The following is a 72089-nucleotide window of genomic DNA, read 5'->3' as shown; positions in this document are numbered from 1 at the left end:
CCACGCGGCCGTCCTCCCGCACCTTGCCGGCGTGCAGCTTGCGCAGCGCCGTGACCATGGCCGCCTTGGGCACGGCGTGCGTGATGTTGGGCCGGTCCCGCATCTGCAGCCGGCTCAGGATGTGCCTCTTCACCGCCTCCAGGAAATCCCCGTCCACCTTGCCCGGCTCCTCGGGCCGCCGGAAGCCGCAGGAGGTGCATGTGTCCTGCGGGGAGCCGCCGGCGGGGGCCGGCGGGGTCGGGGTGGCCGCGGCGCCCAGCAGGAGCAGCCCGCAGGCCAGCAGCGCGGCCAGCACCCCCCGGCGAGCCGCCCCGTCCATGGCGGAGGAGCGGGGGGCCGAGCTGGGGGCCGCCCCGAAGCGCCGCAGGGAGCCCGTCTGCAGGCAGCGCCGCTCCGTGCGCTCCGCGGCGCGGAGGGGGCGGTGGCAGCCAAGCCGGGGGGGCCGCAACCGCTCCGCGCAGGGGGGGAGCCGCGGCGGAGGGAGGGGGCGCCCGGGGAAGCGGCGTGTGCCGCCGGGGAGGCGGAGGGGGGAGGCTGCACACGCAGGCACCGAGGGCGAAGTTGGGGGCGGGGGGGGGCAGCAGGCTTGGCGTGCACGGAGAGCCCGGCTCCACGGGGGAGGGGGACGGCAGCAGGTGAGGGGGTGGCTGCGGAGCCCGGGGAGGAGGGAGGAGGAGCGGGAAGAGAGCCGGAGGTGCGAGGGGAGCCGGGGAGCAGGGGGGAGGCGGCGGCGCGCTGCCCCGGTGCCCCGCGCCGCTTCAGAGGGGCATCCCCGGGCGCAGCCGCTCCTGGTCCATCGCTCGCTTCGGCAGGTCCGGGCGGGCCGCGGAGAGGAGCTCTTTAGTCCAGCGTCATTGAGGGGGGTCAGGGAGATAAACGAAGCAGATTTATATACAATCCAATTTATAGCCTGGAAGGAGGGGGGGGAGAAATGCCACTTGTACCCCCCCGCCCACTCCGCCCCCGCAAGACAACAATCCACAGGCCGTGGGTGCAGGTCTCTCAGCAGGTCGGCCCCGCGCCGCGCCGCTCGGTTGTCCCCCTTCAGCGCCCGCTGCTTCTCAACGTGCCATCAAAGTTGACCCGGAGCATAGCTGGGGAGGGGGCCCGGGGCGGCGGGGAGGGGGTACGCGGCTGGCAGCTCCACAGTTGCGAGTCTTCTCCCCTCACCGCCCCGCTTATTATTAGCGAGATGCTTTATTTTCAAAGCAGCGCGGAGGGTCCGGAGTCCGGCGAGGATGCTGCGGCGGCGCCCGGCGCGGCCCCCCGCCGCGGGCAGCGGCACCCCACGCTGCGCGGCCGCGGAGCGTGGAATCGGCTCGATCCCGGCGATCCCAGGAGAAGCTTCACGGATCCACTCGGTCAGACCAGCTCTTCAGCTCGCTCCCTCGCTCGCTCTTTTTAAACAATATCTCCCTTGTTGGTGGTTTGGGTTTTATTATTATTATTGTTGTTGTTATTATTATTTTAAGTGTGATTTTTGTTGTTGTTGTTGTTGCTGCTGCTGCTGCTCCAGTTAATCTGTCTCCCTCTCTCTCCGCGTCTTTTTGATCTTTCGCTCGCCTTGTGCTGGCTTGAACGCTGTGTTTTGTTTTGTTTTGTTTTTTTTTAACGCGTCTGATGTTCCCTCTCGGATCCGCAGTGGAAGGTCTCGGGGAAGCGGCTCGCTCCTCGCTTATCTTCCTCTGATCTCCTCCAGCTAATTTTCCCCCCCTGCAAAATCACGACATTGTGGCACTTTCTACTGAAACTTTTATACAGGAGTTAAAACCACGTGGGAACTCCAACCTATAACAGAGACGCCATGGGTTCCTCACTATTTAGGAGATTAAGTTAAGTCTTTTGCCCCCTGGGCTATTACAGTAACTTCCTGATGTGGAAATATTAACTATGCTGTTTCTTTAACTCCCCCCGTCCCCTCCCTCCCTCCCTCCCGGTTCCTGCAAACACACCCACCGCACACCGACCCGCGTCCGCGTCCCGTCTCCCGGCAGGACGGATGGACGGACCCCGAGCAGCAGCAGCCCCGGCCCCCCCTCCCGCCCCGGCCGGGAGATGGATGCCCCCCCCCGCCCCGACAGTGTTCCTTGTCTTTTAAGCACTTGAAAGAAGAAGTCATTAGAAAGTTTACCGTCGGGTTGGCTTTGCGACGGGGCGGGTTTTTGTTTGTTTGTTTGAATGGGCCGGGTAATCGGGGCGGGTGCCGGGGATTGTGTGTGTTTTCCGTGGGGCAGGAGGGACGCGGGCGCGGAGCCTGGCGGAGGCAGCGCGGAAGGGGGGGCTCGGGGCGGCGGCCCAGGGGAGCCGGGAGGGGAGATAACGGGAACGGCGCGCTCCCGCAGCCGCGGCGGGGAGCCGGCAGCAGTGCCGGCTCTGCCCATGCCCTGGGAACGGGTTTTCCTCCGCGGGGCAGTCCCGGGCTCGGGGAGGTCCCCAAGGCGAAGGGGGGGCTGCGATCTCCCCCGCAGGGGTCAGGAGAGGTTCCCACCCGGCTCCCCCCAACAGCCGAGCCCGGGGGCGAGCGACCGGGGGCGGGGGGGAGCCCGCCGCGCCTCCGCGGCCGCGGCACCGGGGCGTGACAGCGAGCCACGCTGCGCCCCCCGCTCCGCGGAGCTCCGCGACGCGCCGCCCCACGGCGCGCCGCCCCACGCACCCCCCCCCCGCCGCGCGGGCACGCCCGGGGCCGGGCACCCGCGGTGGGGCAGCGGCAGCGGCGCGGCTCACCTGCGCGGCCCCGCGCGGACGCCGTGCCCGGCAGCCGCGGCCGCTGCGCGCTGCCCCGCGGCCCTGCGCGCCGCCGCCGCCGCCGCGGGGAAGCCTGGGCAGAGGGCGCCCCCTCTGGGCCGCGCGGGGAAGCGGGCGGCGGGGCCGGGGGGGGTCACCGGGGAAGCGGGGCAGCGGCGGGGGCAGACCGGGCCGCCGGCCCCGGCGGCGGCCGTGGGAGTCGCTGAAGCCCCGCTGGGAATTAACGGGCGGAGGCCGGGCCGCCTCCCGTCCGCGGCTCGGGCGCACGGAGGAACCGGCGGTCGCCGGCGGTGGCGGAGGCTCCTGCTGGCCGGGTCAGAGCGTCTGGTCCTGCGGAGGCGGAGGTCTGGGGCTGGGAAACGGGAGGTGCGCGCTGAAGCCTGTGCCCTGAACTGGGCAAAGGAGCACCTGGGGCTGAGCCCCTACAGCCCAGGAGCGGGCCCAGGCAACGGGGCTGCCGGCTGTTCTAATTACATCTTCTTTTTTCTTTTTTTTTAACAAAGAAAAATCTACCTTCAAGAATGAAAGCAAATCTCGAGAGCTTCACCTTTTTCATTGAGCCGAATGCTGGTTTTCAAGGGGCAGCAGAAGCAGGGCACACAAATTTCAAGCGTGACTGCTAAGAAGCCCCTTCTGTGCATTTCAGTTTTTAAAAGAAGACTAAAACTTCTCGTGTATTCCTGGACTGCACACATGTGAGCTCAGTTAGTTGTCACTAATACAAGCCATGCAAGAGCGTAAAGAGGGTCAACTGCAGGATCAGCTCGTTACTGTGATTTAAGAATGAAAGGGACAAATGCTATTCTCATCATAAATATTTTTTTTCTTGTTCTGTACTGCAAAAGGAAAGGCACTTAATGCCGTACTTCAAAATCACATTGCGATCCCAATCTGATTGTTCATGTTGGTTTTAATATAAACACAGTCTAATTGCGTATACAGCATTGTAAATCAAATCCGCAGTATCACTGGAGCTACCCTGATGGGAGATCAGAATTAGATACAGTATTTCCTCCCTGCCAGGAACAGGTTTTGAATGGAAAGCCTGGAATGTAAAAAAAGAAATAATGCTAAAAATCCAATCACTCTGACATCCTGTGAGCTAATAAGAGCACGTGAATGCAACAAGCTTAGTACTTCACAGTAATTAATTTGACAGCAAAGAGCTAACAAGAAAACAACAGGCAGAGCAGTGATGACTGGTTCATAGAGGTCACTGTCAAACAAGAAATAGGTGCAAACACAGTCCCTCTCCCTTTGAAAACAACTATTTCATTGCCCCAGCGAGAATGAAACGCCAAAGAGGGAAAATATGTCTTTGGTGGGGATAACAAATCTGGGAAGGTATTTCCAGTAGTAAAACAAGGTAGGGGTTCTCTTTTTTACATACAATGATTTTTAATCATCCCTGTTACTCACTGCAGTGGCATGTTTTGGCTTTTTTTTCCCCTCTCTTTTTTGGTTAGCCAAAGTCATTTTGCATATTCAAATATTGGGAAGACTTATCTTCTCTAGCAATTACTAACAAACTAAGACACTAATAACCTCTATTGTTATTTAAAGTGTGTCCAACACAGCATTCTGGAGGCAGCTCTCACACAATGGACTTCCTCTGGCTTCCTCCTAGAGAAGAACTTAAACCTTAGATGCTTTCAGGCAGAAGAGCCTACAGGGAGAGCAAACAGGGTTAACAGAAAGAAATGTCCATTTGATTTCTGATCTTGCTCAGGGAGCACGGCCTATTGACTGAGCCATAAAGCTCTGTTGATTTTAAGATCTCCTCAGCTTCCAGTTCTTTCCCTTGGGCATAAACCTGTTGCTTACATAAAGTGGCTGAACTATCAGGGAAAGGGTAGCTTCACAGTCCCCCCGCTCCGCTCTCCTCCCCTCCTCCCTTCTATTTGTTCTGAGCTCATCTGCGTGAGGATACATTTTCACACACACCTTCTCAAACTGGCTGCTATTCATCTGATTCAGGGTCATGCTTTTCCATACATTAAATGCAGGGGAAAACTGGGAAGGAAATGGCTGGGATTTGTGCTTAATGGGCAAGCACACCGTTAGCCAGGGAGCCCCACTGTGAGAAGGTACGGTATTGGAGGGTATTTTCTGTAGGAACATCAAGTCTCATGACTGGAATCTGATGCTTATTAAAGCACTAGTATAATGAAATCAGTATAAACTGAGATCCTCAGCCAGTGTAAATCGGCATGTTTCCGAGGCATCAAACTGCTACAACTCTTCCTCTATAACCTAGATATTTGCTTATGCACATTTTTCTCAGGGGGCGGCAGATGCAGAAGTCACGCTTTTGGAGAGGCCAGTCAGTGCAGCTCTGCACCTTCCTGAGTCAGTGGGAAGCTCTAGAAACTGAGCAGACAGCGATGGCACAAGGCAGCTCCCTCACTGCTCTGTGTTTCCACAATGCCCTCGCTGGGACCATAACAATTTACACTAGCAAAGGATCTAGCCCCTCACGTATTGCTAAAGGACCTTTATGCTCTTAAACTATTAATAATAACTGTTAGGTAACCTTACTAATCCCTTTGAGGAAGGATTTTCTTTACTCTACTGATGGCTGAACTGAACAAAGCTTCATATAGAAGAGGCCCGGTTTGCACTAGAAATGCTTCTTTTGATAACCAGCAAATACAAGTTTTACTAGCACAAGCATCTTTTTCTGCAAGCATTTCCCAAATAAAATAGGCTATACTGGCAAAAGCACTTTTTTTTGCTCATATAGCTGCATCTACACGGGGGATTTTTGCACGTAGTGAAACGCAATCTGTTTTAAATGGCACTTCAGAAGAGCATTGCTGTCCCACAGAAGTTTCAAGACTAGACCTTGAAGTATATATTTCTGCCCCATATCTGAAAGAGCCTTTTACAAGGTGGCCATTGTCATCTTGCTGGAAATACAGAGAAACTGAGATGCAAGGTTACAGGGGCAGGCTGGGAGCACTGTACTCTATCTGGAATTCTTATTCATGCCATTCTTTTACCTCAGATGAAATTATGTATCTGTAATCAGACTGCTTCCTCACTACGCACAATTAATTTTAAAACAACTGCAACAAAAACAGAGGATGTTCCAAAAGCACCATAAATCTGTAGAAGGGAAAGTCCTAGTGAGTGAGTAAATTAGTCAAGTGAGTAAATGCCGTTCTGAATGACTTGGACATTTTCTGAACTGGCAAAGGTAGGTCTAACTCATGAAAAAACCCACTAAGAGGTTAATCTGGCTCCTTTGCTCCTGCCCATGCTTCTTCAGCTGAAAACTGCCTGTTAACAGAGATTTGCTCTCTCTAAAAAAAGGGTCCTACTCTGAACACCACTTGGAAAAGGGGGGTATAGCAGGCAGAAACAAAGGACCTGAACGAACTGGGAACTCCTCATCTAAAGCAGGTACAACGAGAATCTGGAAGATGAGCGATGGAGAAATTAAATAGAGCCCTCAACAGGTTTTGAAGAGCACCTATTGAATGCCAGCTCCTCGCACAAGTGTCGGGCAGGATGGCAGCAGTACAGGGTTGCAGGGATATACTCGCAGCCTCAGCCTCCCATTCCCACTGCACCTGCTTTAACGCGGCTATAGTCCTGCTCCCTCCAGCTCTCCCAGCTCAGCTACCTGGCGGTGCCTCACGGGCAACATGTTGGCCGATCAGTCCTCTTCAACGACCCCTTCATGCTCTGGGAAGGTCTGCATCCAAGCTCCCAGGTTTGTTGTGGGGAATGAAGCACAGGTGGATTTCGTGTGCTGTGAGCGATGCGGTCGGGTACCTCGTCTCAGGCAGGTCTCTACACAAAGCAGCGTGCCCTTTGGCAAAGGGACTGAGTTCAGGGATCTGCTTCAATTTCCAAAGTAAAGGGACTGAACACCGTTGGGTGGATACCCCGTGTGATATTCAAAAGCTACCCGGGGCTTGTTGACGGCCCAGAAGTGCTCTTGTTTTCCTTGCACAGTCTGTCCTCTGCAGTCCAAAGTCATAGCCTTATAACCAGGCAGTGTCTTCCTCTGAAGTTGCTTGTATTGACCTAAATAGGTTGGGGCGGGTGAGGACACACAGACGACATGAAAAAGCTGTGCTGGTTGACCAACAAAGAAGTGTCTGCTTTGTGGTGAGTACTTTTAACATATAAGCACTTTTAACATACTGTTAGAGAACATGATTTTCATGTTTGTTTAAGTTCACGCCAAAAGCCTTGCAAAGTAGCAAAGTGAGTAAAAATAAAATCTGCATTTAAGTGGTAAACAAAGTAGTTAAAACTTGACTTCTTGTAATTTGAACGCTACTTACTAAGGCAATGCATTTAGAAGTCGACTGGTGCATTTCTTCTATGCATCCAGCTGTGATTGATACATCTAATAGATCAGGAAAATGAACAGTAGGATGGAGCAATGTTAAAATCAGCTTTCTGGGAAAATCAGTGATTGTCAGGGAGCGGTGACAAGATGGAGAGGTTTCCCTCCAATTTTAAATGGAGCTCAGTAGCAAAAAATAGCTAGTACCTTTGCAATGCCATGGGAGAAATGGAGTACAGAAGCTCAAGTCGCCTCATGACTTGAGGCCACCTTGAGACCTGAACATAAGCCACCTTCTCTTTTCTACAAGCAAACAGCACAATGTAGAAGAAGTGCCTACACCTCTGCCTGTGGGACAGGCTGCAGCCGGAAGACTTGTGCTCACGCCTGAATTTCTTCCTCTTTACCCCATTTGCACTAGCTGTAAGTTGAGGATGACAGCATTCAACCCTCTGTAAGCTGCTTTGAAATTAAGCGGAGAAAAGCAGCATACAGGAATTCAGCCTCTTCATGGAGCTTGACACTAACAGCATGGCCTTGGTACTGTATATCAAAAGTCATTTTCAGTCTGTTCATACTGCAGTTGCCCAGTTCTGTTTCCATGAGTCTTTCGTTATATCAGACCAAAACTATTGTGCAATTTGGCTGTTTGGACAAGAACATCGGAGTGGGTTTTTAAAGATGATTGTGATATGGTTGACTGATGCACTCACTGCTAGGGCCAGGAGCAAGGGGCTCCTGTAACAGCACCAAAGTCCCCCAGTTCAAGCAAGGAGGACCTTCCACTGGAGCAGAGCAGTAGCAGTGTCACAGTTAGTGGAGCTCTATCAATTTATCCCAGCTGAGAGTTAGCCCACATGATTTACAGTCATTTGCCCAGTGCTATGTAGCCTTTGCAGGCCTCTAGCAAGTATGTTCAGGTTGTCTCGTCCTCCACGTTTGCTACATTGACATTAGCTACAAGCAAGGTCCTCTGCTACCACCCGTCGCTGATGTTCCAGTACTACTAAATCACGTGAGAGGGTTATTAACAAAATTTTCTGAATCACCTTCTGCCCTGCTCAGTATTTATCATCTATAAGTCAGCGCTGCCTGTCCCCTCAAGAGGGAATAGCTTGAATATGCCATGGGATTAAAACAAAATGGATTGCAAACTCTATACAACTTGGGTGCTAACATCTACCATTTCTTCCAAAACACCTGAAAAAGCACGTACACTGTGACAGCTCAGGCTGTCCTCTTGACTGAGATGTCCCCTCAAAGGGGTTTTAAGGTTGTGGGAGTTTTTCACTCCCCAGGTTACAAGCAGGTCTTCTTGTTCTGTTATTTCCCTGCCATAATCTCCTCAGAAGTGGGGCAGCTTATTAACAAAGAATAACTCTAAAACTCCTCCACAGCCCTTTGCTGTTTCTGAGTAATAGTCTCACCCCCCTGACACTTATTGCTGTGGTTTAGATCCTTATGGAGAGCATTATTAAGAATAAATCATGGTATGTGGAAATATTACTGTGAAATACACTGGTACTATTATACAAGGACAAGAAAACAAACCACCGCTCTGGAGACAGCAAGAGTGGGAGCACATGGATCATATTAAGCCGATATTTGGTCTACCAAACCTACACAGGTACTGAAGTGTTAGGAGGGTGCAGAACTACAACAGGAAAGTGCGTTGTTCTAGGTTTTTTGCTTAAAAGATGAGAGAGAGGGCCTAGGGGAGGGGAACACATGAAAAAGCAAAGGATGAACTTTTTTTTTTTTCTTTTTTGGCTACTCCAGATGGGGTTTTCCTCTGTTTAAATGCTGAAGGACAGAAAGATTTTAAATTAAAATCTTAATAAATATAGCCCTGAGGCTAGTAACATTATTACATCCAAGATGATTACAGCAACCAAGCCACAAAAGAAATATATATATATATTTATTTGAAGCATAATAAGCCTCAGTATTCAGTTAAGAAGGAGGCTAGGCAGCTAACTGACTTCCAAACTAGTGAATTTTCCATTCCGCTCTGCCGAAAGGATAAACCAACACAGCACACAGCTTGCAGGGCTTGGTTTCATTTCTGTACAAGATAGCATTATTACTGCTTATACTTTATATGCGTACAAAAATAAAAATTACAATTGCTCAGGTCACATGCATGAGGGTTGGCAGGAAAGAACCCCAAGTCTGCAATATGCAATAGGAGATATGGATAATTAGTGAGCTTCATTGTGAAAGAGCAATCTAGGTCCCCAGCTCACTTGAGTGAGGCGTGTTCTCCTTGAGACATTTGCCTTTTTCAGTTGATCCTAGTCTCAAAGCAAGGTACTGCACTTCACTTGTTTGCGTAGAGGGTTTTTTTTTTAATTATGGGAATATTTTAATAAAGGATACAGGGAAAATACAGGGATACAAAGAAAAGGATACAAGCTGATAAAGATGATTAAATCATAGAGCGACTGCGGAGTGGGTCATGAAGTGTTATAATCCCCAACTCCCCTCTGCTTTCTGCCTCAATGTGTTAATGCATCACACTTTAGTACAGTGACACTTTCAGCCCTAGGTGGAAATTCACACATGATGAAGAGGTGGAGGAGGATTTCCAGATGGTCAGACCTCAGGGAGTGCGAAAAGGTGGGGGGAGGAAGGGAGAAACTGCTGAAGGGAATCGGACTTTGGTCACATCAGTAATTTCCAGCTGAAAATGGAATATTAAAAAAAACACCAAAACAAAAAAACCCCATCACCAATGATCCCATACTGGAGCCAGGTGTATTCAGGTTTGAACGTTATGCATGATAAATCCTCACCAATGCTGGTTGTGAAAGATCTCTTGGAAATACTGGTTTATTTGTGTGCAACAGTGAAAGGCGTGAGCTTCATTCCCTTGGCCAAATTTCAGCATGGGTACTAAAGCATCCCGATGCAGACGCAATTAATTGTTTTATTCTCCACAGCTCCTCTTTACTAGAGGTTATTGTAAAGTGGTACTTGCTCTGAATTGTGCACAAATTTTCCCTCCAGTATTTGGCTGCTGCACATCCTTTGGGACCCTCTTCTGCAGGGCCACCTCTCCAGGAGCAGCAAAGGGCACTGAGACAGAGAAAATGCAAGGCTTGTAGCCAGTTGGTCCCATCACACCCCAAAACAGGCCTCACTTTCCCTTTAGGGGAGCATAAGGCAGCAGCTGCTATCACGCAGCTGGACTTCTCTACGAAGATCTCATTTACTGTGGCCTTTTGGGGGGGAACGGGGAAGGTAGTCATGGTCTAGAGTTCAAGGGGTCTGGTCCTTCAGGGTGAGAGGACCACCAATATACTAATTCTGTATAAAGAATTAGTAATAGATGGTATTTTGTACAGCCACAGCTCTTTCCAGATGTCAGGGTTAGGGGAAATTTAAGATAATCAATTATTTAGGCATCACAGTACCCCTATATTGGGGGGGGGGGGGGGAAAGAGAGGGACACAGTCTCATCATGACATAAAAAGCAAGCATTAGGTATGATGGCTCACACTGCATTTCTAAGGGCTTCATTTTCTTAGGTGTTCCTTGGGTCAGAGCATTTCCCCTACCACAAAAAGGACACTAGAGATGCCAATGGTGTGCAGTCACAATGGAAAGAATATTTTGTTTAATATCACCAGTATGATTGCATGCTGTTTACCTGTATTTCCTGGATGGCATCAAAGTAAGTTGACCACAGCATGACGAACTGCTTGGACAAATCTCATGAGAAATGAGGCTGTCGCACACGGTTTCCACTTTGGGGAAGTGTTTGTTGTATGTCTACTCCCTGTCACTCCCAGCACAAACCATGTTGTGCACACAGGTCAGGAAAAAGCTCAAGGAGACAGAAGACATTGCTTTGCCTTATTCAACTTCTAGCCAGTGCAACTTCAGATCTGTAAAATCTGTGGTTTTAACTGATGCTGAATTCCTCCTCCCATTTATTTGCTTTATATGTTAAAATCACTTATATCATAGCAAAATGCAAAGAAACCTCAGGCATCTGACGTGGTAGTGACTTCCACAATGATATATTCAAGATGCCCAGCTGCCTGTCGCTGGCTTTAGTGGCAAGCCAAAAGCCTCTGAGCCTTGTAAAGCCTGCAGCATCCATCTTGGACTTCAGTCCCTTACAATGACTAGATGAAGAACTCTGACTTTCTTCCCTAAGGACTCAATGCAGCAGGTGTTTTCAGTCTGCCCACCTTCCAGATCAGGTGTCCAAAAATGCAGCAATAAATATAATTTTTCTCTTCCCTTTTTCTAAAAGAGCTCAAGGTGGGTGGAGGGGATGGGTGTAGGCTATTTTTATTCATACCTTAATTTAGTCAGTAGTCCAACAGTTCATGAAAGAAGAGCTGGGCTCATTCCGCTTCCCTGCCTGACAGGAGTCCTGGGGAACATGAAAGGCGGGTCAGGTCTTCTCAGAAGGAGCAGGCTATGGGGCAATGCTGGGACAGGAGTGCTCTCCAAGCCTCCAGTTGAGTCTGTGCATGACCAAAGGGAACATGATCCCACCACTCTCGAGGTAGACAGTTGAGAGAGGCACAAGGCCAGGCCCTCCCTGCTTCCCATCCTGTTAGCCAAAACATCTGGAACTACGCAATTCACATGAGACCAGCTTTAAGAGGACAGAGGCAGTCCCCTCCCTGGCATGGCGCATACCCTGGTAAGTGCACTCTGCTGGGAGAGGAGACAGACACATCCCCTGGGGCAGAAGGGAATTGAGCCATGTGAAATTCCCCATGTTTGGCACTAGCCTTTTGAGCGCCAAGTGTAGTGTATACAAAACACCGCCGCGCTGCCAACCACCCTGCCTTTCCCTTGCAAGAACGGACCCACGCTCTGTTCCTGGAAGAAAGCCAAGAGATCCTAAATTGTGAAGCCCAAGGGATCCTCAGCCCCCAGGCAAGGTAGATTTACGAGGCTGTGTTCCCCATCGCTTGCTCAGGCAGTGAAACAGACTCTTGGTTTTGGTGGCTGCCATTTTGAGATGGTGCATGGCACAGGAAGCTTCGCTACAAAAGGCAAAGATCTGGAGTTTGTGATGGCTGCTGAGAACAGACATTGCAACACTCCATGGTGATGCCCAAGACCTTTTGTAAGCTTGTTTCCCGCAAACCAAAACATCGCTGCCATTGCAATGCCAGCAGTCCACAAAGCAATAGGAGATGGAGCTCCCCCAGAGTCCAAACCACTGTACAATAAAACACTGTACAGATCCAGGTCTGCCCAAGCAGTGGGCATTACAGGAGAGCAGAGAGATCACGAGTTAAAGTTGCCAAGTGACTCTTGCCCCTCTCTAAGTGACAAGGCACAGACAAACTTGCAGGATTGAGCCTGTAGCAAAATTGGTCCTGCTGTAACTTATCTTCTGTCTAAGTAACAGGGCTGAATTTGTTTAACAGTAGCTGTTAAAGAACAATAAAAGAATACAGGTGTAAGTAAGGGTGGATTTAGACAAGGCAAACGCTTAACTGTATTAAGACTTGAAAGTAAACAAGTGATTGATAGCAGTCAATGGAGACTGTCCTTACAGCAGAAGTGGGAGAGCTGAATGAATAGGAAAGTACATGGATGGAAGCAGAGTATTTGCCCATAACATGACTGCTGCTGTGAACTATTACAGACATTCAACAAGGAAGGAGTAAACAGGTCCCCATCCTATGACTGGGATGTTTTGCTATTTAGCAGAGACCACCTGGTAGACAGCAGAGAAGACTATCTTCTCACTATGGACTTCCAGGCTTTAGAGGTTATATTCTGGTTTTGGGCTTCTGACACAAAAATACATGCAAAAGGCCTTCCTAGCAGGAAGTGCCTAGCACCTTTAACTGGGAAGCCAAAATTAACAATCTTGCTAAGACACCTTTCCTACCCTCACCCCTTGGGTTAGCTCTCAAAAAAAGAGGAACTGCAAAGGAGCCCGTGACGACTGAAAGGGAGAATCTGCTGGCAGCAGAGGAAAGCAGGGGTTGCTCCATGCATGCGTCACTTGCTGCAGCCTGTCTGAGGTGACGGCGTTATCAGCAGGAAAGGGTTACCAGGAGAGTTGGGGCTGCTTGGAAAGGGGCCTGGATGCTGAAGAGCTTTTCACCTTTCGCTTCCTTAGCTTTTCCGCAGCTAGGAACAGGCTGCAAGCCCATTCCAATTTCTATGTTCAGGATAGGTCTTCATCAACTTGTTTAACTCAAAGTCCTGTTTTTTGGGTTGTTTTTGGTTTTTTTTTTTAAGGAAGAAAGAAAGAACAGAAAGTAAAGCATGCATCCCTTTTTGTCATAGACTCACATTTCAAATGCTCCAAACCTATTTAATGCCTTGGACTTTATGTGATTTTTGTCTCATGGGGAAGACTGTTTCCCTGGAACCTATATCCCCATTTCTTTCCAAAAAAGAACAAAAGATAAGTTTTAACTTGGTGTTGATGCAATATTCACCCCACCCAGAACACTGTAACCAACTTTGAAAGCTCATGTAAAAAACATGAAGAGTAATTTTTACTTAGCTCTTGTTATGAACAATTCAGAGATAAGAAACAAGGCAAGACACGTCTCAGCTGCAAGTGTGAACATGATCTCAACACTGCAACATTTTCCTTGCCTGGCTAGAGATGGGTTGGCAGCATGAGGTATATGAAGGTAGGTTACAGGTGACAAGAATGTAAAAAGCCTATTATTAAACTAGGTGTAAGCAGTCTTGAAACTTCATTAGGGCTAGGGAATTCAGCCCTGGACATTGCACCTGCTTGATTATTCACTAGAAATTAACATTAAACAAATGCTGTAAACTTGAAGCTAAGTTGGAGAGGATTCCGATGCAGCTTTTCCTGCCCTCTGACTGGGCAACGGATGGAAAGCAGTCTATCATGGACAAACTCCATGTGCATTCCTCTTTCAGGAGAGGAGTGGAGTGAAGTCTTCTTCATCACAAGTTTTCGCCAGGTGCGGAGGACAGGTCATTTGCTGTCCTCCAATTGCAACTATAAAAGAGGAATGAATTGCAGAACTGCAGTGTGTTAAAGGTACATTTGAGCACTGACCTATTTTTGTTCATTTGCCATGGGAGAGACATGTGGAAACATTGTGGTTTGATGGGTTTGATTAAAAATATGCTAATGAATAAAGAAAATTAAGTGCATCCCTTGGGCTCCTGGCAAGCTGCCAAGACAGACACTGGGACCACCAACAGGGGGTCCTTATGCTTCAGCTTTTGCAATCCTTCAGGTTCCTACTGCGGAGGATGGTGATCCAGCGGAAACAGGGCTTAAAGTTGAGTGTTTTGCGTGTCCTGCCTCCACTCCTCTCCAAATGCCACAATATTTGAAAATTTATGCCCCAGGTGCTGGAATCAGCAAGCATAAGAACATCATTGTTTTCATTGAAAAAAAATACTTCTACCATCATTGCTGAAGAAAGAAAGCTTGCAAACATGAAACAAGTGCACTCAAAAGGCTTGGAAACAAAGAGACTGTGAAAGAGAACTCCAAGTTCATTTTCTAAAGCATCTCATTATTTCTAAACCAAATGTAGTTTTGGAGACCTGACTTATGGTTTTCAAGCTCCTGAGGCAAAGCTGCAAATGCAGCCTTTATTCCCACGCAGCAGAAGCTCTGCCTGCCCTCCTCCCTCCATACTGTTCAGGGAGGGGAAGGGGGGCGGAAAGGCAAATCAAAACAACTCAAAACAGGCACAGTGTTACCCTCTGCTCCACAACTGTTTGCTGCACTACCATCATTGCGCAAATGGATTTACTCAGGGTACCACATAAGAAAGCTCTAACCTGGATGCAGGAATAGGTGAATCACTTGCTCTGCTGCTGTTCCTCAGGTAGGAAGCAGCTCTCATTAGCAAAGTCTGAAGTGTCCAGCTCTCCTGGTGCTCATAATTCTGTGTGTAGTTGTTTTTCCCATAGTCTGATTCACTCTGTTGTCCTGCAGTCTTCAGAGCTGGAACAGGGCAGCTGACCATAGTTGGGGACGCAAGTGCCTGTCATCCGGTGGCACTGCTCAGCATCTAATTGGAGTACAGTCACCAGGAGTGAAAGGAAAGAAGGGGTCATGTTCAGTTAAGCTGTCTGAACCTGAGTAGAACTAGGAAGATTTGAAACCCTGGGGGTAAAGATGGACATCCAAGGACAAAGAACCAAGCAGCCCTATAAAGAAATGAAAACAGAAACCCCAGAGCGAAAGAAGTTCTTCCATAGCCAAGACCAGGGCACTAACTAGAAAAATAGCCATATTTAAAACCAAAAACCTAGTCCACCCTGCAGGCATTTGTTCAGTAACCTAGTAGGTTTTGGTTTTCATAGCTCCACCTCCCAAGCAGGAAGCAGAGTTTTAAACTTCTGATTTCTGAATCCTGTCACTCTGGGCAAGGATCCTTCTGCAGGGAGGTCTGTCTGTGTCTGACCAGGACCATCTCCCTCAGGATCTCACCAGCTCTTCTAAAATTGAAGAGCCAGACAAACTTTCAGGAATGAAACTGCAGGCTATCTTAGGCAATATTGCCATGATGGTTTTCATTTAGAAGCAAGAAAGAACTTGGCTATTTTTTAGGTAATTACTCCTTCCCTCAGTCCACAGTTGTTTTCCTTGTTTACACCTATAGAAGTATAACACCATCATTTTGTGGGGAGGGTAATCATGTTACAGAGCACTCTTACAGACCACAGGTTGAAAAACACTCATCCAAGCAGCAAGTTCAGTTTGTTGTATGTGTTTTCCTTTTAAAACCAAAACAGAGCACTATTAAACAGAAGGGAGTAGCTTTCCTTGTCTCCCAGTGCTACATGTATGCACAAGTTTGTCCTTGAATTCTGGTATTTGGCCTATGAAGCCAACATGCATAAAGCCTCCGACACCCTGAACACTAGACTTTAAAAACAAACTCTATAAACTCTGATTATATCAAAAACATGATTCTGCCTCAAAGCCAAGTAACAAAGCCCATTGAAGGGAACTTATTGTAAACTCCGGAGATTAATCAACTTTATCAGGAAGGCAACCGCAGAGCATATGGTCCCAGTCTCACCTCAGCATTTTACCTCCAACCCCTTTGGAGTTACAAGGCTTAAGGGGCCATTTGCTGGTATTTCCCTCATTCTCACAATAGACGCTAAGTAGTTTATAGTTTGGGGGAGGAGAGACTGAGGGGCAGGGAAAAAGATTTTTAAATAGGATATTCCCCCCTCAATTAAGGCTTTACATTGCAAAGAAAAACCAGCATCTTTAGTCACCCTTAGAAACAAAATGTTTGTGAAGTACTGCACAGTCCCATGGAACAATAAGTATTCTTTCTGGCATGTAAATCAGTGCTCAGTGAGCAGAACAAAACTTACACTTGCAATGCAAACTGGTTTAATGCCATAGAAATCGTAAAGCCACCATCCTCATGAGAAATTGGGTGTTCTGCTGCACACTAGAATGTTTAGGCAAGAATTAACATTAGCAGTTGCATGCACAAGGAAAATTTTAATTTAGAACAAGGTCTCCTACTGCATGAAAGAATCATACAGCAGAGCAATGAGACCAGAAGGATCTAGTTATCGTGGATTTCTATATATAATTCAAGTAGCAGATTAATAGCAGCTACTTGTATGCTCGTCTGAGCATGTTGAACAGTCCCTCTCCATGGTAGAGCTTCTAACTCTTAAAGCCACAAGATGGAGCCAACAGTTCTCAGGAAGAGGTGCCTGTATCCCAGGAACCCACAGAGCATTTAGCACACAGAAGAAACCATGCTAGTTAAGTGCTCTGGTTGGGGCAGAACACAGGCAAGTATGAAGGCAGAAGCCAAGCTATATATGTGCAATAATCATTCTCCAGTTTCATCCTGCAGCAACTTAAGGAAGGCCTGTTCCTCACAAGCATCCAGAGAATATCTGAAGAAAAAGGTGCCATTCTGTGCTTTGGATAATACACCTGTGCTCAGAACCCTCTCCTGCCTCCTACAGAAGACTTTTCATGCTACCCTTTCTCTGCTGCAGAGTATTTTAAAAATTACTTCACTGGAAAGGAGAGCTACATAAGCCACCGTGGCACTCAAACACAGGGCAAACACTAGGCAAACACCCTGTAAACAAGATTATGTGAATTGCTGTAATCCTTGGCCAGAAGTTATCAGCTAGGGGATGTTCCACTTCCAACTTGTATAGCAGTGGCAGCAGAAATTGCACCCAAAGTTTATTGGGAATCCCATTTCTATGACACTCCAAATCAAGTGGCATAAAGAGTGCAGTGAGTCTGTCCTGAACCATCCTGCCTCAGAGGCACCTCAGCTTCTCTGCTGCAGTTTGTTCACTGCAAACCAACACAGAGAATGGACTCTGGCACACAGAGACTAAGGATCAGTATTTCCACACAATGTTGCTTATTCTGTTACTTGAGTCACAAGACTGACTAAAGAAAGAGGAAAGCAACCCTGTCATTTACACAGTTGATACAAGCTATTTGATCCAATTAGGTTGTGGAAAATTAACTATGAATGAATCAAACTACTGTACCAGTTTCAGTCCTGAAACACATGCATATTTCAGGCAAACCAATGATGGGGTCCTCAGTCACCTCCTCCTCCCCTCCCTTCCCACAGTCTGTAATATAATCATGTTATAGATTTGATACAAACGTTAGTTCCAGACACTGAAAGTCAGCAGTTGCCTGGTTCAAGAATTTGGGGATTAGACATGCTTTTAGAATGCTGTAAAAATCAATAACAAACAAATATTATGCCTGTTTTTCTTTTTATTATCAGTAGTAATACAAATCAGTTGTATTAGCATGATAATGAAAAGTGACCAGTTTTATAGACATTAAAAATTTATGTGCAAGTTAGAGACAAAGCTCTGAAGCTATGTAAGAAAAAATAAAAGTTTACATTGTATAGTATAACATACATAGTTTAGAGGCAGTTTTATTAAATCTTGCAATCACAATCACTTCCTCTACACTAAACCTCTTTCTTGGTGTTAGAGATAACACCTTCCCCTCCCAAGAGGAACACCTGCCATTCCCATAAAGTGTGGAGATTATGGTGAAAAATCATAGCTTCTTTGTTCCTCTTCCCTCCTTCTCCCAACTATAAAGTCAACAAGAGGTGAACATTGCAACATATGCTTATAGCAATTAAAGAAAGCTTCTCTCTAGATAAGCTCTGAGTTGAATTAATAAACAGCATCTTCTTTTTGAGCAAGAATTGATAGGCCTGTCAGCCCCAAGTACTGGGTTAATGCTTTGGAAGGCTTAAAGAAAAAAAGAGAGATCTTGGTGAGCATTTAGTTAGATGCATTTCTCCCCCACCTCTTACTACATTCCGGACTGTAGCTTTCTGCCTTAGACCTAAAGTGTTCTTAAGCATTATACTAGCCAGATAGGATTCAACTGGAACTTCAGATGGCTATTAATATCTTACTGGTTTAATGCCCTGTAAATGTATGCATACATCTTTCTCTTCATCAAGCCAAGTGTTTGCCTAGAAACTGCAGTAAAGGAGTTATTTGTATAGAACACATATGGCACAAATCCTTGAAGATGCACTTCATCTGCACTCTCACCTGGAGAGACACTCCTCAAAAAAAAAAGTCAAGTCTGCCTTTGCACTCCTGGAGTTTAACCTGCTTTTTGACATGGAATTTCATATAATGACTTAGCCCTCATTATAATGGGGGCTTCTCATACAGTGTTTGTTCAAACCAGAAGGAAGACTGGAGCACTTGAACACCCACAGCTAAGCCATATATGGAAGATTGCATACTGCAGTAAACAGCTCCCTATGTTAAGCCATTACACAAGAATAATATTTGAACGCTTAAGTGCAAGTGCATAGTCAAATCTTGCATGACCTCCAGCTTCAAGTATCCAGTTACTTGCCTACAGCCGTGCTCCAGAAAGATTTAAGAGCACATTATACTGATGAAGAGAAATCTTGGTCTTTAATTACCTAACATGCGAAGGCTGCTAGAATATATCAACTTCAATACAGCCTTCAGTTACCTCAACCACACAGCATGGCTAGCAGGCAGCCACACAGCCCCCCTCTTGCCAGAGTCCTCCTTGTTTGATGTACCTGATCTACAAGTACTCATTTAGATTAGAAGCCAAAGCTCCCTTTACTCTGCTCACAGGAAACCCTCAAGTCCAAAAGGAAGCATTTCTCTGTGCCATTTTTTATTCACTCTAATCAACCTACCTTATATTGATGTCCATTGATGTCCAGTGAAACACACCTGGAAGTCATTCAAGGACCCTCAAATTATATTGCCCCTATTTAGAAGGGCATGCATTCAGGTGCTTCCACCATGAGGTGGAAGCAACAGGATTCCAGTCCAGGGAGCAGTTTTATTGCCTTCCTGGTACAAGTCAGAATGCTTGTTGCCCACTGTTATTAAGTAAACAAGGCAGCTACCTTGGCTATCATGTTTTCAGCTGTAACTGGAAAGTTAAACTGAAGTTTGCCACAAGTACAGAAAAGGAATACTGAAGAGCTGCTGTATTTAGTCTCCAGGCCTAGTCTTCCTGGAAAACATGACAAGCACAGAACACTCAAGAGATATGGTATCAAGCCATGAAACAGCAAGCACCTTCTTCCAAGTAAGTCCACCTCAGTAGTGGAGCTTTATCAGCTGAAAAAAGAAAAACCCAAACAACCTGAGTGAGAACAGCACATGGACTGTAAGAACACCAGTGGCAGACTCACTGTTCTGAGTAGAAATTCATCTGTCCTATCAGATACTGTCAGGTACTTTAAGACTAGAGAGATCAAAGGTCAAAGCATGCAAGTCTCTTGAGCCAATACAGCTGAGCTGCTCATTGTGGGCTTTGCTGAGTTCATTATTCATATAGCAAGGAAAGCTTATTCAGTTTTGTTAGACACATTTTACAATCCACCTCAGAGGGGCTTGACCTAGATAAGCTTGTAATGTGAACTCAACTGTTGTTTATCCTTTAGGCTAATTAAGGACTTAACCTTTAGGTCTCAACTAAAACCAAACCTAAGTGAGTTGCCTTCCTCCAGAAGCAGACATTCATTTGCTGTGTGCACAATGTGTACTCAAAAATGGACTTTATCCATGAAAGCTCAAGAGGAAGCTTTGTTAGCGAAGTGTTACAGCTCCAAGTGTCCTATTAGGTGCTTAAGCTTCAGACACAGGTGATACAGCTCAAATGACAAGTTCTGTAAGCCAGCAGGCTCCCAGCCTCTGCTTCAAAACTGTATTGTCAAGTTGGTTTTGTAATACCAATTAATTACACTGTTCAAAGGTAAGTGTTTCCAGAATTGGTTAACCATTCTTTCTGCACATACAACATAATGTTAACAAAGAAGGAATTTAACTTGACAAGAACGAAGATTACAGCACCTTTTATTTAGTACAGTTTCCCCAATCCGGTGAGTTGCCTGACAAGTTGAACTAGTTATGGAAGACAATGAGTTTGTGATAAGTCCCTGTGAAACCTCAGACCAACAGAGGTTCTGATATCTAACACCTTACTTTTTTCAAAGTTCAGAAGTGGAATGCACAAGAGCAATCTAGTACATGTTAAAAAATGTTTTTCAACCACAAATTACAATACTAAGTACTGAACAGCATTCGCTACTCCTTCACCTCAAAAAGAAACAGTATGTTAATTTAGTGCTGCAGTGTGCTTCACTGAACAGCCACATAGCATATGCCTTTCACCAAGTAACTGTGTTTTAAGCATGTGGTTAACAAGCAAGATACAGTCACTACTTTAAGTCTCTCTACTCCTTCAAGACAGAAGATAGCCATAATTCATTAAGAGACTCCACAATCAGAAGAGACAGTTACTTTCCACAACAGTGACAGAAGTATTTTTTTGGCAACTGCACTTAAACTGCATCAGAAAGCTCAGTTCAGTCAGCTGACAAGAGGACCTGCTAAGTACTGACTTTTCTTCCATTTCTAGGCTGGTTTTTGTTGATCAATGTGTGACCACCATTGCGTAACTGACAGCAAAACTCAACATGCATCTCCATGTGCTAGGTTGCTGTGCATCAGAAACAGTACATATAAAGTTAACAGTGAGTAACAGACATGGCAACTGCTTAACTTCATTTACTTTGACACCATACAACTCACTAGCCAGCTAATCATTGAGAGGTAGCATGTATGCCTCACCTGTTCCAAGTCATGATTGTGTGATGTGACCCATCCTTACTCAAAGTTTTCATCTTCAACAAGACAAGAGACAGATGCAGATGTTCCCACTTTTCCAACATGATCACAAGTGTTCCAATATAAACAAAACCGATGGAATCGACACTTTGATTTTCACTATTCCAGTACCAGGGAGGGGAAGTATGATGGATGTAGAGCGAGTGTAATTGAGTCTAGCCACAATACATGGAAGAAACCCAGGACAGCATTTCAAGGAGATAGTGATAATATTATTCCTTTTGAAGAAAAGCTTTAAGTCATTTTCTCATCCCATACCACTAATTCAAGGATGAGAAGACAGACCAGTGGGGAATGCATCTAGCCAGTATTTAAATATCAATTTTTGCATTGCCTACGTAAGTCTGAATTGAGTCCATAGGCTTGATTCATGAATGCTGTATTGACTAAACAGAAAGTTTGTTTTCAGTTGACTCTCAAGCATCAGTTGCTATTTCTTACATGGAGTGTGAGGAGGAAGCCAGCAGATTTCAGTGTAAGAAATATCAGTGACAACTAACAGAAGATGGAGACTCACTCAAACCCTTTACCAGATGTCATCTAGCTTTTCTGCAGTTTACAACATCAAGAAGGGCAGCAACAATGGAAAAAAGTGTTTGAACCTGAACAGCTGTGCTTGTTAAGGCCAGTAGAGGTTCAAGAGAAACATATTCAGAGAAAGATTAGAGTAAACTAGGAAGTTAATACAAAAGTACTTTGTATAACCAAGCAGAAGGATTGTAGTTCTGAAACTGTTTCTAGTTTTGAAAGACACTAGGAAGACAGAGCCCATTTCAGTTTAAGTAGGCATAGGTTTTGTTGGATACCAGAAATGGTTTCAAAGTTCTGTTTTCACATTTTGAAGGTGTGATATGCAAAGCAAGATAAGGGAGTCAATACAGACTTCCTTTCATGAATCCAGCCCTATATCCTTAGTGGTATCTTATCCGTGCCACCTGTAGAGAGATATTTACAGTTCCCAAGCATCACAGTAAGCAACATCTTTCTTTAAAGCTTTTCTTGTTCTTGCCACTTTTCTTGCCATTCTTGTCTTTGTTTTCTGACATTTTCTTTGTTCTGATTTCTCTCATTAAATCAAAGAATACCTAGGAGGGAAAAATAAAGAAAGATTAAACAAGATCTGCCACCAGAGAGCAGATAAAAATTACTGCGTTCAGCAGCAAATAAAGATGTAGCACCACACTGTACCTAATACAGCAGAATTGAGTCCAGACATAGATCGCAGTGACAAACTCAACATCAGAATTATGTAGCATGGCAAGAAGTAGGACAATCTTACCTGGCTACCAAATCATTCAACAGCCCCATTTTAAGAGCTTTTTATTGAGTATCCGTCTTGCACAAAAGTAGCATTCAGAGTTCATGAGAACATTTGTCTGTGCCTAGCAAACATTTCCAGGCAAATCACTCTTGTTAATCTATGCAAAGCATTTAGTCCAGTCCTCTCCATGTAGTTACAAGCACACTCTCTGCTGGTTAATATTCTGCCTGTTTTTTAATTAAAAGCTGCAGCATTAAAGTGGCAGTGTCAGGCACAGAAAATTCTCAGACTATGTTATAAGGAAGATTCAGAGAAAGTCATTACTCTGACATTTTCTCCAAAATTCTAGCTGATTTCACCCCTGTATGCCTGATGTCTAGGTACACAGCACTTAAGATGCAACACCTGTTTTACTGTAGAGAGTTATTGGGGAAAGTGATTTAGGATTACAGAACAAGAGCTTAGTGTCACTCTATATAGAGTTAGGCTTCTTTTTTTTCAAATGGGGAACTACACAGGTCTTTGATACTTGGAAACAAGACCACACTACTGATCAGAAATAGGATAGTTTCATTCAAAACCCTCTTAAGTTTTTTTTAATTCTGCTACAGTGTCAATGCACAACCATCACAATGGCTGATAACATGTCTTAATATACACAAAACAGTGCTTATATAGAGGATAACCAGTATGTCACACAAGCTAGCTAGAGAAGACCTATGAGAGCAAGTCCAGAACACCATGCTAGTACACACCAGATACAGCTACATTGCTGTTAATCCCAACTGATCAGAAAGCTAGTCTAAGTATAAAACAGGCTAGGCATTTGCTAGTCACATGAGACAGCTCGCAGGCAAAAGCAAGTCTAGATATTCATGTTTTACTACATCACCCAGTTTATACATATGACAGTCTTTCTAGTAACATTCCACAAGTCAGAATGGTTCTTTACCAAATTTAAATTATGGTATGTCCTTTATAACCAAAAGGTCTCAATTCAAGAGTTTCATACACACTGTTTTAACCAAGAATGAGAGAAAAAGAGTTCCTACTAGGTAACTTACGCACCAACAGCATTTCCATTAGTAAACTAATATAGACTAGAAGAACAGAAAGCTGTCTACAAGAACTTGAAGTACAACTAGGTACAGATGTTCTTTGTCCAAAGAGAAAACTGCTTAAAATTTGTAATCTTTAAACAAATGCAAATTACCAAGCCACACCTTTTGAGTCCTTAGGGGGCCCAACAGTAATTTCAGACCATTTTCTGTGGATTGGTGAAGTAAAAAGGCACCCTCTTCAAGAAACCCCCACTCCACACAGAATGAAGGGGAGGCTTGAAACTGATTTTTCCCTACTAGGCAGATACTCCATAATCATAATTCATCTCTTCTGGAATAACCCACCACTACTGTTTATGCAAGAAGCCAGCAGCAGAAACATGCTGAGAATAACTGTCCTAGACCAGCATGGACAAGTCAAAACAGGACAGGGATGCAGCAAGAAGAGTTCTTCTCACAATTCAAAGTAGTCTTGGCAGAAAACAAAAGTGAAGTCTTTAACATTAGCCACACCATATGTAGCTTTGTAGGGAAAGGGGAACAATTTATAAGTATCTACAGCTTGTTATTTATTGCTGTTATAATAACAGGACACAGCCTATAAACAAAATAATATACTTCAGGGAATCCTTAAACCCATTTACCCCATGATTTAACTGTTTGTACCTGAACCAAACAAGACAATAGCATTAACTTGTACTGGGTCTCTGGCTCCTCTAAGCTAGGTATTTGCTTAAGCGTACACATTGCAGTCAGTTCATTTATTTTTGATAATCTGGGCTTTCAGAAGCCCAACTGTGGATTTGCTTTTGTCCCAGTAAAAGTCAAGAATTAGTCACTCAACTACTAAACAAGTAGTAAAGATCTAATTGAGCACGTGTAGTTTGTCTTACCTTATCTACATTTGCTCTAGTTTTGGCAGAAGTTTCTACATACTGCACGCCCCACTCCTCTGCCTTACTTCTAGCCTCTTCTACAGGCACTTGTCTGCGCTCTTCCAAGTCAGATTTGTTTCCCACTACTAGTAAAGGGATTTTATCCTCTTCAGCCTTCACACGCAGGATCTGTTCCCTAATGCATCAGGTATCCAAAATAAAAATATCTGTGTTAGTAGTAGCAACAAGAACCCCACCCTTATCAGGAGTGGATCAAGTGGTCTACACTTTATTAGTGTTTACAACAGTACATTTCAACAGCTGAACACACACTTTAAAATTATTCCAAGTTTAACATACTAATACTATGGGCTTTACACTTAGAAAAGCCTCACACTTCCAGGAAGGCAGTTTTACCATTTAATTAGTAAGTTTACTACCCAGGCTCTAATAAAGAAGAACTGTATGACAGAAGAACACCTCACAACAGGAGTTCCCATCTGAATGGGGAAGAGTACAAGTACCACATTTGCCAAGTTTCATCCTGGCATTCAGTCACCATCTTCAATTTCCAATCTACATGCCACCTCAATACTACATCCCACCTCAATATAGTTCTGGGCAACATCCAGGCTTTGGCAAGGCAGTAGGTTGGGAACAGCATAAGTAGCTGGCAGAGATCATTTTTAATGGCTACCTAAACTTTACACAAAGGAGAGAGTTACTAAATAGTGCTGAACTAAAATGCTAGCCACCTTCCCCCTTCAAAGACTCCAAGAAAATATTTGAACCGTCAGCATTAACCTAGCTATCCTTTGTCATTCTAAAAGGACCTATCAGCATCTGGGAAAGGAGACAGTGATGCTGCAGGTCAGTCTCAAATTCTGTGCTATTATTGGAGTAAAACATGGGTTGAAACCAGACTGACACATGCTGCTGTCCATCTAGGACTCTGGAAGAACTGTACCAGTCTACAGTTATTTAGATTGCTTCATTTTGTTATGAACAAGAGCCAAACTAGGCACGAGCACAGTGCTACAACCCCTCATCCCACTGACTTACCACGCTGCTTCAGATGTTTGCACTCTCCATCCACAAAATAACTGAATGCATGTAGAGTACATGAGAATCTAAAATAGTGTTAACACTGAAGCAGACATTCTGCTGTTGCATTCAACTGTACCTTCACACATTTTGAGATTACAGGCACTTAAGGAAACACTGAATGTACAGCACCAGCAGGAGAGCTAGGGTTTAAAGACAAGCCCAAGTTCATTCAGTATTCAATTTTTTCATAGTTTAACAATTCTGGAAGTTACAGGATTAATATACCAATCTGTAGTTTAGCCCATGATGCTGGTGACTCATGCTGCCGATTCCCTCCCTCCTTCCTGGGGAAGGGTTTTCCAAGAAGCTGGTTCTTACATGTCAGCTTAACTAAATACTCCATTTAGCTAATTTCACTATTTGTTTACTTCTGACCCATTGAAAAGTAGGAGATTCTCCACCTCAAAGCTTTTAGGTCCTTCTTGCTCATCTTTAGGACTAGCATTGTTTTTTCGTTGTTTTGTTGTGCTGGAATCTTGAACCAACAGACAGTTAACCTAGTTACAGAAGTCTGACAAAAACACAAACTGCCAAGATAAACACTCCTACTCCTCTTCATCCAAAGCCTTAAGCCTTGGGTTTAACCTTATATTTCACTTAAGCACACAAGCCAAAACCTAGGCTGGGTACTTCCAAGTGTCTCATTTTCTTCCTGTTTTTTGAATGGTATCTGACTTTTTCCTCCATGTTATACTAGGAACAGTCCTAGTACTCAGTTTTGCAGTCCTACAACAGTTCAACTGTTTAGCTCCTTTAAGTGCTCCAGTTAGAGCTGTTCTGCTCAGTTTGCTCTGCTTGTTTGCCCCACAACTGTCAGCCTTCTGAAGTCTAGCAAAGTCACAGAAGTATTATGTGACAAAGGGACAATATTTTTTATACCTCTTAAAAGATTATGCAGTCTCCTATATACTGTTGGAACAGTATAATAAATTAAGAACGTGGACCAAAGTCCTAGACTACGAGGGGAATTTGCCACAGCTTTAAGAAAAGCCTAGAAATAGGTGTCTACCTTAGCACCAGCACTTGCATTACCAATTAGTATCTGTTAACCTTGTACCACTGAAGCAAAGTGAACATAAGCCAGACTGATAAAGAGCTTTTATTCTGGCAAACATAAGGAACTCCTAACAATTTCCCTATGTTTTGGCAAGTTTTACTTCCAGTTGTACAGCTGTCCTAGGCAATCTCTGGATTACCTTCTACACCGAGGCAACAGCTATTATCAAAAAACAGAACACTTGCCCTGAAGAACCTGGCTATATGAGTTCTGAGACCAGAACAATAGATTAAACACCTTGGTGGTGTTTTTTTGGTTTTGTTTTTTTTTCCCCCACACACACTACACAAGCAGTTTCTGTGCCCAGTCGGGTGCTGATTTTTACATTAGAACGGCTAATCCCAAGAACAAAAATGGAAGCATTTACTACTACTGTGCGTCTTTCTAGGAATACATCTGCCTACAATAATACTGCTTGGCTGCCAACCCTTGTTTGGCACTGATCCATACCTGAGAGTGGAGGCTAATCCTTCCTTTCCTTAGAGCACCTGCTTCTATAGCAGTAAGCAATACAGTGTCTGAAACCTGGCCAAAAGGCAGACTTAATTCCAGAAGTACTGCTCTAAGATAATTAAACTTCACATCCACAAAGACTGAAAATTGGCTTGAATACATGTTTTAGGAGTCCAAGAATCTGTTACTTGCCTGAAGTTGCTGCTGGCATAATGTACTCGTAAGTTGAAGGCATGAAGACAACTAGAGCCAGAGGCCGGATACCATGGTTTAAGTTACCAGTTACTGAGAGCAAAATGGTTGGGTTGCCGCTTTTATTGACCAAATGGTAATGGACAAAAAAGCTGCAGCTCTTTATCCTAAGAAGAGTTGTCAGAGCAACATAGGAACCAGATATTTCCCCCTGCCTGGGAGAGAAACTACTTACCGAAACTCTGCTGTTGCTGTAAAGGATTCATGCTCTGTTATTGAGAAGACTAGAAGAAACCCTTCCCCACTGCGGAAATAGTTATCTCTGATAGCTGCATAATCCTCCTGTCCTGCTGTGTCCAGAATGTCTATCTGAACTTCTTCACCATCCAGAACTACTTTCTTTCTGTAGCTGTCAGCTTTGGTAGGTTCATAGTCTTCTACAAACTGAAGATGACAAGACAGGGATTAGTGTTTAGAATTACTGTCAAATGGTCTCAGTATTTGTACATATCCATTCTTTCACTTTAGTGACATTTAAATTCCTGAAAACCTTCTCATAATTCAGTCAGCTAAGTTCCACCACTTTTTTTAGTTTTACTATAGAAAGCAAGTTATTTAAGCACTTAATACATTAAAGACCCAGTCTGCCTAGTCATGAGAAACGGTCTTGCTACATGAAACACTGTTCAGCAATTTCAGCACAATTTAAGGGACAAAGATACAGTATAAGCTACCAGCAACCTGGTGGCATTATCTAGGTTTCCTACTTCAAGAAAAAGCACTTCAGTGTACTTCAGGTATAGCTATCTGAAGCTGTACAGGTGTAGATAACAGCATCCAGCTGCTGAACATGAAAACCTGCTCCACAATTACACAGGCACATACTTTAGCCCATTCAATATTGATCAGACCCACAAAGCCACTGCCAGTTCAACCTGTAGTTCTGTGCTGACAGCACACATCCAGCATAGGCTCCTTACCTTTCCACCTCCTTTCTCTCAGCCTCAGGGTACAACAAAAGGCTGAGCCATGAGCCTGATGAAGCTGACTGGCCTTCACTAATGCCTATGCCACCTCTCCAGATATTCACATCACTATAGCATGTGTGGAGAGCCTATAGATGAATACTAACTTCTGAACTACAGGATCATGCATTCCTTCACATACTAGCCTGCATTGTCTGATCCAGCTTCCTGTATACCAGGATGGAAGAATTCATGCTGTGCATATGCCTACTTGATCATCCAGCTCAGAATAAGCTAGAATACTTACTTCTGACTTCAAGCTAGAATACTTACTTCTGACTTCAAGCTAGAATACTTACTTCTGACTTCAAGCTAGAATACTTACTTCTGACTTCAAGCTAGAATACTTACTTCTGACTTCAAGCTAGAATACTTACTTCTGACTTCAAGCTAGAATACTTACTTCTGACTTCAAGCTAGAATACTTACTTCTGACTTCAAGCTAGAATACTTACTTCTGACTTCAAGCTAGAATACTTACTTCTGACTTCAAGCTAAACTGGCCTAAAAGAAACTGCAATAAAATTAAAGCTCAATGCCAACTGGTAACAGCCTCTGTACACTCAAGACAAGCACATTCACATTCTGTATGTCTTTTGAAGACTGTTCTTTCACTAATAAGCTTTAATTTTGTCACCCTTAGCCAAAGATGTTCCCAGAGGGTACCCTTCCCAGATTCCCACATTCTTCTCCCGCCAGTCAGATCATCAGGTCTTTTGCTACTTACATTTAGTTCCCCTGTCCCACTAAAAAAGTTTAGTAAGCTGTATCCATTGGTGCTTTAGAGAAGCTGAACCAAAAGCTGCTTACCTCATCATACATAAATTGAAGAGTGAGTGCAGATTTGCCCACACCTCCACTGCCAACCATAATTACTTTATGGAGGGCCAAGGAACTCTGGTTCTTGCTCTTGCTGGCAGCCATTGTCCTGCTTGCCACAGACGAAGTGCCAGGCAACCAATCAGATCTGCAGACAGAACAAACACAGTCACCATCCATGACACTGGTGACATCATGGTAGCATACAGGTAAAGCATCTCATTAGTGCCAAAAGACCACATTAAAACCCTGCCCAGGAAGCCTGAAGAATGGGACATTTCAATGCACTGGCAAGCAAACCATGTCACTGATGTCTAAAGTATGAGTAGGAACAAGGTATTAAAACAAATACCTTCTATTTGTGACAACAGTACCATTAATAAAAGTGCCAAAGGCTTCTCAAAGCAGCTACTAGCTGAACAAGCTGTTCTTATTTGTAAATCCATCCTACATGACTGCTATCTAGAGCAGTTTCCAGAGAAAAAAAGCCACTTTCTAAAACATGAAATTAAGTATTTTTATTGTTCTTGTTATAAGGCTTTACACCTTGCTAAAATATTTCTTTAATGTTGATGCAGCTTAGTTTCAACCTGAAAGCAGAGCTATACCTTAGATCTGCTTATAGGTAGAAAGATGACTTTTGATCTCCTCTCTATGTAGGCTAAGAAAAAAGCAGATATACACAGTAAATTGTGGCAGGAACAAGTTGCAAAAGCTTCCAGCAGAAAGTCTTACAACATGGCATTAGCATTTATTTTATACTCTTCCTACCTTTTGATGCTGTAAGTCTAATTTGCTTTTGGAAAAAAAACCCAAAATCCTGCTTTACTGCAAGAAATTCTCAGTTCCTATTCTTCTCCTGATGTTGCAAAGCCATAAAAGAATAAGCTTCAATAAACAAGTACTAGTTAACAAGCCTTTGTTTGTGTGTTATGCAAACTGAGTAATTACTTGCTGGAGACCTCTTAAAAATAATACTGCTTTTTTTTTTTTTAAGAGTGGCTGGACACAGTTGTGACAGAAACACAGCCATCAGCTGCCACACTCTGATTAGCCCAGATCAGCAGCTCTAAGAACAGCACATTGGGGACAAAAGCAGAAGTGACCGATACAAAGAGAGATGTAGAGATGTGTCACCAGTCAGGATTCTCACACTGAGAAAAAAAAACAGAGATGTGTACTCCAGATGCATGACAGCTAAAGGGAAAAGCTAGGATAGCAACACTTGTGTCCTCACAGCAGGACAACTAAGGGCTCCAGCTGTTCGTATCCTGGCAGAGTACTGTAAGGAGAACAGCAGACCATTCAGGAAACATCACTATGGAAAGTGGCTATACCAGCCTTGATTTATAGCAGCACCCATTATTCCAGAAGCACAGAAGCAACAGGCCTACCAGGAGTCTCAAATTTGCCTGGACACGATTACTCCAGAAAGATACTGGAACCGCTACACCACACCATCAAGTTCTACTGGATGGCAATACAAGGCCTAGAGTAGAAGTTAGAGCACTATATTGGAAGAGCCTTCAGGATATCTAGCTGCCTTAAACAAAATTAACTAAGGAATTGTCAACCTACAGACACACCATAGGATTATTTAGCCTGGAAAGGACTTGTGTTGTCTAGTCCAAACCTCTCCCCTAAAGCAATTTGCTCCAAGCAATCCAGTTCATGCACCCTGCATTTTGAGGTTGACAATTCCATGACCAGTCTGGGCAATCTGCCCTGGGATACACTGATTGTGAAGATTTTTCCCCCCTTGTGATGACTTGATGTTCTGAAAAGCAACAAATCAAACTAAGTTCTCATTGACTACTGCATACAAGAACAAACATGCCAACAATCAAGAAGTGCCCTCAGGACAGCATTTCAAACATCTGAGCAGTAGTATTTTTACATGCAGAGTATTTTACTCACACCTGTTGCTACACACATTTGGTACAGTAATGCAAATTAATCATCTTTAAACATTCATTCTGGGATAAACACTGGTAAGTGAAGACACTATTTTCCTCTTGTAATCTTCTGTATTATGTTACACATCAGCTCCCTCATCCAGGACACTCCTTAGTACAGAAACGGGATGTGATAACTCCTACTTTTCAGAGATTCTCCCTGTACAGCACAAACACACATTTGTGTTGGGGACAGTGAATGCAGCCATTACCCCAGAGGTTCCAAACCAGAAGAGGACTGCAAGCTTGATTTTTTTTAGTTGCCAGAGAGGCAAGAGGGGAAGAGAACAGAGCTCCCTGCCAGAGGGGTGTGGAAAAAATGGGAGAAAACACAACAGGTAGCATCTGAACTCCAGAAGTTGCTGAAAGGCTTTCTTTGCTTATGGTCCACATGTTCTACAGATGATAAACTAGAATTCAGCTTGCTTGGACATAGACACCCAAGGCATAAGAGCTACAGATTGACTATACAATAAGATAGTTTGGGGACTTTAAGTGTTCCAATAATAACACAGCTTGCTCTTAAGTTGTAGAGAAGTTTATTTTGTCCTAGTTCAAGAGTAGTCTGGCTTTGACAGTAGTAGATAAGCTACTTTCTGGAGAAGCCAAGTGACCCTTAGCAACTTTTCAGTGTTAATTGTGACTGGTTTTAAAATTTGAGTATTCCTTTAACAAGCATCCTAAGGTTGTTGTAACTACTGTGTTATCTAACACAAAGCTCTAAAGTTAAACATTTTTCTGGCAACACAAACTTAGTGCTGCTGCCTATTAAGTTGCCCTAATGCAACTGAAGTGTGCTATGCAACTGCAATAAAAATATTATTTACTAACAGCCAAGAGAGAAGATAGCAACTTTCTCCCTCCTGTCAATACAGATACCACATCTTTACCTGGTCATATTAAAGGAATAGCTGCCTTTTAGGTAAAATACCTACCACCTTGATTCAGTACAAGCTCATCAGAGGTAAGTGGAGAGAGTATTAAATCCTTCCTTCTCCATCCCACCTCAACACTGGCCAGAAGAAACTGCAAGGTCAGCCTTCACACACAGTATTACCTGACTTGTAACCAAAGTATAATATTAAACAAAACCCATCCAACAGCATGCAACTTTACAGTTTGATTGCATCTAAAGCTAGCCCAGCTCTTAATGGCCAAGGTACTTGACTTTCTCTCCAGAGCCATTACAAGTGCCACTTGAATCTTTTAGAGTATCAACACTACATGAACCCTCCGAACGCAGGAGTCTGCTCACAAAACCACCCCTATGTTGTATGCCCTCAGTGAAATCCCAGAAGCTTCACACAAGGCATCTCTTCTTTGGTGGCAACAGAGGGAGCACAGCCCCCTCCAGCCCCAGAATAGCCAGGCAGTACAGAACAAGGCAAGGCTGAAGCAGTGTGGCACAGGATTGACACAGGCAGTATCAGTGCAGAAGTACCAGTGTTTACAAAACAGGCTAATAGCACATCACTAGTTCAGAAAGAGGCATGGTGAGATTTTAGTAGGAATACTCTAATAAAACAAGAGAAGTCATTGGAGCTAACTGTTTACTTGCATTTCCACCTCTGCAGCCCAAGGAACAGTTTACACACTATTGTTCAAAGCTCACATCTAACAGTTTCTTGAGGGTAAAAAAAAAAATCAATTAACACAAGTGAAAGCTCTCTCCTCAGTCATCTCTGACTAGGCAAGTTTTCATCCCATTCTGTAGATTAAACATCCTTGAGGCAGTCAAGACACTGACATTAACTCATCTGTTCCTTACAGAAAATCAAGTCTTGGGAAACCCAGCCACCTCTCAAAAAAGTAGCAGTGTCTAAAAGAACCTGTGATGACTGCAGTTGCTTTTAAAACATTACATTCCCTTAAACTGAAAGGAATTGAGTAAACTGAAGACCAAGAGTCTTAATACATCTGCTGAAGAACCTGCTCTGAATAAGCATCCAGACAAGTCACCTAATTCTGTGACAAGTATTTCCTCCTCTCCCATCTTGTTCTTTACTTGCTGGGAAGTAAACTGTACCCAAACAACAGTATTTACCCTCCTCTGACAGAAAGAGAAGCAATCCAGTCAATGGCAGTCAGTCAATCAATTTAATTTCAATCTGTCATTCTACCCTCAGGGTTAATGATACCATGTTGAACTTCGTGTGGTAAGCATCATAAGCTGTAAAAAACCCTTCTGAAAGATTTTTGGGGGGGTTTCTTCTGGTTACAGTTCATCCTGCTTCAAAATAAAGTGCTAGAGAGCTCTCAGGTCAGAGCATAAACTTTTTCAGGCAGTCTTTCATCTTTCAGAAATCAGAAGCAATTACCTGCTTTATTTGCTTTAAAACATAACGATTAAGTCATTGACTTGATAACTCTGGATTTTTTTTATAACAGGTTACACAACACCATATGCACAATGGGAGCTTTGCGGTGCTAGTGAAAGATCACCGAGTTGTTTAGGTTGGAAGAGACCTGTAAGATCATCAAGTCATTAATGCTCTTCAGACCGAGAAATAAAGGTTGCACCAACAGACAGGTTGGCCACATGAAGCACAGCAAGATCTACAATTCAAACCATAGCAGTTCCTAAAAAGCTGTTTTGATTTAGACTTCTGAAGATCTGTATTTGGCCACAGGACTAATCAAACCATGCCACCCTCAATATAAGAAACGTAACCCCAAGCTCACCAACTATTTCAGCCTTCCCTTGTCTTACCTGTTTAGATTATAACTTCTCCAGGTTAACTAAGGCCTTCTGCTGTAGAGATACCTGCACAATCTTGTGTCATTCTTGGCTGGTCCCTTGAAACTGAGCACTTCAAGGCATTTGTTTTTATAAACAGCTTCATAAACTCCAAACTTAAGCATCAGTTTGCTAGTTTTTCCACCCTCTCCTCAGCCTAAACAGTTAAACTGTTCAGAATATTGTTAACAAACAGGATTAGTTTACCTAATGCCAAGATTCAGAGACTATTACTGAATAGCTACATGTATTTCAAACTAGACTGTACTTTTACATCCCTTTTTACTTCACCTGCATTAAGACTCCACAGTTGTACAGTCATTTAAAGAAAAGAGCACTTGTCACTTCACAAGAAAGGAACCCATTTTGCTACAGCCCACGCAAATACATAGAAGAAAAAAAACCATGAGAAACTTCACTAAGTCTACCTGTTCTCCAGTAAATATTGTTACTATAATAAAAAAAATGTAGACCCCTCCAAAGGCTTTAATTGGAATTGCTTCTAGTTCTTCCAATTCAGCTTGAGATTTAAAACCAAAATAAAACTCTAAGCTCAAAATTGCTGAGATCAGCCCTTGTTCTCTCACTGTGCAGCTGATATCTTTGGACATTTCATTGCTATCCTGCCACTGAAAGCCACCATTCTTTGGATTTTAAAATGGGATTCTAGAAACCCTTAGCCCAATAGCTTGACAGAGGAGCTTTGTTAAACCCTTTAGATACCTACTTTTAAAGGAAAATCTGGGTATTCAACCTATTAAAGACTTAAATATGATGTCATCAAAAGCAAGCACAGAAAGGACGAGGTTTTGCAACAGTATTTTAGTGATCCTCATTTATCAGAATATGAATTAGAGGCTTTGCGGTGTTTGGTTCTGTGATATGCCCACAAGAATGCAGCCACAGAAATTCCCTGGATCACAAAACTAATTAACAATCTCGCTGAGCTATGAACTGTAAGAGCTCCTCAGCTGCTCTGAGGTTATCCAGGAAAATATTTAAGTACTGAAATTCCATTAGTTTTCAATGGACTGTAAATGCTCCAACTGGTAATTCAACTATTAAAAAAACCCCGTTCATTTGAGATTAAGTGGCATATTTAATGCTACTGAAAATTTTAGGACATTCAGGCTAAAAATAAAAACACTACTCTATCTTCTTTTACTGTGCTAATATCTTACCTCTTGGCATGTCTCCAGTTATTGGTTTTCAAGCTAAACAGAGATTATGATGTGTTTGGCAGAAATTCCTGCTTGGGATATCCTTGTATCCTTCCTCATGTACTGCTGGATGTTTCTACCTTCTCAGTTGTGGCTAAAGATTTTTCTGGGCCATGCTTAATCAGATCAGGGAATTCATTCAGCTTGAGATGTCTTGCAGAACAGGTTGGGGCAGCATTTTCACTACCCCCATTTATATCACCCAATGCTGCTCTCCCTCAGTCCCCTTCTCCCTTGCCCCTGGCTGTTCAAGCCCATCTCCTCCTGTAGTAGAGCCATTCAGCATGGCTGACTGGGTCTGCCAGTCAGGTCAGCAAGGCCACATGCCTCAGTGCCAGTGCTGATGTAAGGGAAGAAAAACAGTTTGTACAACTGAGGACAAAGACAGTAGAACTAGAGCAGCCAAAAGGTTATTTATATTGCTGCAGAGACAGGGAAGTTCCCTGACCCTGTTCACACTATGCTCCTTAGACACGCGTGCTAGTACAGCCAACACCCTGCTGCAGTGGCCAGGCTGAGCACTAGAGCAAAACCCAAGCCTCAGATTTGCTTTTGGTAATCAGCCATTTTCTCCCCCTGTGTAAGATCTATTAGCAGACTTGCAGTTGCAAAGATAAGGGCAGTGGACAGGAAACTAGAAATACTAGAAATCTGGAGAACTTAATACTTTATAACATCAGGAGGAAAAGTAAGAATTTAGGGTAAGGAACTACCTTACTCTGTATGCATGAAGGGTATACTCCTTATAGACTGGATCCTTGTTGGAAGAAGTGGCAACAGCCATAGCCCGGAGTGTTACAGAAAACACTGCAGAATGAATACAGTATTTACTCAATACACTGAAAGTTACAAGCTTACATTACACTAGTTTCAATCAGTTAGAATTAGTTACTAATCCCACCCAAAAACCAGAATTGTATCTAAAGACATTGGCTGTCAGAGCTGCCCTCTAGCAGCAGCTATACATACGCTGCTAGTTAACGGACACAAGAAGTAAGCCCAAGACAAGCAAGTCCACAACATTGCAGTAGTTTAAGGCTAAACTAGAACCTAAAGCCAGACCATGATTATTCGCTGTCTCCTACAAGGCTGGGGAAAGGATAAGCACAGGTTGAGGAACAGTTTTAATTCAGGAATTGTATTTCATCAAGTTAATCTGATTGGAGCGTTAGCTTCCAGAAGAAAGACTGCAGACTGTTTGATGAACTTGTACTGCAGGAGAGTCCTTAAGACTTGCTCATCTGGAGCATACCATACACAGTATAAAAGCAGTATTTTTAATTTACTTGTGATCAGGAGTCTTCCCTGCATGTATGCATGAGGAAGCAAGCATTCCTAGGACCCAGAAATCACACTAAAATATTCTAACACTATCAATAGCATCAGACATCCAGCCACTGGATGCCAGTCATTTAAGATTACAAAGTCCTACTAGGGATCCTAAGTCTTCATACCATATCTTACTTTTCACTATTCCACACATTTGCATACAAAGTCATCTTCAGCTCTCCTGTTAGATTAAAATTGTTTAATAAGATCAAGCAGATGACAAAGTTGGGCGGGAGTATTGCTCTGCTCAAGGGTAGGAAGGCTCTGCAGAGGGACCTGGACAGGCTGGATCGGTGGGCCGAGGCCAACTGTATGAGGTTCAACAAGGCCAAGTGCCAGGTCCTGCGCTTTGGCCACCACAACCCCATGCAGCACTACAGGCTGGGGGAAGAGTGGCTGGAAAGCTGCCTGTTGGAAAAGGACATGGGGGTGCTGGTCGACAGCTGGCTGAACATGAGCCAGCAGCGTGCCCAGGCGGCCAAGAAGGCCAATGGCATCCTGGCCTGTATCAGAAATAGTGTGGCCAGCAGGAGTAGGGAAGTGATCGTGCCCCTGTACTCGGCACTGGTGAGGCTGCACCTCGAACACTGTGTTCAGTTTTGGGCCCCTCACTACAAGAAGGATGTCGAGGTGCTGGAGCATGTCCAGAGAAGGGCAACGAGGCTGGTGAGGGGTCTGGAGAACAAGTCTTATGAGGAGCGGCTGAGGGAACTGGGACTGTTTAGCCTGGAGAAAAGGAGGCTGAGGGGAGACCTCATCGCTCTCTACAACTACCTGAAAGGAGGTTGTAGCGAGGTGGGGGTCAGTCTCTTCTCCCAAGTAACTAGTGATAGGACAAGAGGAAATGGCCTCAAGTTGCACCAGGGGAGGTTTACATTGGATGTGAGGAAAGAATTCTTTACTGAAAGAGTGGTGAAACATTGGAACAGGCTGCCCAGGGAAGTGGTTGAGTCGCCATCCCTGGAGGTATTTAAAAGACAAGTAGATGAGGCACTTGGGACATGGTTTAGTGGGCATGGTGGTGTTGGGTTGACGGTTGGACTCGATCTTGGAGGTCTTTTCCAACCTTAATGTTTCCATGATTCTATGATTCTAACTCATCTTTAGAGTGGACTTACTATACAGAGATGTCCAGTATTTTTCTGACACATGCAGTTATATAGAATAAGATCATGAAGAACAGGAGACTCCCAGATGCATTGCTACCGTAACCAATCATTACCCTAGCAACCTACAGAGTCTAGCACACTGTTCTTTGCAACAGGTTATAGCTAGACTTGGACAACTCCACCTTTTAAGGCTATCTCCAGATATGGGTCACCAGATTACTGATCTATTTTAACTATGAAATACCTGTATATACACTCAGCACATTGCCCCCCACCATCCTTGCAAAGCACAGCCCAACTTTGCTTATGAGTTTGAGAGATGTATCATTATAGCTTAGAAAGCAAAGCCAGAAAGCAGGCATTTACTTGCTAGATAAAACTCTTAAATATATTCCCTCTCAATTCACTCAGTAGAGGACCATTCTAGATTATTCATTGAAAATAAATAGACAATATCTTACATGTTAGCAGTAATTTCAAGGTAATAACCTTGCTTAGGATAATCTTGATGTCCAAGGAAAACTGGAACTAAATCCTATCTAAGTCTGCAGCAAGGTTGCAGATTTGAACACACCCTTCAAAGATTTAGTCACAGGAAGGACTCAGTGATCAGTTTGAGCATCAGAAGAGTAGCAGTTTAAAGCAACCCTTTAAACTAAAGTCAGATCTTATGCCAAACTGAAATACAGGTAAATGCATACATATCCCTGTTCCTAAGGGACTTAAATATCTAGGTTTTAAGAATTCCCTCAGAGTGGAAGAAAAATAGCCGAGTAACTTGCTTCTGATCAATAGCTAAATGAAGAAGAAAGGACTGCCCTCAAATACTACTTTTAAGGTATTGCAGCATGCAAAAAAATATCACTTATATCTGTGTTTGACTAAATAAGGTCACAGGGGTCATGATATAAAGTTAATACCCTTAACAGCTGTATCAAGAGATTATCATTGCATGTAGGCATCCTAACACAGTACTGTTCTGCAATACCGCAGTCACATACAGTCCATAAAGCTTTGCAAGTCATCTTAGAGCTTGAATACAGACACTAGAATGCAAGCTTTATTTCTGCTGCTTCATTTTGGTCTTGGGGCATCTTTACACAGATCTGTATAAAATGCCCATTTCAATTATTCCATTTTTGTCACAGGCACAGAGTGTTTAGGTAGGCATCTCCATTTCCCAGCCCAATAAAGCAGTGCCTGTTTTCCCCCCTTAGTCTTTATAAATACAAAGACCATTCAACCAACAAAGAAAGGAATCATGGACAGCAGCATTAAAGTGACTATTAGAATAAGAGGAGAGAGAACACAAAAGCCTTTCCAATTTACTACCAAGGTAAGACTATGCTATGATACCAAGTTGATTCCTGCTTAAAGAAAACCCACATCTCATCTCAAAATTGAGCCCAGTAAGTGGAAATGCACCTACTTGGTTGTGCAGTAATGCATTTGTACAACTACAATCTGCTAGTCACCTATGTAAGTGCTTCTAAGTGGACAGATGACACTAATCCAAGTATGTTTGTACTAAATTCATGTATACTGAATGCATACAAAGTATTGGAAGTACCTGCAAGAACAGAAGCTAATGGTTGTCTCCACTGCTGTTCCACTTTATCTACTGAACCATACTATTCACAAGGTGAACTCCCCTAGGATACGATGCATGAAAGTAGTCTAGAGTGCTGTACCCCTACAGTCATGAGGTGAGTCATCTCCACCCAGACTTCCTCATGGAGGAAGGAGATAACTGGCTGTTTCCCCTACAGGATTCCTTTAGATCCTAACAGGGATCAGAAAAAACAGAGACAGTGTAATGGTGGGAAAACTGCCAATACTCCAGCATGCATCAACTTTCCAGGGAGAGTATCATAAAAATCTGTCAACAAGTCAACTGTGACATCGCTCAGCTTGTATTCATGCTGCTACAATGTCAGAAAATGCAACTCATGACTCTACCAGCAGAGACCTAACATGATACTGTGCCTTCAGGAGATCATCACTATTTGGAAGCTTGAATTTCTGTCCTGGATGCAGCATCAGCTCCAGTGACACTGATGAACGCATGAGGAAGAGACAACAGCAAAGTACAGAGATCTAGAATTACCCCTCCTGATAAGTACCCAAGCAGCTTGGTCCCCACAACATTGCCAATGAGAACAGTCATCCTTTTAGAGCAGTAAGGAACTTGCACAACAGGCATCTTTGAGGATTAAGAGGCTACCACACTTGAGAACCTTTGTAAAACAACTTAAAGCACTGTTTATAGAATACTCTGCCTTTTAGAGCTGGGCTAGTCCATTCACTTTTGCATTCTGAACTAATCAAAGTGACAGTTAAGTCCACAGAAGCTGTGCAGCAACTGGGCCCATGTTTAGTAGGTTTCTTACTTGTTCATGTCTTTAAAGGCTTTTGACATTGTTTTCTACAGATGGTGTGCACCTTTGATATTAACATCACAGTAGAATTGCAGTTTTAATGTTACACCTGTCCTTTTAGATTCTAATAGCAGTTTTGCATCCTGCTTGCTTCATTGGGTGCAACCCACCAGCTCTGCCATGTTATTGTAGCACCCTGTCACACAGGTATCTGTCCCATGTCAGCAGTGGTGAGCTAGATAAGCACAAAACATGCTGCTTCCCTTCCCTAACTAGTAGCATCACTTCTCTTCACCAGAAGAGACAGCAGGTACATCAGGCTCACAAGCATTACACACACCCCAGTGGGGACATGCAGCACCACCCTAAAGTGAAGTTTCTCTGAGAAGTGAGGTCCCTCAGGGAAGGTATCAGTCCATCACAGTCCCCCTAAACCTCTTGCACAAAAGGTTTAGTATTTATCTAAAGGTAGTTACAGGCCAATGCAATACAGCTATTAATACTTTAAACCGCTTCACTGTTTCACAGATAGCACACAGAAGCATCATAGTTATACAGTTTTATAGTGGAAGAAATAAGAAGCCAGCAACCCATTTTCCATATTACTCAGTGCTGAGCAACTAGCAGATTGTACATAGCACCAAGCAGATTATACTCTTTATTTCAACAAGATAGTGTTACCTGAAGTGGAAGTCATAAGACAGTAGTGCCATTACAGCTAAAAACACTTCTTCTGTAGGGACATACCCAGCCAGACCCTCCAAGTACTTTCAGGAAGCCTCCGGGTCTAGTATTAATGCCCAGAAAACACACTGCAGACAGACTACAGAAGAAAAGGATCTACTACACTGCTCTTATCCTAGCAAGTTCTTGCTAGGAAGCTTGATAGAAGTCTTCTACAAGCACAAAGACTGAGTTAATACCATTAATCAGTATTACTATGCTAAGAGTTTGTCACTGTGATGGTAACTGTCTAGTTACCTAATTATTTGGGGTGAATTATGACACCATTTCTCATACTAGTCAATTAGGCTCATACCAGAAAAATGACACTCAGGCAGAGTTGTACAACAGTCTCACTCCTATTGACTTGCAAAGCATATTTCAACTATGCTTTCTTTGAAAGTTCATCCATGCAGGACCATGCTCATCTTCAATACGCAGCATACATCAAGTCTACCAAACCACTGCTAAGAGATAATGACATGCTTCAGATGGTTAACATAATACGAATTTTTAATCAGATCTCTGGGAGTATAAAAAAAATATGACAAGTCAAATACCTCAGCTTAGGCAATGTCTTAAGTGACATGCTAGAGTTCAAAATAACCTAAGATTCAAATCCTACATCAGTACAAGGTCACAACATGGCTTCAGGTCTTACTTCAATGGATAACCTGCAACTATATAATCTACAAGGAAGTTGCCACTAACTTTGATCTAGCAAATTCCAACAAATACCAATTTAGCCATAAGCATGTTACAGAGTTGCAGGATTTAGTTCTTCAGCTCTCATGAAATGTTACCCAGCCAAGTTTCCTCCCCTCATCCCCCCACACCCTGATCCTTGAACTGTCAGAGCTAGCCTGTTGGTCTTGCAAATATGGCACAAGACACTACAGCCAGCCACGCCACGAGCTGCTACCACTGCTCCCCCAGAAGATGGATCTTGCTAGATTGTGCTGTCTTCAGTTTCCCCAGTGAACTGGATGCCTGGAATAAATTAGAAGCCCAAACACTATTTAATTTGGCTTAGGTACTAGCAGCAGAAGCAACTGACTCTGCCCATACAATTACACTCCTTGCTCCTGAACTGAAGTTAGTGTCTCATGTTCACATCTCCATTTGGGGAAGTGTAAGCCACTATTGTGCTCGCATTTGATGGAGGTAGGTGAGTAATAAACCCCTACTCTGAGCTTACTCTTAGCCATGGAGTCCCATGTCCCCAGGGGCACCGAGGAATCATCTCCCTGTAGACTCTGAAGTACTTCCACTATTTTAAGCACTTAACTGAAGGGTTCACAGATGTATACAATGAGTCACTAAGCTCCCTCAATCAGACACACCACACAAGTGTCAAGCACTGAACCTTTTCCTCATCTTTCAATCAATGTATTTACATCACACAAAGCAACAATAGTGACATTTAGCACTTCAGATAATTACTAGTTATCCATAATTCAGCTGCTGCATTAAGTCACCTTTAAACAGACTTCTTCACTCCAGTTTCCCCAGTCAGGAAGAGTAAATACCACACTAAGGTATTCAGCACATACAAGAAGCTACCTTTCTACTGGACAAAGAACAGATGTTTTAAGAAACAAAAAGACATGCAGCTTTCTAGTCTACTGTATTTACATACTTCATCTCAAAGCCAAAAGCAGTATTTCTGTCTTTAAGTAGAAACTAGATTATTACACCAGTACAGAGGTCACATACAATTTCAGTATCCCTACCCTAAGTGTAAAGTCAAAAACTAAAAAAAGCTGTGGAGAGTTTCCCTTATGGGAGAAGTGTTATCCTTGGTCTCCCTTGTGGATAATGCTCTGCCTACCACTATAAAAGCATTACAGCCAAACACATGCTCTCCAACCACAGAGCCTCCAGAGTGCTGTAGAAGGAAGAGTGGCACAATACAACATGCTTGTTGATAACTCTGGTTTTGGGTGGCAGACTGTTAACTCAGAACCATTTGACTTCAACACAGAGAAAATAGGACATGTTTAGTTCAGGACACTTCCCTTTATGACCTAGCAAGTGACAGGTCACATAAAAATACAGAACCAATGCAGGATATAAACTATACATTTATCCTTGTGTGCTCTTATGAGACATTTCCTCTCACCACAGAGGAGATTAACAGAATAAGAAAACTACTGTTCTGATACACAGCCAGCTCATCTCATAGCTCTCATACCTTTCCTGGGAAATCAGCACGACAGGGTGCTTCTGTACACTAATGCATGAGGCACAGGGAATAAACCAGAGATGTTGGGGGTCTGTGTGTAACTGCAGGGACCATAACCTCACTGGGATCACAGATATGAGCCAGGATAGCTCTCATGGTTAGAGTAGTGCAGTGGATGGCTACAGGCTCTTTAAGACAGACAGGCCAGGAAGGCAAGGCAGGCGAGTTGCCCTTCCCATGAGAAAAGCAGGAATGCATGAAGTTCTACCTAGGAATGGATGATGAGCCAGTTTATGGGTCAGGATTAGCAGTCAACAGGAGGGCTACACAAGGCAGTCTCCAGAAGCGTCTTCCAGCTTCAGCAACTCTACAATTTGAGTCTGTGGCCCAGCAATAGAGTTGCTATAAATCTTACTTGTGGGGAGTCTTTGGAAGTGGAAGGCCTATTTGACAGCTTGCACAAGTAGTACAGCTAAAATACCTTACAGCAAGTCCTTCATGACTAACACTTCAGTAGAAACCTTAACTAATATTTATTTACAAGAGTATAATAGAAGGCATGCTCATCAGATGATAGCTACTATTAGAAGACAGTTGTCCAACTCCCTTTCCTTAAGTATTCACAAGATCACTGCTTGATCACTGTTTTACAAAATAAATGAAGATAAAGATGTACAGTATCACCAGTCAGCCTACTTAAGTCTAATAATTTTTTTAATTAGTTTCCTTCCATTATAGCTTCAGAACAGATTCAACACAAAAAGCCTACTTTGATTTTAGTTTGCCTTATAAGACAAACTTAAAAGCAAATTCTCAATGAGCTTGCAGAATTATTTCAAAAATTAAATTGCTTCCTAAAGTGCATTTTGAAAATGAGAAAGTAGAATGAGAAATAGCACTAGTTTCAAGCACACATTCCTGTCTTTTGAAAGACCATTTCCTTAAATTGCTTGGCTAGTCTATTTTATGATACAGTAGATAAAAGCAGGCAGCTGCCATAAAAGTCAGTCAATGAGACTTCTTGGTGACTACACTAATGAGAATTCCTTAGCTACCTAAAATGGGATCTCACAGTAAGCCAAGAACACTAAATAGCAGAAGAGTATCATCATGGGGAGGAGTTTCTCACCACAGCAGCAGTTTAGTGGAAAGACTGTATCAGAGATCACTACATACTTTAGGATTAGTTCATTCTAATCAGGGAGCAGCTTCCCCAATTAGCAAAACCACCTCTTTTCTGGAAAGCTGAGGCAACTGGCATGCAGCTTGATCTAAAAACACTTCACTCATTTAATGTCTGCTTTAGAGGGGTGCCCAAGACAGTGCCCTGCTGAGCAGGGTAGCACTAACCTTACAAACTAACTCCTTTAAAAGAAAAAAGCCACTTTAGTTAGTGTTCTGCAACATGGAGCCCAGAGTTCAGGTAGCTCTTACAATTAAACTTTTAAAGTGCTTTATCATGTTTTGAGTATAGAGCACTGCATTACAGGATTATTATAATCTTATCTGTAAAGTGAGATTTTTTTAAACCTGTGATTTACACCACTAGCTTGCAAAAAAACTGTCATCAATATTAAATCTAAATTGGAAACATTCTTTAACATGGCCATCTACATGAACAAAACCATGCCCAAAGTTGGGGCTAAGTCTAAGTCTCCAGTACACTTCTGAAGAATGATCTTTTTCACTACAGGTAAAGATACTTACAGAAAGAGCTAGAAGCCAGAGAAATCAGAGCACCTGCTTAACTCATCATGTTCTCAGCTTTCCAGTTCCACGCTTTGACTTCAGATTAGTTCTGCCACATTCCAAATTTAAGAACATATTAAAAACTCCAGTTTCATTGCACTTTAGTGGCCTGAAATATTTCATACTAATCACATCAACTGACAGCAACACTAATTCACAAAGTAACAGTTGACAGGATTAAGGCTTTAACAAATGCTTATAATCCCAGGACCGATTTTTCAGTCTTTGACTTGTGATCCTACAAAGATTCCTAGTCAGGACTGCATTGCCATTAAATCTCATTCCCATAATCAACCATTATTTGCTCCTTTCTTGACCACTTCAGCAAGCATTAGGAAGGCTATGGGCTCAAGATCCCATATGAAACAGCTGAAAGTGACTGCTCTAAGCAAGCACTTTGTTACGATAAAGATTCAAGTAGCTACTTACACAGCAGCCTAAATAACATTCTCACATTACATGACCTCATGACTCATTTTGGCAGGTCTTGAAAGACATTTGCACATCTCAAGCACAAGAGACAAAACAGATCCTCTAATATTACTATTTAAGCAGTATTTGAAAGAACACGAAGAGACAAAGCATGAGTTATACAGACTTATCTTGCTTAAATGACAAGATGACTTGATATTTCTGGGACAGGCATGGATGAAAGTTGCTTAGTCCTGTTTAATGGGCTAAAAGGAGCTATCAACAAAATGATTGCTCTTTGGCAGCTATTTACAAAGTACTTTTTAAATATCTGCTCCAGAGCCTTCTTATCAAGAGCCAGGTGTCAATTGTATCATAGAACAAAAGCGACAAAATTGATTATTACCACTAGGAGAGTGAAACAGCCAAGACTGTTTGCTGACCTTGCCACTCCATGCAATAGCAGGTAACAAGCAATGGAACCTTATCACCACAGCTTGATGGTGGTGCAGAATAGTTACCAGAGACATGGGGGTGGAGGGTGGATGAAGAGAGAAAACCTGAAGAACTGACTTTTTTTATCAGCAGGATAGTACTTCCAAGTCAAGACAGAAAGAGTCTGAGAATACAGTTGCTGTCTAACCTAGTTGATAATTAGGATCAGCATCTTTCAAAAGTCAGTCATTCAAAAGTTACTTTAAGTCAGGCACACGGTGTGAAAAGCAGCAGGCACACAAGACCCACATTTATCTACTTCTGTGGCCTCCCCAGCCACTGCCTTTCACTCAAACTCCCAGACACCACTACTTCCATCCTGAGTTGTTTGCTCCAGGCACAAAACACCTACTGACCTTAGGCACTGTTTGTCTTGATACCACTGTGCACTTGCATTCCCATGAGTACTTACTGCCTGCACAGCTGTCATGAGAAACAGGCTCCTTCAGTAGCTCTGCTAAGAGAGGCCATTAATTCAGATGAATTAATTGTGTAATAGAAAGCAATTCTCTTAATCAGTAGTCAGTCACATGGAGTTTGAATCCAGTTAATAAGAAGTTATCAAGTTAAACTTAAAGTGCAAGTATCCACTGCATGGAAAGTGAACAGAGTTTACAAAGCAACAGGACAAGAACAAACTACGAACCAGATTCCCAAATCATGATGTTAGGGCTTGTTCTGCTACATCAGTTGTCCACTTCTGCTCTGTTCACAGGACAGTTCTGTTGCTTGTGAAGCCTGGACCCCAACACTTCCCAGAGAAGCAAGCCATTTTATCCAGCATTTGGTCAAATAACAGTTGGTGTTTAATCAGTTAAGTTGCAGCTGAAAAAAAACTTAAAGCCTGAAAGAGGCATTAGATTGCAGAATCTATGTATCATTCAGGATTTCAGTGTACACATCTGAGTTGTCTAAGCAGTGTCCCATCATTACTGCCTTGATTTGATCAAAGTGTCTCAAGTGCTCTTCTATCCAGATATCCAGTACCACTGCACTGACAATTAGAGACAAGTTTGAGAGTTTTAAAGGGTGACCGAGAAAGGGTATTGTCTGGTCAAATTAAGCCTTCAGCTAAAGAGTTTTTGTAAAGCATTCCAGCTAAATCTTTAAACTAGACATTCCTCTGCATCATATACATAACACCAGTGAAAATAGGTCAGCTTCACTTTTCTCCATGCATGCAAAACAGTCAAGTTAGTCTACTCCAAGAGAAGTGTACAACAAACAATTTACTACTAAAAATCTAATATAGGAAACTTATTTACAGGACTGTCTGAAAGCTTTTCTATTCCTTAAATAAAATATTTAATACAGGAAGTAAATGCAAAAACTTTTACCATGGTAAGTTGGTATCATCTGATCATAAGCAAAAAAAAAAATCTAAGTTCAGTGTACAGGGGACAGAAGTGGTTAAAGCAGTAGATAAAACTATTTTAACAAGCCTGCTGTAAGTGAATAAGCTGTAAAGATGCTACTGCCACATAAGATTGAGCTGTTGCTATTAAATTCTCTACAATAAAGTTATTTTCAGCCTTCAAGCAAATCACTTGCAAGAACCACAAGTCTGGTTCCCAGTTGTTAGTTCCTTCTCTCAGCTTTGATAAGCTCCCTCAGGCTGAAGTTAAGGCATTTAAAAAAAAAGACAGCTTTTCCTGAAAATCATGGCTCTGAGGATGCTCTTGAATGGACAGGCACCTCCCTCCCCCTCACAAGAGAAACAAGGATCTCAGAACTAGAGAAGTAATGTTTAGACAGTTCAACAAGCAAAAAGCCTCCCAGACTGCAGGCTTAAACTTTGAAAAAGGCAAGGCTGGTCCTAGTGCAGGTACAGTCTCCCTGGTCCCTATCCCCCATGAAAATACCCAGGGGTAGTCAAGACTAAGTCTCCTGTTCTAGGATCAGAATTGATTCAGCAGGACTCCAGCAGAAAGACCGAGTTAGGCCTCCACCAGCTGTTCAGAAAGCATGACTGGGCTGCTTTGTCTCACAACCGCTCTCCCTGCCTTTCTCCAGGTAAGGTCACACTCGGGCACCACCTTTCTCCTCCTCCTCCTCCAAGATCTACACCAGTAAGGCTGGAAGGAGACTAAATAGCAGCACAGAGAGAACCTGGCCAGATAAAACAAGATCCCTCAGAAACTTCTGGTTCAGCTGCGACCGATAGCATCTCAAACCCTTCATTTATCTCGCACGGATGAAACGTTGTCACTTATCCCAGGGCAGCCAAGGGAAGGCAGGGAAGCCTGCACAGAAGGAACTCGCCAGAGAGACTAACACGCAAGGCCAGCTTCTCCTCGCCCTTTCCCTCCCCCGAGCCCCACTTGTAGATACAAGTCACAGCAACCACCCAGCTCCGATGACTCCACCTCAGCCCCAACGCCACCGGGACGCAGCAGAAGTAGCCAAACCCACGAGAGAGGGGCTGCAGCGGAGCCTCACCTCCCAGTCCGACTCCCACGCAGGCCCAGGGACACAGGCTACACGCGAGGCACTGCTTCCCCCACCTGCCTCCTCACCCACACCTCAAAGCTTTCCGACGGCCGGGGAGCCACGTCCCGGGGTAGGAGGAGCCGCCGGGCTCCCCTCGCCCCACGCACCCGGGAGGAAGGGGGCTGCCCCGCACTCCCGGGTGACACCTCCCCTCCCTCTCTACGGCAAGGAGGGGGACGGGAACGAGGGGGCTCAGCCACATTCCCCGGCCGGCGGGCCCGCTCAGGCCGCGGCCGGGACACGGCGGCTCCCGCCTTCCCTTACCGAGGGACCCCGAAGCCGGGGCGGGGGGGGGGGGAACCGGGGGTCGCTCCGCGGCACAACCCCTCCTCCCTCTCACCTGGGAGCTAAGACCCGGCTCCGCGCTGCGGCTCCAGCCCGGCGCCCGGCTCCGCTTTAACCGCCGCCGCCGCCACCGCCCCCCGCGCTCTCATTGGGGTGCCGCCGCCCGCGCGCCCCCGCCGCGCACTTCCGCCCTCGTCGGCGCCGCTCCCGCCGGGCCCGGCTCTCCGCGAGCGCGCGCCCGCCCCGGCACCGCCTCCGCCCGCCCGCCCGGCGGTCACGTGGCGCTCACGGGCCAATCGGCTCGGGAGGCGGAGGGGGCGGGGCGAGGCGAGGGAGCGGCGGTTGGCGCTGAGGCGGAAGGGCGCGGGGGGCTGCGGGGGCTCCGCCCCGCGGTGGGCGCGCGTCCCGTGCGCAGCGGCGCCGGCGGAGCCTGCGGAGGTGTGTTGGGGCTGATGAGGTGGAGTTTGGCCCTGTTCGCGCCGGGTCCGGGCCTGGCAACGGGAGCAGCCAAAGAGCAGCAGGGAGGGGCTGCCCTTCTGTCTGTGAGGGAAAGGGGCCTGTGGGGAGCTGCTGTAACGTTGGTTCCCCCCAGAGTCCAGTAGAGACCCCCGCTGGGAGGCCGAGCCCACAAGCCCTGCAGGCTCTGTTGTGACCCAAAAGAAGTTGGGAAGGGCTCTGTCTTAAATACATCACGTATTTTAGTGCAAATGCTACTGATGGCTGCAGATATTAATAATTCTGAGATCAGAAGGCAAAGGAATGGAAATGTCCCTGCTTCTCATAAGTGTTGAGGGTGCTGAGTGCTTTATTTTATTAAATCATTGTACTGCAATACCGTCATGTATGTGTGCAGGACAGAGCAGTTTTAACTGCTCGGGGAAAAAAAATAACGGCTATTGCTATATTTACTGCAATTCTTTCTTCAAATCTTTTATCAGTCCCCAAATCCAAATTCTCTCTGGCCAATTTTAATGTTACCAGTCACACAGTCAGACATAGCTGTCTTGCCAGTTACAAAGGAAAACATACCTTTTCTCTCTGCTTTAATTTGGTTATTTTTTCTAGATTTAAACGACCTATTTAAATTTCACACACTGACGTTAGAGTGAATATGTTGGGTAAAATTTTTCCTTCTAGAAAAACAGCGCTTTGCATGATAACACCCAATGTGGGAAACGATGGAAGTCATTAGTACCACTGATTTCTGGGGGTTCAGATCCTCTGGGACAGAAGTAACAGGGTAAATAGTTGTGTTAACACACTGTGCCTCTTTGTAGCCTCCTAGAGAAGAGAAAGGGAAGGAATGAATTACCTTCCACCACTATCTATTGGTGGCTGGGTGAAATTGTATTTTGAAATTGGAGATCATAAAAAAGGCCTCTCAAAGTAAATGGAATGAAAAAAAAGGAAAAAAACCCCTATCCAGCGTTATAAAAGTGATAAGTGAAACAATGGCCTATTGCCAAAACAAAATAAAATGGAGGAGGAGGAACTGGAAAGAGATTTACTATAATCTGTAATTTCAGGGTTGGCAAAAAATGCCAGGAATTGGAAAAAAAGAAGTTACAGAGGCAGAAAAAAGTAGGTGTGTGGCTCTGAGAAACAGCTGAGTACTTCAGGATTGCATAAAAAGGAAGTATCATCTTCTGAAGTTCTCCCATCTTGAAGGAAACTAAGTTTTCTTCTATTGTTTGTGAGTAAACAGGATTGACATCATCCTTGCCACATCATCAGTTTCTCCTCCTAACTCAAACAACTGCAGAACACCAGATTTCAGTTAACCCCTTAGGTAGAAAAGTGACTTTCTCTTTTCAGGTTTGTTTATTGGGAAAGGTCCCAATTCCAGTAATGTCCCTCTGCATTATAGATTGTATCAGATTAAGAACAGCATCAATATTCATCCCGCATTAGAAGCTGGCAGACTGAGAGCTATTTACTATTTGATGCCATCCATGCAGAGAAGGAATAAGCAGAGAAAGAAATATTGCCAAATGTGAAGGAATGTTTTTTTATAGCTAACACTTAAATTACCCAAATCTTGGTATTTCTAGGATTATGCATGAATTGTTTTTAAGATAGATTTTGTGCAGTTGTATGTAGTCCTAAAAAAACCCCACAAGTAAAAATTAATCAATCAATCAGAACTGTTTTCTATTTATTCTGTAACTATATGTCTCCATGGCCATTTTCGTGTCCTGCAGGCAATGTGGTGGGACCAGTTGCTCTGATGTGACTATTCACAGAAGATAAATATTTTCAGCAAATCATATCTATGCGATGAAACTACCAAGAACCTGGGAAGCTGGGTCTTTTCAAACCGAACACAATATTAGTCTGCTGCCCATACCACAGTGCTGACACTTCCCCTTCCCCCTTGCAAAAAAGAGGGTTAAGAAATTAACCACATCTTATCCTGCTTCTGCAAATTGTTTAGGGGAAACCTACTTCTTTGTAGTGATCCAGTCATGACAAAGAACATTTGTCTGATGCCACATTTTGAATCATTATGCATGTTGCCTGGTATAATCTCCATGGTTACCATAGGTGTTACAGATATATTTTTGCTTCAGTACTTTAGGAAGAAAAATTCTATAGAACAATTTAGGGGAGAAAATTCCTTTTAATTGTCATTTATATTGCATTTATTTTATTCTAAGTGCTTTGCAGACAATAAATGTTCACTTTCTAAACAAGTAAGATTTCAGTAGAGATGGAAAAATTTATCTATCTCCAGCTGTTGCTTTATCATGCTGTAATATGTTTTAAACTGCAAATTCTTAGAGATAGGGACAGTATTTTTGATGCATGCATTTAGTTTCTAGCCCACTAAGAATATAACAGGGCATTCTGTGTCACTGCTAGAATCATGAACAACAGTAAGTGTAGTGGGATGACTGAGCAGCAAATATTTTTTCTTTGCAAAGATTAGGACTCACACTTCCCTTCTGAGCAGTTATATTTTATAAGTAGAAATGTATTCTAGAAAGATGGTTAGCTGAAACAAGAATTAGCTGAAGTTAGTTCTAGAAACTAGTAATGGGAAAGATGTAAAACCCAGATATATAGCTATATTTGATCTTTCAAAAAAATTCTTTTGTTTATTATGGAAGTCATTGACAAAGAAAATCAAGGAAATGCACATAAGGAATTAAATGGAAAAGATGGTAGTAGACCCATTCCTGGTAAGATGGGTGGTAGACCCCCAAACGTAGCCCGAGTGCTGCAGGGAAGAGGGGAGCTGTGTGAACTTTACGGGATCTATTGATCAGATCCTAAGGATTACCATATCCACCACTGCTGAGGGGAGAGAGGCTAACATTGTTATCTCCCTCTCCTTTCTGATAAATTCATGCTAGATGGGACTGGCACTTGCCTTCGCCTCCATGTTTGTCATTACGCCTGTACAGTGTTTGTGTAAAACCACAGTTCTCCTTTGACAGTGTTTTATAGCAGGCTGCAAATGATGGACAGAAGGAATTCCCTGTTCCTGCAGGGCGCATGTAGTGGTAGTCTCAGGGGTAAACAGAAAGGTATATGAACTGATGAGGAATTTGGAGGGAGGATCTTGAATTGCAAGGGAATCAGTGCTACCTAGGAAGTCAGTCTTTGCAGATTTAGTGATGTCCTTTGCAGTCTCTGGCAATAACAAAGAGGCAGATTCTCTTCTCTGCTGACATCTGAATGCTGAAGAGGGACAGCTGCAGGACAGGTACCTGATTCACTTTTACCCCAGCCTCAGTTTACAAGAGACTGAGACAGGAACTGTTGCCAGTAATAACCACAAAGAAGTGGTCCTGCCACATCTCCAGCACTGAGGCTGAGCCAGTAGCATAAGAACAGATTAAAGCAGCAGACAGGTTTTGTCCGTCTCTGAAGGAATTCTTAGTTACACACAGCCAGTCCCTTGTAGCACCTGTGCAGTACAAAGCAATGGTTCAGTGAAGGTAACCAGATCCATAAGTTTTTATTACTTTATTCAATCCAAAGCCACTGTATTTTTTTTTAATCCTACTTTTCAAACCATTTTTCAATCAAAATGAATGCTAGCGTAAAACTGGGGAGAACAGAAGAAAAGACCCAAACTATTGGATTATCTAGAATGCTGTGACGTCCTTTTTGTTCTCAAAATACAACATTTTTTGTATGTATGTGCAGAGTTCAGCTGCCAGATTTAATCTAGGCTCAGATAACTTGTCAGAAGAGGTACATGTACATAGTGTGCATTCAAATAGAGTTTGTTCTAAAATAAAAATTTAGTCAAAGATTATTTTCTCTTTCGGCATGGATAGGCTAACAAGAACTACATTATACAGATTATTTGTATACTTAAGAGAATGAAGCTGACCTTGCCATGATTTATGAATTTCAGCATTCAAAAACCATAAAGCAGTAAACTAAAATATGTCAGAAACAAACAATAGTAAATGAAATATGACTGTGGTTTTGGCCTTGTAGGAGTTTATGGCTTTTTGACTATATCATGCACTTTCTTTTTGTTACAGACAGCAGGAAGTCACCACACTAAAATAAAGTTCACTATCAAATCACTTTTCCATTTCAGATACAGCTGGGATTTGTCAGGATCATATCACAAGGTCACTTTTAAGGAGCTTCTCACTCACATTTTGTGAGGTAAGGGATTTCACATTCCAGTTTTACAAGTGTTACATTTCTGATCGTCATGATTATCAACAGCGTGACAGATTTAGGGCCTGATCTTGGAGCCTTTACAGGAGGAGCTAAGTTTATTGTAAATATCTTGATAGCCAAGAATCAAAAGAAAATAAAAGGTCTAGAGAGAGTCATAAGAGGTCAGGTAGTCTTATTACATGGCCCAAAGGCAAGATCAGTTATACATATATAATTTTTGGCATGTTTTTTTTTAATGCAATTAAGATTGTGGTATCATCATAGCAGTTTATTTAAAATATTGGATTACTTTATCATTAAAAAAAATCAACATTTACCTTAAATGTCACTTACTGCAGTTTAAGCATATTAATTAGTTGCATACTGGACGTAGCAATCAGATTTTTTTTTCCTTTTTGCATCAATCTGCTAAATATTCAAAAATCATTATTTTTTCACTCCTCAGAATTATTTTCTTCCTTCAAATAACACCTGTTTTTTCAGTTGTTTTTTATAGGTCATGTTTCCTAATTGCCAGTCACTCTCTTTCTTCTTTGGACTCCCTCCAGCTGGCCTACGTTTCCTGAAGTGCACTGCTGAAGCAGATACATTAACTAAAGCTTTACCAGTTATATGTAGGGTAGAAAGCGTATTTAGTGTCTTACAGATAAAGTTGAATGTGATTATCATTATCACACCGAAGTCAGTTGCATAAAAACTGGAATTATTCTGGAAATAGATAAGGCAGGGATTTTTTCCAGAATAGTAAGGCAGCTAACATTATTGAGAATTTAGCTCACTGAGTTGAACAGTGCTACCTTGTTGAATAGCTGCTGTTGGAGAGTGATTTGAGCATGCTTGAAAAAATTTCTTGTTAACAGATCTTGTGTCCCTTACTTTTTAATCAAATTTTCCAGATGAAATTATTGACAAATATATTAAATTAATAATGAAAATTACTGGCTTTGATAGCAACCAGCATTCTAGCAGGGTGGGATCAATACTTCAGAAAGAAGATTTGTCAATTAAAACTACAGAATTTTGAAGTACCTACTTCTGTCTGCAGTCTCTAATTAAGTTGAGGTAACTTAGAATGAGGTTAAAATGTCCTTCTGAAATTAAAACAGAGCATTTTTTATGCAAACATATTCTTACACCATAAAAGCCCTTCATATTTAGTCTGCTATCTTCATTGTCATCAATGCAGTTTTGTCTTTTCAATGTTTAATTGCAACATCTATTGCAAACATTGGGGAGTGTTGATGTCCCTTTACCGTTTAAATGGCAATAGAATTTTTTTTTCCCAAGCATCTCACAATTTATAAGAGGGATCTTGGGACCTGAATTTTGTCATAAAGTTAGCTATTGTTATGATAGTACTTTACCTACTCATCAATGGCACACCTTCTAGAATTAACTCTGATATGACAGCTATCGTGCTGGGAAATGTCAAATTAAAGAAGGCCTGAATGTGAACTTGGATGGAAAATCTCTTCTGGAAATCCAAGTTCTGTATGAAGTGGTTTGGTTGGTAAAACAAATGGCTACAAATTTTGTCTACCAAAATTCCTTTTCAGCCGCACTTTGCTACAGATTCTTTACTCCCTAAACTTACACAATATAACACTTCATTGTTCATTAGTTGCTGTATTTCAACCCAGAGGCGAAAGCCTCAAAAAAGTGGGTAAAGTGCGTATTGTAGAAAACCTGTAGGAACTTGTTCCACCAGTGAAATTTATGAGGAAGTTTGTGTGTCTATGAATATGCTAATGTAAGTATCATATTGTTATGACATTACTTTATTGTCATTTATAGAGCTTGCTAAGAACATAATACAGTCATGTGATAATATTGCTGCATTTGAGAAAATTTGCACTATTGAGCTGAATGTTCATATGTTTACACAGCATTCTTCTCTAGAAAAGACATGTCACTTGTGGTTGATAACCTAATTCAGTCTACAAACAGCCTCTCCTTTCTTTTTCATGTTAAATCGATAAAAGTACAATATGCTTTACATTAGAGGATTAAGGAAAGTAATTTCAAAATAAGCACGCATTGTGTCCCATAACATTCTGGCTTCTGTATTGTCTTTTATCTTTCCAGTGAACAGTAGCACATACTTAGTATCTGCCAAAAGAGTCAGAGATTAACTTTTTAGAAAAGACTATTTGCTAGAAGCTAATTATGTCAGCAGTAGCAATTTACTATTCAACATATTAATAGATTAATTAATATTCAACCTGTTAACTCATTAATAAATAAATTGTAAATCAAAAATAAATATCTTTTATCTTCTGATGCAATTTACTTTAAGCCTCATATTCCTTTGAAAAAGCTTGGGAGGAGCTGTACTGGTTTGTGGGGTCCTCAGTCTGCAAAAGTAATGTGCCTTGGCCAAAGTGTAAGTATGGGAATCCATCAGACACTGCAAGCCCACAGCCCAAGCTTCTCTTCAATTCCCAAGTTTTGTGATTTCATGATGATTTATTTCTGGAGAACCATAAAAATAAAACAGATGCACCACATCAAAATAAAAACTGAAATAATTTCCAAGAGCCAGGAAGTTCTGAGTTGAGACTTCTGATACTGTGGATAATGTGAGCAAGCAAAGGTGCAATATAAGGAGAAAAGAATCTTTGAGTAGATACTTACATGTATATATGTGTGTACTTACATATTTTTAATTTAAAAGTTGAAGCCATTGTGATTAGACACAACTAAAATAATGTTTAAGGGTCAGAAATGCTGCTTTTTCCCAAATTTCATTCGAGCTACACTGATTTACAGCACAGAGAACTGCATTATGTATGCATTATGTATGGACAAGCAAATCCACCCACCCTTCTACCTAAAAACAAATTAATTTAAGAAGCTCCATCTAGTCAGAATAAAAAAATAAAATTTACAGCAAATAAGAAATAAGCCCAAGCTGTGTCTATATCTTCTAAGAGTCTTTCAGAACTATGATTGCCCTTAATCATTCAAACTATCTTTGTGTAACTTTGAGATCTTTAGTAAGGAGCTTTACACAACCTTTCAGAGAACAATAAATCAAACTTTGACTTTTCAAAATTGCTTCTCTGCATTCAGGCATGAATTTCATCCTCACGCTGGATTTCTTGAAAGGCAACAACAGACCTTTAGCTTCATTTTTTCTGATCAGACTTTCAGTAGCAGAAAATGAATTGGTTTGATCTGGCTCACATAACTGTATTTATTCCCATTATAACCCTTGTCCTTTTTTTAAGGCTTTCCTTTTTCTATGCGATAGTTCCGTAACATTTTAAACGGAATTACAACCAGGTCATAAGACATACAAGGCCTGCTTTTCCCCTAGCTTTTTTCTTCCATACTGATTACTATCTGTGAAAACATCTGCAAAATGCTAAATGGCAATCAAAACAGATTTAAATCACTACAGAAATGGTCAGATAATGGAGAAGGTGGCCCATAATACAATCTTTCAGTTCTCTGGAAGCAGTGCACAATGCATCAAAATTAAAGTGGAATCTTTCAAAACAGAAAATGGAGAGTTAGCCCAGAAACTAGTGGTCTGATTCTAAGCAGTACCATCTGAGACATTGCTGTCTCTGAGCATTGGGTTTTATGGTAATTTTTTTCATGCTGTTTTCAGTGTCACTTGATTATTTTCTCTGTGCTCTTAGCCTTGGACATTAAGAATTGTATTATTGGAATGAGAGAAGGGATGAAAACTGATTAGTTAGGGAGACTATTCTGGAAACTTTTAGTGCCAGTTGAGAAATCCAAGTTGCCATAAGTGAGGTGTTTGGTGATGCATGCCAAATTAATTGTTGGTCTCAGGACAGTTCGTATAGTGGAACATTCAACTTCACATTGAAGCATTGTGATCATCATTATTTGAACTGAACAGAAAAAGGAAGTAAACTCCCTTCAAGAACTGGTTTCTGCAGATAATGAGTGGTAGCTGCATATACACAGTATAAGGGAAAAAAGAATGTTTTTTCCCTTCTGCAGATCAATAGAAGACTTCAGTCTGCAAACCTCAAGCTTAAACTCTTATGTGGGTCACTGTAAGTTAACTGATAAGGTTAAAAACTAGCATTGATCATTTATACTGTGCCTGGTTCATAGAAATAGGTGGACGATGCCAAGCAGATAATATAAGCTTGCCTATGGAAGCTAGAACTGTAAAGGCACAGATGCCACCAGTGTAGTCAATATAAATTGTGACATCTTTATGAGAGCAAGGACTGTTCAGTGTGTGCTGTAACCGTTAGATGAGATAGAGCACTTTTGCTTGTACTGTCTGGTTTAGTGAATAGTATTCCATGCAAAATGGATCAGCTTCAATAAGGACTAAATACACCCCTTGCCAAGCATAGGATAGTCTTTGGCTTGCTACTTGGGGCATTTTCCTACTAGATATGGGCTCAAACCACCTCAGAAGAGGAGGAAGTTGATGTCTGGTTTAGTACATGCTAGATAGATGCTGTATCCCCTAAGACCTTGCATACAAAGGACGGATCTTCTTCCTGTGATTTGAAAGAAAAGACTGCTACTCTCTCCTTCTTTTCCTCTTCCAATTTATGGAGAAGGGCAGGATTTACAAGATACCCTCTTCCTAAGTCATTTCCTATCAGCTTCCCACTGAACTTGTTGGCTTGCATAGATTACATTCAGAGAAGGGATCTGAGAGTGCTACTGAAACTTACTGTAATGGCTTAAGATGCTACTTTCTCCAAAGTCTTCCCAGTCCTTTTGCCAAAGGTCTTAAGAGAGTGGCAGATGATAATGTTTGTGATCTTAGCTCTTCCGTTTAACAGTTATAATTCATTTAGGATGCAAGACACTTAGGACAGCTAAGAGGCAGGTACATAGCTGGGAACGGGCAAAGTAAATGGAAGATCCAAAATGTTTAACAATTTTGTCTTTTTTTGACAAATGCTTTAACCCAACAGGTTATTTCCTTGTAAATTTAGAAAAGATCTTTAAATAGAGCAAGCCTGAGATATTATTGTAGTCTTGTGGCAGCTGCCACTTCCTTCCAAGAAAGGGCAGTCCTTCATGCTCTTTGGAAAGCAAAAATGCTATGGATTTGGCCATTGTGGCTGAAGTTATCCATCATGTCAAATGCAAAATGCAATAGTCATGTCACGTCCATGATTCAGCTTGATGTAGTTCTGCCTTTTCAGTTTCTTTTCACAGAGCCTAAGCAATGTGGCCACCTGCTGAATCTCTCTTTTGATTAGCATGTAAAGAATCCTTTGTTTGGATCAGCTGGGCTCCTTTGACTTCTCAGCACTGAAGAATCAGCAACAGTTTCCTTGTGGCTTTTCTTAAACCTCTCTAAGGGTTTTCTGGGGAGAATTTGGGAAGCTTTCAATTCAGGAAAAGATGGTAAAATTCAGTTCCTTCTCCACTTAGCTGATTTGTACTTTCTTACTTTGTTGTATGATATTAACGGAGATAGGTCTAAGCTGCCATTTCTAAATACAGTCTGAATCATGGCAGAGAGTTGCAGTGCTTCTCTGCCTGTAGAGTTCAAATTCCCTTAAACTTTGGGGCTCATCTTTAATAATTGGCTAAAAATGAGCTCATCTTTACAATTCTTTCTAGAATTCCTTGCCCAGAGAGAGCTGTGATTCTTACAAAAATTTTCAGTACACTAAGCCATAGCTAGCTTTTCTGTCACTAAGGTTCTATGCATCTTCATGGAAGTTCTGTTTCTTAGTCCTTGTCATGCAAACAATGCAGTTAAAAAGTAGAAGCAGGTGAAGACTGCAGCATGAAAGAAATTCAAAACCTCTGATAGGGCACTATTTTGCAAATAGAAGTAAAAGGTTCACCTAGGATTCTTACCTGTATTAGAAGAATTGATTATCTGCATTAAAAGATAGGAATCGTTGTAATATGATTCCAGAGGGCCTTAAGAGACCTCAGATACATGAGTTTATTCTAGTTAAAAGAAAATGAGATTTATTCAATGGCTGTGGGAAACACACTGTCTCATCCCTAGAATTTTCCAGCTTGGTTTAAAGCTGTCCTCATGGGGTGACTCCACACACAAGTTCATTCTGCCTTGTAGTTTAACTGTTGGCTTTTGACATAGCTGTTGCATGACACAGGTGAACTACCTGATAATTGTCAGGTCTTGCTTCTCAGAAGTAGATATAAATCAAAAGTAATTTCTCCTGTCAGTTCCCAAAAGCCGCAAGTGTAAAAACAAGTAGGTGTGATTGCCATGCTTTGTCCTTGGTTGCTGCACCTACAGCATCAATTTCACCAGCAACTTCAATCTCCTCCCTTTTAAAAGCTTATAATAAAAGGGCTGCTCCCCTTACCATATTAGTTGTAATAAATCTGCAGCTGTCATAAAGGGGGATACTGCATGATTTTACAGATCTCAAGGTCACAAATCAGCAACGGAAAAGGCTGTGGAATTTATGTCTCAAAAAAGATGGTTTCCATATCCCTCAAGCTAAATATATGTTCCTTTTGCCTATGGAAGAAATAAGGCTTTTTATGCTTTTCCAGCCAGGTAATGGAGGACCATGCTCACCTATCCCTGTTAGAGACTTCATTCAGTAGAAAGCCATAATTAACAGGAAGACCAGCCTGTAAAGCTGACCAATAAAATGTCTGTCAGCTTTTTTTGACACACATTCCTACTTCATCTAGCAAATTTCCAACAACCAAGCTTGCTCTGTCACAGGTTTGGGTCGTGGGGAGACTCTTGAGTTGCTGCTAGAAGAGGTATGAAAACACGCTAGTCCACATTAGGAAGTGCTGACCAGCGGACAGAGCTACGATACATTAGCTGGCACCACACTTGTGGCTACTCCTGGTCTTATTTTAGATCCACACCACAGAGCTACTTCCTATTTGTGTTTTGGTCCATGTGCACTGTTAGGCCCCTGAGAAGCATGCTTTGTGTTCCAGCATGAGAATTTGAGTCAATTTTTATTCTTATTGACCAATATTAATTCTAGCTCCGTTTTTGTTAGATTACAAACTTTCGACTATTCATTTGTCAGTAGAGTGTCAATGGCTTGTTGCTCCAGGACATATCTCAATTGTACTCTCAATTCACCAAAGCAGCCTTTTTCAGCGTGCCAGAGACACGGCTCCAGTTAGTTAGGCAGCTAGAGCTTTCATTCAGATCCTAGGTTTTGAGTTTAAGCTTTTTCTCATAATCTCCTGATGATTTCCAAATCTACCAAACTAGTTTGATGGCAGCCTTATTGTAGTTATATAAAAAATGTTTTAGTTCCAGTTCTTACTCTGTTCCATGTACAAACATCTCGTTCTAATTCTGCCAAAACTTTGCCACTCTTGTTCTAGTTCCTGTTAATAAAATGCATAGCTTCCTGCTCTGCATCCTGTTAGTGCTGACACAGGCTCCTAATATCCAGTGTAGATTCATCCCTCCAAGGACAGGAAATGTTCTGCTTTGCTGATTCAAATCTGACCAGAAATAATGTGGACTAGGTTTTAAGAGGGAAAGTTTAGCTAAGAACATGAGAGTTAAGAATGTAACAGTCGGAGTTATAAACGCAAAGGGGAGAAATACCAGAACTGGCTTGAAAGTCCTTGATAAGTGGTAACAATAATAGTAATGAAACATAGCCTGAGAATTTAGCCTAACGTCAGCATTCTTCTTTGTATGTTTTTGCTTTCTAAGGTTTGTTGGGTTTTTTCCGTTTTTTTTTAATGTATTGTGATTTGTATGACTTGTTATTTATATTGGTTTGAGCATATACCAATTTCAATTTATATTATTTAACAAAGGTTTTACAAGTGTTTTTGCAATTTAATGTTGCTGATGATAACTTGTGTGTGGAGTCGCCCCATGAGGACAACAGCTTTAAATCTGTCATTTACGTTGCCATTTGTGTCAATTTGTCTAAATGCTGTATGTGGTTAACAGTGGTTGGTTCTTGAAAATATTAATGTTACAAAAACTGCCTGTGGAGTAGGCCTTAGCTAACTTTTAGACAAGAAGCGAAGGACTACTAGGGCACGAGAGACTGAACTCTGATGTCCCTTTCCAGGTCAGAATCGAATTGCCTTGGCTTAGGGGATATGGCAGTTCTGTGTATAAACACAGGCCATTGTTTTTCAAACTCTGCTATTTAGTCACACTAAATATATTTGAAATTCACAAATTTAAAAATGGTATGCAGTAGCTGTGCAGCTGTGAAAGGACCAAAGTTCTCAGCTGAGGATTTTAATGGGACATGGCATAAATATTTAAGTTGAGACATAGCATAAAAAGGTGAAAACTGACCAAGTGTGCTTGATAAAGGGAGACAAAACAAAGACAGGTAAGTCCACAGGTTCTTAATTTTACAGCTCCCTTGAGCAAATTAGGAAGTCACAGTATAGGACAGTGAAGTTCAATGGGCACTTTGCACACCCATGTACAAAATCACGGCTTCTCTTTCCTAACCAAATCTGAATATCCTTCTGCTTAAACAAGGATGGGTAAGGGATTTGCTGTGGTAATAGGGACTCTCTAGCTGATTTAGCATGACTAGGCAGGATGCTCTCCTTCCTCTGAGCTTGCTAATGAGTATCAGGAAGTATTGCCTTCCTTCCCGGCTCCCAGCTTGCTGCCTCTACAACATCCCCTGCCTTTACTGGCAGGGCTTCCTTGCCAGATTCCAGCACAGATACGCACACACTGCTAAAAAAAAGGGGGTCCAGCCATTCCTGATGGATGTAATAATCTTACTTCTTTCTTCTCATCTGTTGTATATCATGCATAAATAACTGCCATGTTTTACCTAGTGGTGAGTGTATTTTGGTTGTGAAGGACTGATTTATAATTAACTTTGTTATGATAATTATTATAGCAACATAATATTTTGGACATATAGATTAATTACAGTTTTGGAAAGCAATGGTGTTGACACCTTTGGGCTTGAAATATGCTGTATCAACAGATTTGAATATGTTCACAGTTGTAGGGATTTTTTCAATTGTAGCTGTCATGTTCACATGTTTCACCCCTGTAATAATGGACTTTTCCCACTCGTGGCTCAGAGGAAATAGTCTCCCCACCCAGTCCTTCACAGAGTAAAACACAACAGTTCCCCAAATTTTTCATTGCAAAAAAATTGCTATTGTAGAGCCAGAATTTAATGCAACCCCAAATGCTAGCATAACTATGTGATCAAATTGAATTTCATGTATTTTGTGACCTCGTTTGAAACTGTTGTGACCTCACTAGTTACAATAGCGTCTGGTTTGGGAACCACTGCTTCATACACTGTTAAATAGCAGGTGTGCATTTCTGAGTTATATTTGCAGCCTATAGCACAAGGCAGCATAGAGTCTGTGTGTCCTGAAGAGAAGACTAGGGTTATTTAATGTTTGCATAGTCTAAGATAACAGGAATGAATCTATTAGATGCAGCATTACTGACCTCCTCTACCCTTCAGTCTTCTTTGTATCAAGAGCTATGACCATATTCCTTTCCAGTGGCTTCAGCACCAAATCTGGATTTACATTGGCATGACAGAGTAGAATTTGACTGCTATTCAAGGCAAAGCTAATTTGTATCATAAAATTACTTCTTGTTTCCTTCTTGATCTTCACTAATTTGCATAAAGTTACAGACATACATGATGCCTTAAAGGTGCATAAAGACAAATGCCCCTTCCCTGTAGACATTACAATCAACAATAAGAAATAAAAACACAATATAAAGAAATACTGCCAGGAGGCAACAGATTCTTTCCATGGACTACGGTTTTCTATGGGACATGCATGTGCTTAGTAATTCTTAATCTACAATCAGTCCAGGTTAAGTACTTTGTTTCTGTTAAAGATGTAAATAGCAATGCCTAGTGAATTAGCATAGAAACAATTCATGGAAGAAATGCATCTTAGGAGGGATTTGAATGAAGATAGCATTGTGATTTCTTCCAAAAGACTTATCAGAAAAGAATTTACAGCAGAGAAGAATAGCTCCTGCCTTTTCATCACCGTTACTTTCTGAAAAACAAGTACTGAAGAGAGATAAGGAAACTTTCTTGTAGACTATTCCTGTTATCAAATAGCAACTTTGCTCCACCCTTCCCTTGTATTTGGCTTCTTACAGAGTGACTCGACCTGCAGTTTTGTTCCAAGACTACCCTCAGAAAAATCCCCTATCATTATCAGACATGCTAACAAAAGAAAGAAATGTATACTTCTTCCAAAGAGGAAAAATGTAATTAACTGCCATCTATCAAAATCAGGAGAGGTACCCCTTTAGCTTGACTGAAAGTTAATGTAGCTTTCCCCTGTACTGTAACTGGCTACATGTGCTGAAACCAAGCTATGGACACATCCAATAGCACTTTTCCTCAAGCAGAAGTTTCAGCTGAGATTTACATCCATCTCAATTACTTAGAGAGTCTCCCTGAAGATAAAGTAATTGTTTCAACTTGTATTTAAGTGAGCGTGCTCAGTTTTGGTAATTCATACTTAGATTATGTTAAAATTAAGCTGATACTGTAAATTTTTCCATTGGCTTTTAATCTTCGTATTAGCTCAGAATGGTGCCTGTTCACACTAGCAAAAGAGCTTTGCTATCGGTTCCAAGGACAGCAACTTCTTTTCAGTCCCCATCAGCACTATGCTTCCTGTCCTGGAGGAGGACAGGACCCGGAACCTGCTGAATGTATTCACTTGAATAAAAAGACTGCAAGATTAACCCATAGATCCCGTATCCTTGTATGCATACAGAATTCACACTTACTGAAATTATTCCATAATTACAAGAAAATCATAATTCCTGCAGTTGTGCAGGGAAATTGACTCATGCATCACATCCAGATAGCCAAAGAAAAGAGACACACAAATACAATACAAAGAAATCGAATATAAAGAAATGTATTGTCATACATTCCTTCTCAGTGAGTGATACCTACAGCAACATTAAGTGTATTAATAGGATAGGCAAGCCCCAGGGGCTGCATGAGTCAGATCCCAGTTTAAGGACAGGCCATTGACAATCAATAGCAGCTCATTCAGACAGAAGCACAGCAACAACTCATCTGTATCAGGGTGCTGTTCTTGCCCACCTCTCAGAAGCATGGGCAAGAAGCATCCTCCCTCCGTTTCTCTCTTTGGGATGAGGCAGCAGCTTGCTCGTTGGAATTTCCATAGAAAAGGTGGTTCAGGCCAGACAGAAGATCCTGCAGACCAGATTTGGCCAGTGGGCTGCATGTTGAACCATGCTGGTGAAGAATTTTCAAAAGTAATCTATGTCAGCCTGACTACATCCACTGACTGTGCTGTGAGTTTGGCCAATGCTAAGAGCTTTTGGAAATCACCATCTATATCTGGACATAGACTCATACTCTATTCTCAGTCTTTGTCCAAACCTTCTCTTTGCAATAGGACACTCTGCTCGTAGCAGGCCTACACAATCCTATCTCTATAATCTCAGACACATTATAAAGGAACTTGTCATCACCCAAGAACTTAACACACAGCTTATAGCTTTTGGAGTCATCAGTCCTTACTAGAAACAAACAGAGACCAGTATGAACAAGCTGAAGAATTATATTGAACTCATAATCCTGAAACTGTAGCCAGTTTTATTTTTCCTCGGTTACCTCATTTGTTGTCACAACTCTCCATTCTGGAACAGAAACCCAGTGGACAAAGCATGGGATTAGGAACTTAGTAACCTAACTGCAGCCTTTACACTAATTCCTACGTACTGTGGCAATGTGGAGATGGTTGCACGGTATTATGAAGGGGAGAGTTCTGCATCACAGTGCTGAGGTGGGAAAAGTACTGTTTATGATTGTGATTGATACTGTGTTGCTACAGTGTAGTTTTAGTAAGAAAAATGCTGTAATGTAAATGTTTCTGTCAGTTGGGAATACACCTTGTTTGTAAGACTACAAGAGTAGAAGGAATGTCCATCACTCAAGTTTAAAAGGTGCCTTTTGAGTAAAAACAGGGTCTTGGCTGACTGAGACTGAGACAACCAGGACTGAAGGAGGTTGGCATTTAGATCATAGTAGTAGCAAAACTAGATGACAAAGCAGAGCTTTAAAAAGACTGTCGGATGGAAAGATCTGGGAGGGAAAGGAAGTGAGAGGAATGGAGGGTGCTGCTTACTAAGGGGAGGAGACAGGAAACAGTGATGCTATTGTGGCAGTGGAGCTGATGAAGGTCAGAGAAGATAAGCTCTAATTTGCATGCTTTCAAAACACGCATGCAAAGTTGGTGATTTTTTTAGTGAAAGATTAGGGCCAAAGGACATTGTGGCCAGGGAGTTTTCTGTATTTGTATGAATTGTAATCTACAGTGCTTTAGTTTTTCAAGTGAAAAACAATGCCTTCAGCAACTTTATGCAATGGATATCTGCTTTGCATTAGACTTGCCATATGTCTTCTGAAGAATTAGCTATAAACCTGAAGATCTGCACTTTGCGGGAAGCTCTGGGAAGGGTCTGGCCAAGCTATGGTATCTGGAGAAGTCACTGCTGGACATGGAATGGGCAGCAAGGCTGTCAGGTTTAGCTCTCAGGAAGAGATACTAAGCAGAATATTTCCGCCTTGAATATGTGCTTTTGTGACCGCCAGTTGAAGAACTGTGCCCAGTCTTTAACCAGACATGAGAGACAAGAGTCTCAAGGGCATGGGACCATAGCTGGGTCTTGTGAAATTAATGTGGGGGAGCCCTACAGGGGGAACCATGTTAAGTTTCTTTTACAGAAGTTGCTTATGCAAACCTGTCTCCTAGGAAACAGTATTTGTCTACATTAACATTCTTTGCCTAGTACTAGATATATAGAATATGCCTAGGTTCACTGCTGTTTAGATTTCCTTCCTACAGCTTGCCAGAATGTCTGCTTCTGCAGAAACAAAGGTTAATTAAACACATCCGCCCATTAGAGCAAGGAGCGAACATTACAATCTGGCCCAGAGCTACCTTCTTCAGCTGTCAGCACTGAAAGACACTTGGAACCACAAATTAGTTCCTCAAGCAAAACCAGTTTCAGCAGAAACTGCTTGTTTTATTGAACAGAGAAGTCCTTCCCCATATTTACAGTTTCAGCTTGTACTTGCCTCGCTGCACCTAGTTCCAGCAAGAAACATTCTAGTGGTATTTTGCAAGTTGCATGATCCAAGATTTTTGGATCTTTGCAGTGCCATGATTAACACATAATAAGGAATGTTGGAAAAAGTGTACCTTGCCTGCATTGCTAACTCCACCTTTTATAATTAATATAATTTAAGGTAACTGATACTGGATTTTTTGTTACTTGTGGCATTCCTTACCTTTGTACCCTTCACTGTGCTTGTATAACGGAACTAAACTGGCCAACTCCCTCATTATGCATTTCCGTTTCATTTTCTGGCTCTAATGTATAAGCACCATATTACCACAAATGCTTTCTCAATTTCTGTGAATCAAATCTACATAATAATATATTAATTATATTAACTCTTCAGAGTAGCACTACGGCTGTACCTCAGTTTCCCTCTCAATGTTGTATAGGGAATGAAGGCAGACAGCATATACCTTTCACAAACATGTACTGTTACCATGCCTGTAATCCCCACTGCTCGAAGAACTGACATTCCTAAAATGTTTTCTTTCTGTGCTGAATCAACACAAGGCTGTGATAGACCTATTAAAGAGCGGTGACTAGTAATGAAATTACTAAGGTAGGCAGGACACATTGAGGTTTTCGCTGAAAGTAGGATCTTAAATAAAGTTAATTATGTAAAATAGCATGATGTCTACTTAATCATAAAGGCTGGCTTGTTTTCTGTTCTCTTCAGTAATAGATGAAGCAAGTATAACTCTCTCTACATCCAAAATTCAAGGCCCATATTTTGCTAGAGCTCTTCTCAAATGCGATACTGTATTATGCATCCTTCATTCTCATTCAGATTATCCCAAACAATTTCTGATTTTCTCAAGCTGACTCATTCTTCATACCTATTAGCTGAGTAGCTGCTGAAAAGGATTCTCTGCCCATGAACTGTATGTGCGTGTATTCCATTTCTACTGGTTTGGTTAGTTTTGATCAGACACAGAGATCACAAAAGTCTTCTTTCTATTCCCGACCTGGAAGAGAACACCTAGGCACATTATAATTTCAAACCCTGTTTTTCACAAATATTATCTAATGTTTGATTAAAATTTTCAGTTTCTCAAACATTATTACCATTACATTTGATGGGTTAATAATAGGAACTATGAATAAAAGGAGACACAAGTGAACAGCCACAGAAATATGTTCAATTATTTGCATTGCTTTCTTGGGTTTGGTTTCAAGGTCTATGAAAGTCACAGGAGTGTCTTCTTTGTCCACTTTGTACTGGACAACTCCTGCCTGGTTTTCAAAAACCCCTTTGAAAGGCAGCATCTCTAAGGCCTGATAGATGGGCACAGACACAGTGCTGTCTTGCAAACTGCTCATCACTTGGCATCAGGCCATTTTGTGAAGTCTGTGAGAAAAACACCTTAGTCTCTAACAGAAACTGAAAGCGAAGTTGGAGCAGTACTCTGACCAATATTGGACAATTGATCACTGATGACAGAGCCCTAGTGGCATAATGTAAAATATGCTCATAGTTAACATTTTAAAGAGAAGATAAACCCAAAAGGAAAACAACATGGTAAATTAGAAGTATTGACCCCAGAGGAAACAGAATGGCCTTCTTGGAACATCTCTCCTTGGCTTGTTACCTGGAACCTTCTGTCTAGCCCCCAATTCAGTAGGCAAGATGTGATTCTCTTCTTCTTTAGAAGTACAACATGTTAAATGACTTCTGAGTTGTTTCCATAAACATGGATAAACAGCATAAACATGCTGTAGCATGCCAGTGCTTACTGACTGATTTTACCACCTAGGAGCTTTATTTGCATTCAGCAATGAAGCAGTTGAATTTTTAAGGTATTTTGTTGTTAAATTGCAATTAAGTTGGAAGGCTGCTTACACAGCAAAGCCCTATTCATTACACATGGCAGAAGCCTTTATAAAAATCTTCGAGCTGACCACAGCCTTGTGCTGCTTGTCTCACACGCACCAAAAATATTGTATGATACAAAACATTGTATAAGGCTGTGTAACAGACAGCTGTGTCTATACCCAGGTTTAATAGGGAGCAAGCCATGGTAATATTATTTCTTCATTCCCTCTCCTCAGCCTCTTTCTATCTTATGCCTACGTACATATTTTCTGGGCCATTTATTCTTTCCTATACTGAAGAACACTATCGAACCGGTAAGATAGTGAGGATTGGAAAAATTTATATATGTCCTATCTGCATAAACAAATATGTGGACTATACTCAGTAGAGCTATAAAGCTGCTGGAGCATACCATTAGCCTGAACACTAGGTACTATTCACTCAACATGTTTTCAAGGATCGCACCTCTTTATGTACCAGTCTATTCAGAGAGGACACAGCATATAGTTCAGAACTGCACTTCTAAGCAGATATTTCTCAAGACGCAATTGCTCATTTGTGTTTCAGGCTACATTTTCATCTAGTCATGCCAGCGTAACGAGCAGTCTATATTTTGCTTTCTGTGGGGCAATAACTGTGCTCCATTAATTAAAGCTATGGGTATTATTAAGTGGAACTGCTGTTAAGAATGTGAAAAAGAGCATTGCTACATTGGCAGCTGTACTGGTTTTTGGCTGGGGTAGAGTTCATTTTCTTCATAGTAGCTAGTATGGGGCTATGTTTTGGATTTGTGCTGGGAACAGTGTTGATAAGAGAGGGATGTTTTCGTTACTGCTGAGCAGTGCTGACACAGAGTCAAGGCCTTTTCTGCTTCTCACCCCACCCCACCAGCGAGGAGGCTGGGGGGGCACAAGAAGTTGGGAGGGGACACGGCCGGGACAGCTGACCCCGACTGACCAGAGGGATATTCCACACCATATGACGTCATGCTCAGCATGTAAAGCTGGGGAAAGAAGAAGGAAGGGGGGGACATTCGGAGTGATGGCGTTTGTCTTCCCAAGTAACCATTACATGTGATGGAGCCCTGCTTTCCTGGAGATGGCTGAACACCTGCCTGCCGATGGGAAGGAGTGAAAGAATTCCTTGCTTTACTTTGCTTGCATTCGCGGCTTTTGCTTTACCTATTAAACTGTTCTTATCTCAACCCACGAGTTTTCTCACTTTCACTCTTCCGATTCTCTTCCCCATCTCACCGCGGGGGGGAGGGGGGGGGAGCGAGTGAGCAGCTGCGTGGTGCTTAGTTGCTGGCTGGGGTTAAACCACAAGAACAACAAAGACATTGCTGTGAGTTTTAAGTGTGTTCCTTATTTTTTTTGCGGAGGTCTGCTTGAGTATATTTTTAGAGTTCAGGATTACTGTAAACAAAACATATTCAGCTGCTATGTGAAGCAGTATCTGAACACGAAAGACTAAAAAAGTCCTAAGCAAGGAAAACTTTTGCAAGTATTTCAGCTGCTTAGGTGATTAAAACGTAATACTCCAATATGAAATTGAGAACAATTATTTTAATCAGTTAAGGACTTTGTTCAACTTTAGAGTTAAGTCTGGTTTGATGATTAAAATACAGGGCAAGGAACCAGAAGACATAAACTCTATTTTCAGCGTTAGCACTGACTCACTGTGTGATATTAAGCAAGTCACTTAATTTAACTGTCTCACTCTCTGTCTCACCTGTAAAATGAGGGCACCTACCTCACAAGTTCTTTGTGAGATTAGTTAATTAAACATTTGCTGCACACCTAACATTTCTTGGATGTAAGGTGGTGGAAAATTTATTATTAAACACATATAATAAACAGGACACAAGAGCAGGGCTGGGTGGTTTCTATAAAGGAAACTCACATCTCTTTCATCTTCAAATTTTTTAAGCATGACAACGAAATAATTAACTACAGGAAAAACTGTGGTTAAAGCCCTTGAAAAGAGTTTATAAACTGAAAAAAAGCATAGCCACAAACTAGACAGACCAAACTATAACTAAGAATAAAAAGAACATTGTTATTCTTCAGTAGAGCACACAATTGAAAGACTAAGATGAGTTTTTCTCTCCTATGATGTATAAGCAAATTTACTTCTAATGGAAGTGAAAGGCATCAGATTTAAATCTGGAGAAAGGAAATAATAATGTTTCTTTAAAAACTCACATTTTTTACTGAACTCATTGCCACATGACATCATTGGAACCAAGATCTCAGTGAATTCAAGAAACAAACATTTATATGGAAATGTGAATATCCACTGTGATATTATATGAAATGAAAGAGTTAAAAAAACCCTCATGTTGCACAGTACAAGTCAACTAATAGCTGATAGGCGTTAAAAAAAATCTCCTGTGAAGCCTATTTGACAGCCGATCACTCTGGACTGACTTACAACTGTATCAGAAGCACCTAGTACAGGTTGCTGTTGGAGGCAGAACCCTGGAGTAGGTGGACTAATGGTCGCCTCTAGTACAGCAATCTCAATGCTACCGAGGCTAGACGGAGCAGCACATGAGCACATCTTTAGCATCCTTCTACTCTTACCGTAACTATGTTGTAGAAAATGGCAGGTTTGTACTGTCATAAAATTAACTACGTCAGCAACAGAAGAGGGTCCAGCAACTTTTAACTGAAGAGGAGTTTTTACCTCACAATGCAGTTTAGCAGGTAAGAAAAAGCAATGATTTTTACTAACATTGTGCTGTGACCCTATGAATGAGCTGATCAAAACCACAGTGAGGAAAGAAAAAATGGATAAAGTAGTGTCATCAATGACATATTCAAAGGTTATGTGTTTCCTGTGTAGTTGCTTGCCTCACCAAAGACCATGTGGGGAAAGGACACAACTTACTTGCACTTTTCTGAAGCTAGTTATTGTTATCTTAAATATTCACAAAAATATCACTACTACTTTCTGTTGGTTCCACTCAAAACAGAGTGAGGCCTTTATGTAAAGCATGGTCAAAAGTATTTTACAACTTTGGAATGAAGTTGGTGTTTGGTACTCTACCAGGGCAACATGCACGGGAAAATTCAGATTTTCTATCCTTTTAAAATCAACTTTCTATGTTAATAAATAACTTCTACAGTATCATTTGATAGATATAAATGCAAGCTGATTATTTACTTTCATTGTAACATTTTTTACACTGCAAATTCTGGATCATACTAAGGTATTCATACACTATAAATGTAACTATAAATATATTATTGATATATTTAACAAGTTTCTACTAAATTAGCATTGCAGAGTCATCTAGACAAAACCTTAGGCCCTCCACCAAGAATGGCAGAGCCTTTAGCTCTGCGTTTCAGAGCTAAAGACCAAGATGGAGAAGTGCAGCAGTAACACCACCACCACCACCACGCGTTATGTAGTTATACTAAAAAGAATCAGTGACTCACTGTTAATGGTTACTTGGCCTGTATGCTTTAGGGGTGAGTGGAGGTTAGTGCAGAAAAATAGTTCTTTTATTCTCCTTTTATTTTGCTTATTACTACCTAGTACTACTGCATTCATTAAGTCAAACAAGATTAAGAATAAACAAGAGGTGCTTGTCATCCAGCATTAATACAATGCCATGTGCTCACGCACAGCTGCTTGTGCGTACATTTTAACAGCTGTTTTTTCCTGTCTGTCCACGGTGAATGGGTATGTCGCCTTGCAGAGTACGTGTACCTTGGCCCTTTCCTACACCTAGCCCACACCTTTAATCCAGTCTCTGCACCCTGAGAGCCTCCTGTGTTGCTGCTATCCCTTTTCTCACCCCAGCTGGGCCAGGAATCTCCTTTCTCTTCTCACTTCAGTGATGGAAAACGACAGCAAGTTCTCCTTTCACTTGTATTTGTGTCCCTAACTGCACACACGCATAAATATATAGAGAAGTGATCTTTCTCCGATGCAACTTTACAAACTAGATAGATAGACTCTTTTCTTTCTTAGCTGATACTCACTGTGCTTAAAGGGTCGTTCGTCCTAGAGCAGCAATTTCTTAAGGAGTATGAATAAGGCAGGCAGGCGGACGATGGCAGAAGCAGCTCCACTACAGTATGACAGACCAATTCACACAATGACTGTAGCTGGACTCCTTCTAGTGCCTCAGAAAGCTGCAAGAAAAGGGAAGGGCTCAGGATATGATATCATGCACTCATTCTAAAAACAAGGAAACTGTTGTAGATGATTGAAAAAGTAACAGCTTAAAAAATCCTGAATGGCCAATAACAGAAAATTACTCTTCTGTTTCACCTTCCCTACCCTCTCCAGTGAAAAGTTTCAATAAATATAAATGACAAACTTCTTAGAAAATAATATTTACATCATTACTAGGACTAGCCTAAGAGATGTTTAACAGCCGA

The 72089-nt window shown here is 42.3% G+C and overlaps 2 protein-coding genes across 4 annotated transcripts in view; both read right to left on the bottom strand.

The window, feature by feature from the left end:
* Positions 1 to 319, bottom strand: part of INHBB (inhibin subunit beta B) — a 5771-nt gene extending 5452 nt beyond the window's left edge. The window contains exon 1 of the mRNA XM_076340801.1: positions 1 to 319. This exon is cut by the window's left edge and continues 84 nt beyond it. Within this exon, the coding sequence (XP_076196916.1) occupies positions 1 to 319 (319 nt within the window).
* Positions 320 to 20379: 20060 nt separating this feature from the next.
* On the bottom strand, positions 20380 to 71783 carry RALB (RAS like proto-oncogene B). Of its 3 annotated transcripts, none has more exons than XM_076342938.1 (5): positions 71688 to 71783; positions 29071 to 29227; positions 27471 to 27679; positions 24445 to 24622; positions 20380 to 22314 (listed from the first exon to the last, which is right to left on the bottom strand). In XM_076342938.1, the coding sequence occupies exons 2-5, from the start codon at positions 29182 to 29184 to the stop codon at positions 22195 to 22197; spliced, it is 621 nt and encodes a 206-aa protein (XP_076199053.1). In that variant the 5' UTR covers positions 29185 to 29227; positions 71688 to 71783; the 3' UTR covers positions 20380 to 22194. The 3 variants fall into 3 exon arrangements, with proteins under 3 accessions (XP_076199053.1, XP_076199051.1, XP_076199052.1); XM_076342936.1 differs by lacking the exon at positions 71688 to 71783 and adding an exon at positions 48201 to 48290; XM_076342937.1 differs by lacking the exon at positions 71688 to 71783 and adding an exon at positions 46017 to 46246.
* Positions 71784 to 72089: the final 306 nt, after the last annotated feature.

This window comes from Aptenodytes patagonicus, chromosome 6 (assembly GCF_965638725.1).
Source record: "Aptenodytes patagonicus chromosome 6, bAptPat1.pri.cur, whole genome shotgun sequence".
Classification (NCBI taxonomy): Eukaryota; Metazoa; Chordata; class Aves; order Sphenisciformes; family Spheniscidae; genus Aptenodytes; species Aptenodytes patagonicus.
This window is presented reverse-complemented; position numbering and strand designations above follow the sequence as displayed.

Bases quoted from the DNA above. Each gene is read 5' to 3' on its own strand.
- RALB (XM_076342938.1), bottom strand. From the start codon at position 29,184: ATGGCTGCCAGCAAGAGCAAGAACCAGAGTTCCTTGGCCCTCCATAAA. The intron at 27,680-29,070 runs GTAAGCAGCTTT...TGTCATCTTCAG, and splicing joins TTCAATTTATGTATGATGAG to TTTGTAGAAGACTATGAACC. The intron at 22,315-24,444 runs GTAAGACAAACT...TTTCCCTCCTAG, and splicing joins CTAGAGCAAATGTAGATAAG to GTATTCTTTGATTTAATGAG.